We start from the raw sequence: 72089 nt of genomic DNA, 5'->3' as shown, positions 1-72089 counted from the left end.
TTCCCCATTTTTTGTTGATTTAGCTCTTCAGATATAGCTCTTGATATTATGTCAGTCAAATGAGTAAAAAGAATGAAAAAGGGGACTTTAGAAGAAATGAAGCAGTATGAAAAAAGGTTATTTCTATCCTCCATCTCTCAATTATTAATATCCCACAACAGTCTGGCATACTGGTCCATTTTAAGAGGAAAGAAATGCTGAAAGAGTCATTTGATTTTAGTGGTTTGGGCAGAATATAGATAATTAGTTGTTTGTTGTTATTACAGTACCACCAACTTTCCTGGAAGTGAGGATGACGATAGATTTGTATCTTTATACAATAGCAATTTAAACATTCAAGTGTGCTTAAGGACATGATTTTTTACTCCAGCTATTTGATATAGCAATGTCTTAAACAGATAATTTGTCATCTCCCGTACAGACTATTACAATGCACTCTACATGGGGCTACCCTTGAAGAGTATTCAGAAGCTTCAGCTGGTCCAGAATGTGGCTGTGCAGACAGTCATCGGTGCTGTAAAATCAACCCATGTGACACCACTGTTACGTGAGCTGCGTTGGGTACCAGTTTGCTTCCGGGTCCAATTCAAGGTGTTGGTTATTACCTTTAAAGCCCTACATGGTATGGGACCAGGGCACCTGAGGGACCATCTCATTACCATAACATTGACCTGCCCCACCCTGTCAAGCAGGGAGGGCATGCTATGGACCCCATCAGCAAAAGAATTTCATTTAGCAGGATCCAGGAGCTGAGCCTTCACTGCATTGGTGTCCACCCTTTGGAATATCTTGCCCTAGAGTTGAGATGGGTCTCCTCACTCCTGAACTGTTGAGGTTTTCCTACTAACGATTAAGACTGCTATTGTACCTAATCATTTTGGCCAGGTGAATAGGTTGTATTTGATTGACTCCTTTCACGTGCTTGATGCAAATCACCTGGGGGTAGGAACCTGCCCGGACTTGTTTTCTTACTTCCTCTTTTTTCTCTCTGCCGATATGTAGCAAGCCAGGCTTGCTCTCAATGAGAGCTAAGTCCTTTAAATATGTTTTGCTTTTGTTTTGCTTTCTGTAAATAAATTATTTTTATAGATATGCCTGGTGTGTGTGACTTTTCTGATCTCTCCTGGGCTAAAGGCTTTCCCAGCATTCTGCCAACAGGTTATGTGCCCAGTGAGCAACCCAGTAAAACCAAGAGAGATCAGCTCCACACCTCATGCACAATTTAAAGGCAGGTAGCAAAGACCTGTGAAGATTTTCTTTGGAGCCACCTGGAGATTTTCCAGCAACTGCCGGTCTACAGGACAAAGAAGCTAGCTGAGGTGACTTGCAAAAGAAGGAAGAAGCCATGGCTACCTCCCAGCCCTCAGTGATGCCTCTGGAGTGCCTATCAGAGACCAACTATTTGAATTGGGCCCTGAAGATGGAGATGAATCTTCGCAGAGAGAATCTTTGGCTGCCAATTGGTGAGCAAAACCCCCAAAATCCCAGTGCTGAATGGCTGAGACAGGATGAGCGGGCTAGAGCCACCATTATCTTGGGAGTTGAGGACAATCAGCTAGTCCATGTGCGAGGCATGAAGTCCGCAAAGCAACTTTGGGATGCTTTGAGAGACTTATATGTAAAGGCAACAGCAGGGAGTAAAGTTACCCTGACGAAAAAGCTGTACAGAGCCTACCTTGCAGAAGGAGATAGCCTTCCTGAACACCTGCATTATATTCAGCAGCTGTTTGTTGAGTTGCAGGAGAGTGGAATGGAATTTACACCTCTCACAAAATCCCACATCCTCCTGTCCTCACTAAATGCAATGTGGGACACGCTGATTTGTACCCTGGAGGCTATGCCTGAAACAAACCTCACCCTATCATATGTTACACAGCGCTTACTCGCTGAATGGGAGAAGAGAGAGGAAAGATCCCCCCCCATCTCTTCTGGAAAGCTGCAATACCAGAAAACGAGGGAAAAGAAGGGAAAGGAAGCTGAGGCCACAGCACTAGCCAGCCAGCGATGCTTCACTTGTGGTTCAGCTGGACATTTGCAAAGAGACTGTGCCATGAGACCCAAGAGTAGAAAGACAGAGAAGAAAAACACAAGGGCAACACAGAAGAAGGCTCTTCAGACAACCCAGATTGCACAGGTTGCTGATAAGGGTAATTCTGATGTATGGGTGTTAGATTCTGGGGCCAGTTGTCATTTATGTAATTGTAAAAGCTCTTTTGTGTCACTGTCTAAAACTGAAAGACAAAGTGTATCTTTGGCTGATGGGTCTGTGACCAAAATTATGGGACAAGGTGACTTGTATTTATCCTGCTTGGGAGAAACTGTAAAAAGTGTGTCGTATGTGCCAAATTTACAATCAAACTTTTTATCTGTGGCACAATTGGCTGCAACAGGGTATATCATAACATTTAAGAAAAATGGTTGTGAGATACGTAAAAATGGGAAATTGTGTGCTACTGGTATGTTAAAAGACTCCTTGTACATTGTGCAAAATGCAAGGAAGCCAAGCTGCAAGGCTGCAGTTGGCAACACACCATATCATGACCAGTGTGTACACCTGATGCACAGGAGATTTGGTCATGCTAATTTCAAGTATATAGCACAAATGCCACAGCTGTGTGCTGACCTAAAGATAAAACCCTGTGATAAATACTTAGACTGTGTAGTTTGCAAAGAATGCAAAACAGTAAAAGCTCCTGTGAGTAAGCACAGTGACAGAGTTACAACTAGAGCTTTGGAAATTGTACACTCTGACATTATTGGTCCTTTTGCTCCAAGTCTTGGACAAGCAAGGTATGCAATGACCATCATCGATGATTTCTCAAGATACACATTTATCTACATCTTAAAACATAAAGATGAGGCAATTGAGAAATTTAAAAGTTTTGTGACATGGGCAAATGGAAAATCCCCTAGGCCTGTATCTGCACTCCAATGTGATAGAGGAGGAGAATACCTTTCTCACAAATTCAGAAGGTTCCTAGTGGAAAAGGGGATAGAACAAATTCTTTCTAACCCTTACACCACTCAGCAAAATGGTGTTGCTGAAAGAAAGGGCAGAACCTTGCAAAACGCAATGGAATGCATGTTAAAAGATTCACAATTATGTTTTAAGTACTGGGGAGAGGCCATATCTACTGCCACTTATGTACAGAACAGGTTGTATAACTCTGTGATTCAGGATACTCCATTCCATTTGTTTTATGGTGTGAAATCAAAGGTAAGCCATCTTAGAGTGTTTGGTAGCACTGCATGGGTTCACATCCCAAAACAGCAGAGAAGGAAAGGAGGCCCCACAACAAAGAAAGCCATCTTTGTTGGTTATGAACAAAGCCAGAGGAGCTACAGGTTCATAATGGGAGAGAAATTAACAATTAGCAAAAGCGCTTCTTTTGCTGAACAAAACTGGGGGAGATTAAATTCTAGCTCTCCAGTTGATCTGACCACCACAAGAGAACAGCAAGGACTTGCTGATGGTGATCTTTTGCCTGATGAGGACATTAAACCAGAAAAGCAAACTGAAGATCTGTCTGATGAGATAGATGCTTCTCAGGAAAGTGATAGGAGTCAAAATTTAAGCCCTGTATTACCTCGCAGATCTCAGAGGAGTAATAAAGGCGTTGCTCCATCACGTTTTCAGGCTGAAACAGTAAAGGCTTTTCACATATTCACAGAACCTGAGTCTTTAGAACAAGTGAATGCTTTACCACCAGAGATTGCACAAAATTGGCATTCTGCCATGCAACAGGAATTAGCATCCTTGAAAGAAAATAAAACATGGAAACTGGTAAATCTACCTCCCAATGAACGCTGTCTGGGTTGTAGCTGGGTTTTCAAACTGAAAAGGGATGCTGATGGCAAAATCCAAAAATATAAAGCAAGGTTGGTTGCAAAAGGGTTCACTCAAAGGAAAGATTTAGACTTTGGCAAGACTTTTGCACCAGTTACTAAAGATGAATCAATTAGATTACTGTTAAAAGTTGCTGCACTCAAAGGAATGTCAGTTAACCACTATGACATTCAGACTGCATTTCTCTATGGTGATTTAGACCACAAATTATACATGCAGCAACCCCCTGGCTATGAAAAAGGGGAGAATCTAGTCTGTGAACTGCAGAAGTCAGTCTTTGGGTTAAAACAAGCTGCTAGATCCTGGAACCAAAAAGTAGATGAAAAACTGCAGAATTTTGGTTTTGAAAAAGGAAAAGCAGATCCCTGTGTATATATGAAGGACAAACAAGGCTGTACGTATCTGTGCATTTATGTTGATGATTTGCTGCTGTTCACATCAACAGAAAAACAAAGGCTTGATTTTGAAGCCTGCATGAAAAGCCATTTCACATTAAAAAGCCTTGGAATTATAACAACCTAGGTTTGGAAAAACACAGGAAGAAGAATGGTAGCTTTCTGTTAAACCAAAGGGGAGATAATGGTAAAGTAATGTGAATGGAAAGACATATAAAGTTGTCAGAGAAGATTGGTTTGCATCTTAATCTACAGTGTAAAAAGGGGAGTGTTGAGGTTTTCCTACTAACGATTAAGACTGCTATTGTACCTAATCATTTTGGCCAGGTGAAGAGGTTGTATTTGATTGACTCCTTTCACGTGCTTGATGCAAATCGCCTGGAGGGAGGAATCTGCCCGGACTTGTTTTCTTACTTCCTCTTTTTTCTCTCTGCCGATATGTAGCAAGCCAGGCTTGCTCTCAATGAGAGCTAAGTCCTTTAAATATGTTTTGCTTTTGTTTTGCTTTCTGTAAAGAATTTATTTTTATAGATATGCCTGGTGTGTGTGACTTTTCTGATCTCTCCTGGGCTAAAGGCTTTCCCAGCATTCTGCCAACATGAACTTCCAGAAGAAATTGAAGGCCTGGTTCTGCTGCCTCCCTTGGGATGGGCAGGGTGGCAGCTACACCTGGGGGTGTCTGGCGTCCTAGCACCCCTTATTGATTGTGGTGCCATCTCTGCCTGGATTTTATATTTATTATTTTATTTATATTTTTAGACTGTAACTCAGGTTGATATTCTTTTAACCTTATTTTATTGTAAACCGCCCAGAGTCCCCCATTGGGGGGATGGGCGGTGATATAAATTGAAATAACAAATAAATAAATAATTTGGTGCTTGTTCAAAAAGAACCTAGTCATGGTATAGATTCATCCCAGGGAGAATTCCTCTATAGAGATTTGAGTTACAAATACACATTTTAAAAAGTATGATGTGATAGAAATGCAGTGGTGGTTCCTCTCCAGGTTTTGTTCATGGAGTTGTTTGGCTGAAGTTTGCCTTACCAGGTTTACTATTTTGAGGAAAAATTGTCTGTTTATAAGAGAATTTTTAACATTCTGAAAGACCCAGCTTTTGAATGAATAAAAGCATTAATTGTTTAGATTATTTCAAGTACTGAGGTAAAATTTGCTAGAGACCATTTTGTACTCCCCCCGCAAAAAAAAGTCCATATGAAAATCTTGCAACATATTTGTAGTTTTGAGTACTTACTAAACCAAGTTGGGCAAATATATCATGTTTGCCAAAACGTTGAGAATTGGTTTGTGTACATGCTTTATCTCATCACACTTTGAACTCTTGTCTGGATAGACTGGGCCATTTAAACAGAAAAGAGAAATGGTGATAGTGGCAATCTTGGTGTAGGAGAACTCTTGAAGTCTGAGGGGTGGGGTTATTTTGAAACACGGGAAACAAAAAACAGGTGCACATTCAGACCTATCTCTTAAAAGATTTTTTTAACTCTACAGTTAAGAAATCTGGAAGAAGAAGTTGACAGAAATCCTACTTTAATGTGTTCACAAATGAGTGAGGACTTAGTTATTAAATGTACAGTATATTATATAATTAGTTTCCAAGTTTGGATGTTTATATATTTAGTTTCCAAGTTTGTGTATCCAAAACCCCATTACTCCCTTGGTTGTGTCTTTTTGTTAAGAGGCTTGATACCTGCCATAGATTAGAATTTAGATTTGTTTCAGGCAACACTGGAGTGTGGGGGGGGGATAAAAGAAGAGGATGCTTAGATACAGTCAGTTCTAACATTTATTTCTACAACCTTCCTTCCTTCCTTCCTTCCTTCCTCCCTCCCTCCCTCCCTCCCTCCCTCCCTCTTTCTTTCTTTCTTTCTTTCTTTCTTTCTTTCTTTCTTTCTTTCTTTCTTTCTTTCTTTCTTTCTTCTTTCCCAAAGGTAAGGATAAATTTTAGACATTGCATTCTTTTAAAGGTTTAAGATAGTTCCACAATTATGGCTATTCAATAAGGCCATTAAATTTCCATACACATGGACTTTTTCCCCAAAATTGTTCATTGCATGAACAAGCCAAAATATTGGCATGTAAATATACTAAGAGAATTAATCTCTTCTACAATTCATTCAAAATAAAGTCAAATGCATATTCTCTGTGATGAGATGCATAATCTCTAAATGCAGAAGCAAAATATCCATTCAGCCATATTGTATTCCATAGCTCTATTTGAAAACAGAGCTATTTTCTATGGCCCAGAGTCCACTGAAGTTGGGCAGACAATAAATTTAAATAAATAAATAAATAAATTTATCCAAGGCAACCAATAACAAGATAATTCAAACCGTTGTCCTGTAAACATTTTTTGAGAGCAGGTTCTACTGATATACAGAGGATTATATTGCAAAATATACTCAACAGAGAAATAAAAGAATAATATAAAATAGAAGATTCTTTGTTAGACCAATATTGGGAGGGGGGGGGGGAAACCAGTATACTGGAAAAAGGAAATTTCTAAAATAACAACATATGGAGAATCATATTTTATTGTATTCCAAACACATTGTCTTTAATGCAATATAAGTGCACCAAGGACTGCACAATATAATTTATTTCTTTTGTGTCCTTTCAAGTCTTGTTTTAGTAAAGTAATTGAACTAACTCAATGAAATTCAAAATAGTAATGAACAAGCACAGCACAGAAACAAGCAAAACTGATGACAGAATCAGGACCCTATACAACACAACATAACAAAATTAACAACAACAACAGCAACAAAAGTATTTTTCTTGTTTATTCATTTAGTCGCTTCCGACTCTTTGTGACTTCATGGACCAGCCCACACCAGAGCTTCCTGTCGGTCGTCGACACCCTCAGCTCCCCCAGGGACAGGTCCGTCACCTCTAGAATATCATCCATCCATCTTGCCTTTGGTCGGCCCCTCTTTCTTTTGCCTTCCACTCTCCCTAGCATCAGCATCTTCTCCAGGGTGTCCTGTCTTCTCATTATGTGGCCAAAGTATTTCAGTTTGGCCTTTAATATCATTCCCTCAAGTGAGCAGTCTGGCTTTATTTCCTGGAGGATGGACTGGTTTGATCTTCTTGCAGTCCAAGGCACTCTCAGAATTTTCCTCCAACACCACAGTTCAAAAGCATCGATCTTCCTTCGCTCAGCCTTCCTTATGGTCCAGCTCTCGCAGCCATATGTTACTACGGGGAACACCATTGCTTTAACTATGCGGACCTTTGTTGTCAGTGTGATGTCTCTGCTCTTAACTATTTTATCGAGATTTGTCATTGCTCTTCTCCCAAGGATTAAGCGTCTCCTGATTTCCTGACTGCAGTCAGCATCTGCAGTAATCTTTGCACCTAGAAATACAAAGTCTTTCACTGCTTCTACATTTTCTCCCTCTATTTGCCAGTTATCAATCAAGCTGGTTGCCCAGAAGGCTCATTACAGATGAAAGGGGCCACAGTGGAAAAAGCTATGTGTTTTCATGGAAATATCTCACATTGTGGTTTCCCTGCTGACAAATTCTATTTGGATCCTAATACTTATTTTGTTGTTAGTTGGTTTGGGCTACTTCAGGGAAAGGCCACATGATGGTATTTTGTCAACATAGATTTGTAACCCCTTGGAAGAATTTGAAAGGCATGAGAAGAAGACATAAAAACATCTCACCACTTCATTTCTGAAGGAGGTTGTAATTTAGAGGGGGAAAAAAAATCTATATCTGAAGCAGGCACATGATTGTCTCTCCCAGGAATATATCAGTATATAGTCTCATGCTTTTCTAGAAAACTGTCTTATTAATGACATCTTTATTTCTTTGTTTCTCAAGCCATAAATGATGAGATTGTACACAGCTAAAACAAGGTTATAGAACAATGTTAGAAACATGTTAATGTCTGCTAACTCCTTTGACTGGGGCTCAGACCATAGTTGCTGAGCCATGGAAGAGAGATGTCTTGCTCTCCAGATTCCCCACTTATGGTCAGAATTTGCTCTTTCTAATGCCTACCATACCACCTTTCACTCCCACCCATTCCCCTACTGCCTTCCATATACATGATCGGACACTAATCAATAGGTTATTCAACAATCTATACTATTAGCAGTAGTAATATGTTGTATGATTATGATTATGATATAGTGGCATTTTCAAAAAAATGAGACAAGTATCACATTTGTCTTTTAAACAGATTTTTCAGTGATACTTTCACTTCTCTGTTTCTCAGGCTATATATAATGGGGTTTAGTACAGGAACTAAAATGGTATAGAATAATGAAAGGAATTTATTAATGTCCACTGATTCCTTAGTTTTAGGACTTATGTAGACAATAATTGCTGAGCCATAGAAGAGAGAAACCATAATGAGATGGGCGGAGCATGTAGAAAACATTTTCTTTTGACCTTCCATTGAAGGGATCTTCAGAATAACTGAGATGATTTTCACATAAGAAGCAACAATAAGGAAGAAAGGAATGATGATAAAAAGGATGCTGGCTGATAACAACATAATTGTATTAATGTAGGTCTTGGCACAGGCCAACTCCAACAGTGGGGGAATATCACAGAACAAGTTGTTAATTTCATGAGAACAACAAAAAGGCAGGATGAATACTAGATAAATTTGCCCTACATGGAAGGTCATGTTTATACCCATAAATAGAATGATGAGTCCTTGGCAGAATTGCCTGCTCATGATGAGCTTATAACGCAAGGGGTTGCATATGGCCACATATCGATCATAAGCCATGGCAGCCAGGAGCAAACATTCGGTGCCTCCAAATACAAGCAGGAAGTAGAGCTGGACAGCGCAGGCAATGAAGGAAATATTTGCCTTTTCCACCACTAAATTGACCAGTATTTTGGGGACAGTGACTGAAGTGTAGCAAATCTCCAGGAAAGAGAGGTTTTTCAAAAAGAAATACATTGGAGTATCCAGGGCAGGATCAGTCACTGTAATATAAATAATTAGTCCATTTCCTATTATGATGCTTGCATAGAGGGTGAGGAAGACAACAAAGAGCAAAGCTTGCAGATCCAGCAACTCTGAGTAACCAAGGAGAATGAAGTCAGAAAATACAGTATGGTTTTCTTTTATCATGTTCAGTTGTGATTAGTCTGGAGAGAAAACAAGGCAGGGAAAACATATTAACCACATGAAACAAATATTTTGTGAATCCTTTCTCCAAACCTCCATTCTCCATTCAGACTTCTACTTTAGGTATTACTGTCCCAGAAATGTCATCTTCCTCATGTGCCTCTCCACTGATCACAGGGTATTTCTATATTCTCACATGGCAGAGTCCCTTTTAATCAGGTATCAAGACAAGCCTTTCTTCAATTGTCCCTTTCTTGGAATTTCCATCATCAGGCCAAAAATGTATGATTTCATTCAGGAGAAGGTGTTGTTAAGCTGAATCTGTGTCATTTACCAATTTCAGTACTGGAAGAAAGTCAACTCAACATGCTAACAAAATTTGTAGAATTGATTTCCTATAATTGTACCTTGAGAACCTTTGGCTCTTCTGAAATAAGGGACTAGGTCCACCATCCTGAAGTGTCTAAGGTATGCTTAGTTGGGAAAGGCTGAAAAGGCATTCTCTGTTACTCTTCCCCCCAAAATAGTTAGAGGCAGGGAAAGGTCAGAAGGTAAGTCGGCACCTGCCTTCCTTATCAGGTCTATTTTAACAAATTAGGTAAACTGTGCCAAATAATATGAACGCATGAACAGACATATGCTTTGAAAGTGACAGAGCTTTTCAAATATCCTTTTTTTTTCCTGCTCTTGAATAGTTCTTTCTTTTTTCTGCATTGATATTACTATTCTGAGTATTCTCAGTAATATCGAGCTTAAAAGGAAGAAGAAGAAGAAGAAGAGGAGGAGGAGGAGGAGGAGGAGGAGGAGGAGGAGGAGGAGGAGGAGGAGGAGGAGGAGGAGGAGGAGGCTCCTTCTCCAGATATTGCCTGTGAAGGGAAAAAAATCCTATTGAATCTAATAGGGGAAATCCCTCTCCTCACCTACCCTTATCCTACATCTCCTTGGAGGACATTGGTTATTTGTCTTTAAATTTATCTGTGACTTAATATCACTATTGTGTTATTAATAAATACTATTACTGTCGTTTAATACAATTACTGTACCAGCACATACTGTTAGAAAACTACATAAACAAACATTTATTCGGCTGGTTCAGAATGTAGCTGCCCGGGTTGCAAATAGTGTCAGTTATTCAGCACATGTATGAATGTGCTGAATAACTGATTTCGGGAGCTGCATTGGTTGCCAGTGTTTTTTCAGGTGCAGTTCAAGGTGCTGGTGGTCACCTTCAAAGCCCTTCATGGCTTGGGACTGAGTTACCTGAAGGACCGTCTTTTCCCAGTTGTTTCCACCTGTCCAATCTAGTCCAGCAGGATGGGTGTGCTCCAGGTCCCGTCAGCCAAGGAATGTTGGCTGGTGGGGACCATGAGATGTGCCTTTTCTGCCATGGCACCTGCCCTCTGGAACATCCCCCCTCCTGAGATTAGGATGGCCCTGACCCTTTTGGCTTTTCAGAAGGCCTTGAAGACCTAGCTTTGTGTCCAGGCCTGGGGTCATGAGTGTGCGAAGGGCCCCGTTTCATGGTTGTGCTGACACAGATGGATTTTAGTATCTCTTGGCTGAATTTATATTTAATTTTCTGTACTATTTTAATTCTTTGACTGGTTTTTATTATCGTTAGCCATCCAGAGTCACTGGTCTGAGATGGGCAACTACATAAAATAGATGGATGGATGGATGGATGGATGGATAAAACAGCTTCTTTCTTCAAGAGACCTGTACATGTCTTTTTACCTAACTAAGGAATTATTTTTGCATCCAGATGTAGAAAAATTCTATAATCAGTTGAGAGGATTGTCAAAATAAATTTAACTTAGAAACTGCAAATGATGGCTGGTCAGCTTTACTGATCATATTAATTACCATATATCAACACTGAGTTTTTTGAGGAGGAAAGCCCTATCAGTCAGATCACTCTGGAAAACTCTCTAGCCATGGAAAGCTAAGGCAGATAACTTTTCTGGAGCCAGTCTCTGGATGCTGGAGTCCCTGTTTTCTTTGCTGGTTTCAATTCTAGTTACATTCAATACATTCAATTTGGCTTCTAATTTATACCACCTACCACCAAATCATACTGTCAGATTTGATTGTTTGGTCATTAAATTTCAGCATTATAATTTGGGAACAGAGAGCCATCAGGGTTGCCAAACAGGAATTGCTCAATAACTCAGGTGTAAGGCTTCATACATTTGATAGCAATATTCTGGAAATGTCAGAGGATTCAAATCTAGTTTAATGAGATTAGCAAACAAGTTCTTTAATTATCGATGCAGATACCTACACAACTGCACACTTATGGCAAATATTCCTCAGATGAACTTATGAACAGGTTTACAGCTGGACATACACTTGAACGTTACTGAAAAAAAATTGAACTAATTAGTATTGTGCTCTCATGTAAAATCATTATTATTCTATATCCTTATGTCAACCAAATTATTCCATATTTCCAACAGGAAGGTTTCCAAAGTCTTTCTCATCCAAATTTCAGAATTCATGGAATATGCTCTTGTAAATTGGAACAAATGTATCAAGAATTCCATGTTGTTCCCTTCTCCACATTTATACTGAACACAGTATGTGGAACTTGCTGCGGATTTATGCTCCTTGATTCCGTCTAGTGGTTCCTTCTCTACTCTCGATAAAACATGTGAAGACGTAGAAAAGAATTCTTGATCTGAGTTAGCGTAAACACTGTCCAATAACAAGTTTTTTTTTTCACATTTTGCATTGTAGACAGAAAAAAGAAGTCTTAAAACAACGATTCCTAAATATATATTAAGTTTATATATCATTGATGCTCTATTAGTGCTTATCACTAATATTATATTAATTATACTATATTCATTAAACATTATTATTAATGTTATTTAGCAGGATGAGAAAGCAGTAACCGACTCCAGGTTTTAACTGTTCAGTTAATTTGGTAAATTATCCCAGTTAAACAGGAATTCAGAGGAACAGAAGAAAGAACACTTTTAGTCCACTGAATAATAAAGGAACAAAAACCCCTAAAACCACTTCCCTGTAATATACAGTGCTAATAATAAAAGGGGGAAAGTTCTTATTGGTTGCATTGAATTTTTTCCCCCCAGATCCAAAAATAAAAGTATGGAAACAAAGACATGGCTAAGTAGAAGAGCAATAGTGCTACCCTACCAGTGTATTCGTCCTGGTAGAAGAAGGTTTATCTTTGTAGTTGTTAAGAATTGACACCCTCTTGATGGCACATATCAGATACTCATCAGTGCATACCTGTGCACCTTCATCTTCTTAAACCCAGGAATGGAAGGATAGTATCTCATCATAAAGCTACTTATTACTGGTCATTTATGTATTCTAATTAAAAAGAAAACAGTGCTGTGGATATTTTCCTTTTAAGTTACCCAAGGTTAAATTTTAAGAATGGTAACTTTTAATTCTAATTAATGTAGTAGATGTAGCTTAATGGTATCTATATCCAAGTATATTTAGCTTATAATGCTACAGGTCCCTTTGGGGGCGGGGGGAAATCTCAATTGTAATTAGAACTTCTTGGAAAGGTTTTCAGAATTAACTTTTAGCAAAAGAAATTTCTTTTTAGGACAGTTTGCTCTGAATTTCTACTAGTACATGAACTGATATACTTGAGAAGGAATTACTCAGATTTAGGGATATATCTGATTATGCAATACTGTGTAGATTAACTTTCAGAGGCAAACCAAATGATCGGAAATTTTCACTTTCAGGCTGACACAGCTCCAAAAATTCTCAAGCTACGTGAAAAACTATTTGGGAAAGTGACATGTTAAGGGAATAACTTCTAAAAATAAATGACTAGTAAGGGGAGTCAGCCATTTTTGTAACTATCTGTGAACTATGTTCAAATATTGAATGGAACAGTCATGGAAAAATGGGCTTGACCAGGATTTTTTTTTTTTTAACTCTTCAAATGTAATGAGCTTCTATGATGATGATCATCATCATTAAAAGCATCTTTTGCTTCCAGACAGATTCTGTTAATTATTTCAAATAACAAAAATAGCAATAACCTAGGACTGCACATTTTAGCAGCAAACTGCCCTGCCTAATTTTGGGAGGGCTCTGGCCTGCACAGGGGCTCATTTCAATTTGTGTCTTCCTTCTTTGATGAAATTTTCACTTTCAGGCTGACACAGCTCCATTCCCCCCCCCCCTCCAGATCCAAAAATATGATGACTGTAGTAACATGTATTGCCTGGGAAGAGACATAGGCAGAGGTTTGTTTTGCAGCCTTTAGACAGAATGAGGTGTGTGCCATAAGCAGAAAGGGTTGAAGAGAAGGGATTGCTGGAAGGTGTTGCTGGACAAAGCTTTAAGAATCATGTGACTTCTGCAATGCCTCCTAAGATACTCTCTTGGCCTAAGGTACAGGATAATGTGGATACTACCTGGTCACTGCTGCCATTAGAAAAAATAACTTCCAGTCTAGCCTAGAGTAGAAGAGCAGTTGCCTCAACATTTTTAGCAGGGGCTGAAAAGTGTCTTGCACCAATCTGGAATGGTCAGTGCAAAATGTGAGATCAGCTGGTAATGTAGGATATTTTACACAAATAAAATAAAAACAAAGGCAGAAAAAAATATACATGATGCATCAAGAAAAATCTGCTGTCATAGCAAAGCAAATTTAAAACTAATCAGGAATGAGCCTTCCACAAAGCCACAGAACCCCGAAACATACAAAGCAGGAGGGATATTTATTGTTTATTGATTGAAATTTTTTCTGGCTTTTTCTGCAAGGGCTCAAGGTGGCACGTATGTTATTTCCTTGAGCAATTTTTCATCACTTGACTGGGTTGAAAGATCCTGGAAAGCCAGACTTAGCTAATTAATATCCAGAGTCAGAGTGCTCAGTACTTACTGTTAGGGTAGAAGGGAGGAAGGAATTTGATGAGAAGCCACAAGGAAAACACAGATAGTTGAACTTTGATTATATCTCTGATGGTCAAAACTGTACCGGACTATAATTTATTTCAGTATACTTTTTTAAAAAAATAATTTCAATATACACAAGTAAAAGAAAAGGAGAAAAAAATAAATATTATGCATCAAGAAAGAAGGATTTGCCCACAAATCTGCTGTCATAGCAAAGTAAATTTAAAAATAGTTAAATTAAGAATAATTAAGAATGAGCCTTCCACAAAGCCATCCTCCCAAAGTTCTATCAGAGAGATAAAACTCAGCAAATGAAACTCAAATATATTTCTAGAAAATTGGAGAGAACTTCAGTTTTCCATTATGGATTAACCAGCCAGAAAAAGTCATTTCATTGTTTCCTGTTTTTTTCACACCTTGGTTTTATTTTTTCCTGCCTTTCTATGTGGTTACAAATTGGGAAAATCAGGAAAATGCTGGTGTACTTCTATGCATTATCTCCAACATATGTTGGTATTTGGTTGTTTTTGTACAGACCAAGCCACTAAGTTACTATGGTAACAAATCACTCTAGCAGAGTCAGAAGGTCAAACTTAAGTATTCTCAGGTTTGGGTGTGAAAAGAATGACCATATAAGGAAAACCTATTTTTGGGGGAAATTGCCTGGAGGGGAGTTCGCCTGGACTTGTTTAGTTCCCTTTTTCACAGCCTTCCTTCCAGTCCTACTCAGAGCCTGTGTGTGTGTATGAGCTTGTAAAGCTTTTGTGCCTAACCAGGATATCTGGATATGAAACTGTTTTAAATTCTTATGCTTTCTGTAAATACATTTATTTTTATAGAAATGCTGATGTGGGTTTTTTCTGATCTCTTGGGCCAAACGCTTTCCAGCACTCTAACAACATACACATTATGTTAGCCTTTTTTCTTAATACCACCCATGCACCAAAGAAAATATTTTGGGAAATACATTTCCTGAATAGATATAATTTTAATATCTTTCCACCTTGGGAGTATGGGTTGAAATATTTTTTTTTTCAAAAGTTAGACCTTTGTCAATACTAAAAACCATTTTTATTTATGAGTAAGTTGAGAAAGTGCAAGTTAAATAATGCACACACATACATGCACACACAGACGCACAGACACACAGACACACACAAACATCTTTGAAATTTTTCAATAGATCTCAAATTCCCCCAAAAGTAGTAAATAGAATTAATAAATGTAGGGAGTGTTACGGAATGCAAATTAGGAAAACTGTTATTATTTAAAGTGGAAATGAACACATTTCTCATCCATCCGTAGTTTTCACATACCCAGATCACCATGTGAATGTGTTTCATATTGATTTATTTTTACTATTTAATAATAGAACTATTTATTGTTGTTTATTGTTTCGGGCGCCATTAGTGAAAGAGGAACAGTTTTTTCAGTGATACTTTCACTTCTCTGTTTCTCAGGCTATATATAATGGGGTTGAGTACAGGAACAAAAACAGTATAGAATAATGAAAGGAGTTTGTTAATGTCCACTGATTCCTTAGTTTTGGGACTTAGGTAGACAATAATTGCTGAGCCATAGAAGAGAGATACCACAATGAGGTGTGAGGAGCAAGTAGAAAAGACTTTTTTCTGACCTTCCACTGAAGGGATCTTCAGAATAACTGAGATAATTTTCACATAAGAAACAATGATAAGAAAGAAAGGAATGATGGTAAAAAGGATGCTGGCTGATAGCACAACTATTTTAGTAATGTAGGTATCAGTACAGGCCAACTCTAACAGTGGGGGAATATCACAGAATAAGTTATTAATTTCATGAGAACCACAAAAAGGCAAAATGAACACTAGATATATCTGGCCTACATCAATAATTACGTTTACACTCAAAAATATAATTATGAGTCCTTGGCAGAATTGCTTATTCATAATGAGCTTATAATGCAAGGGGTTGCATATGGCCACATATCGATCATAAGCCATGGCAGCCAGGAGCAAACACTCTGTGCCTCCAAATAAAAACAGGAAGTAGAGCTGGGCAGCACAACCAATGAAAGAAATATTTGCCTTTTCTACCACTAAATTAACCAGTATTTTGGGGACAGTGACTGAGGTGTAGCAAATCTCCAGGAAAGAGAGGTTTTTCAAAAAGAAATACATTGGAGTATCCAGGGCAGGATCAGTCACTGTAATATAAATGATTAGTCCATTTCCTGTTATGATGCTTGCATAGAGGGTGAGGAAGACAACAAAGAGCAAAGCTTGCAGATCCAGCAACTCTGAGTATCCAAGGAGAATGAAGTCAGAAATTGCAGTGTGGTTTTCTTTTATCATATTCAGTTTTATCTAGTCTAAAGAGATGATAATCTTTAATTTTCAAAGGTTTCAGTACTACGGGTTCATATAGCCTTCCGATCTGTCATCTTTATTTACACCTAAAGTTATGATAAGTCAAGATGTTCTCCTTTCTTCTTATAAGTGGGTGCTTGATTATTTATATTATTTGTCCATTAGTCATAGAATTCACTCCTGTAGGGTTCATTTACTCCATTCTATTTTAATAGCCATGCAGCTCCAAAAGTGAGTCCTATTCAGGGAAAAGAATCTTGCTTTAGTAAAGTTAAAACCTAAGCACATAACCCCCCTTAGTGTATCATAGTTAAATTGAGGCCTTACTCTCACAAAGAGAAAATGAAGTAAATAGCATCCCCTTGACTGAATTCTTCTGTACCTGGTGTTCTGAAGGTAATACCTCTCATCTTAAGATATCACATTTTGTTATAACAGATAACCATAAAAAGCATTATTCTCCATTACATCCAAGCTGGTGACAACCACCATATTTTGAGGAAATAAATTCCAGTTATCCAGGAACTAAATAAAGGAACATTTGTTCTGAGTCTCTGAAGAGTCACATTCATTCAATGTATTTATTTCTAATATTATGCAAGAAGAGAAATGCTCTCTATCCACTTCATTCAATTTATTCTGTCCTTACTCAAATCTTCATAGTCTACTTACTTGCCCAAATCAATCCAGCTGCTGCAGTCATTTCTTGTTAGGATGCTTCAACCCTCTTACCATGTTGTTTGTCTGTTCCTACTCTTTTTCAGAATATTTCAAATATTGTCAAATCACATATTTGTATAAAACATTATTATGGCAATTCTATTTTCTATTTTTTCCTTAGGAATCCCAATAGATATTTTTCTCTAGAGCATACTAGATCAATAATTAAATCATCCTTTTCATTACAAGCTCAAGTTTCCTGTCACTCTATGTCAGTTTAAATATCATCAGTCTATATGAGAAATTTAATTTTACTTTGCTCCAAACAATATCAATTTAAACTTGTTTACATCAGACATCATTTGCAGTTTCTTTTTTCTGCATTGATATTAATATTCTCAGTTGACTAGTAAACTGTCACCACTTTGTATTTATTTTAAATATCTTGTAGTTGTCCTATCTTAAATCATTTGCTGTCATCTGCAGACTTAGCCACATCAACAGTCAACATAATTCTCAATTATCAGAGAACAATCTAAAAAGCACCAGTTCTGATGCAGACACAGACCTCACCATTTTATCTTATTGATTCCAATGTTTTCCTCCTGTTACCAGTGTGTAAATAAACCACTCCTTTTATCTCAGGATTCCTAAGAGTACCTTACTAGTTCTTAATAAGGTTAAAATCTTTCTTCTGAAAACCCAAATACATGTTATTTATCTCTTTATTATTAAAAAAAAAATACTCTATTGAATTGCAAATAGAATTTTTTCCAGATAGTTTTGCATTTGCATTATACATAAATGAGTGTTTAAAATCTTGAGTATATTAAGAGAATCAGCAAATTTTATGAGTGATAGGATGAATATTTAAATTGTAAAACAAAACCTGCATTCCAGTTTTGATTGTAATCATCACTGAAAATGATTCTATATTCCTAATTTTTTCAGACTATAATTCTTCTCGGTGGGAGAATGATATCTTCCTGATTTAAGATAAAAGAATCAAGAGTTATCACATACACCAGGATCTCTGCATCCTGCCATGGACTATGGGAAAACAATATCAGATCCCTTCACTGCAAAAATGTTCAGGGTGTCTGGAAAATCTGGTAAGTTCTTTTCGGAGAAAATAAAGCTACTCATAGTGTGGAAAAAGAAACTGATGTGGTCATTTAGGAATGACAGTAAGGGAAAGTAACTGTTGACCACTTGGGAGCTGCTGGGAAAAGGCAGAAAAAGAATGTTCCTCTAATACATGCCAAGCTGGTTAATTAATTAAGCAAACCTGTATACGCACATTTAAAAGAAACAGCTGATTGGAGTAAGCACACAGCTTTTAAAATGAATGTCAACTTGTTTACCAAAATATTTATGTACTTTACAAGATCTAGTTAATCAGAAATATTTTGAATCATTTTAATGAGTTGTTTAAGCTTAGGGTATTTTTGTATGGTATAAGCAAAGAAACTTCTGGCTTATCCATGAGGGAACCCTGTGGCTTATTCTCCAATGCATCTTCAAACCACCTGTCCATAAATTGCTTTAATTTGCTATATTGTACAAATCTAGCAGAATACCTTCTTCCAGAAGGAACCAAAGAGGAAACAAATTGCCTATGAAGAATGTCCTAGCTGTGTTATGAAGCTATTGCACTAAGTTTAAATCACATGCCAACCACTTGTGGGGATAAACTACTGGATTTATTTCCAGATAAACTAGATGTCACCTTGTTCATTTAATATAAAGGAACCATGAATGAGCTTAACATTTTTTTAATGGATTGTGCCTTCTTGCGGATGTGGATATGTTGAAAGTATCAAACATGTCATGTCAGTTAATAGCTTCATAACTGCACTGGCAGTTAAATACAATATATAAATACTGTAAATCTGATAATACAATGTATAAAATGTCAGGAAGTAGGAGATTTTTACGTAGCAGCTAAAAAATAGCAATGCTAGTACCCCTTTGTGATAGGCCATGTTCCATTGCTCATTTTCTCAAATGCTCTCCATTACAGATTAATCTGCATATTGGGAAACAAAACATCTTACACAATTGCAAATACCACCAGATTGAGAGTCTATAGTGTGGTGCTATCCCAGTGTACAGGAAAAAAATGTGCATTCCTAAAATGTTGTATAAAAAGAATCTTGAGACAATAATTCATGCTAAGTATGCCTTGCCCAATTCTCCCTAGATCATAGCTTTCTTCTCAACCAGGACACAGAGAAACTCAGGGAGATACTGATTGCTGAAGATCCAGCCTGATACAATTTTTAAAGTGCTGAAGATGGGGAAAGGAAGAAGAAGTCTTAGAAAACAATGTCATTTGAAATTAAATTATTGTTGACTTCACAGCTTTGCTTCTTCTTGAATCCTGGTCCCCTTTCAATCTTCAGGAATTTTTCACCCTTTCTGTAGCAAATTCTGGGGTGTTGTTATCAAATGTTTTGGTTTAGCTGTACCATTAAGTCACTTTACCTTGTATCAGTGCATGAATCAACAACATGGGAAGAGAAAATAATAGAATGGGAAGAAGCAGTAACTTTGTCCATCTGTTAATTTTATTGTGGGGGATTAGCAATAGGAAAGAGAGAAATCTTGTTGAAATTGTGTGTGTGTGTTAATGATGTGCAATAAATAAAGTGCTATAAATAAAGATTCATTTTAAAGAAATGAAGAAAGTATTTAATTCTTTAAAAAAATCACCAGCCCCTTTATTATTTTAATGAATTAAGCTTTCCCAGATTTCTCCATGTTCTCAAGAGTTTTAAAATATGAATTTAATAAATTATACTCAGTGATATATTTACACTGGAATGCAGGGTGTTTTATAGAAAATTCTCTCGGTTGTCATGAACTTTAATTAGAAAATATTTCAATTAAATTTTCTCAGTAGAATATTTCAAAATATCCTAGTGACAATTTTTACTGTGAGGTACAGTATGTGACTGTGATATGGATTATCTAGAAGACATAGCTCATATTGATGTGCAATTATTAAAAAAAAACTAAAAAGTTTTAATTTCTAAGAACAGATTCAGAGTGAGATATGAAATGCATACAACAGATTTTTGTTGTTTATTTGTTTAGTCGCTTCCGACTCTTTGTGACTTCATGGATCAGCCCACACCAGAGCTTCCTGTCGGTTGTCACCACCCCCAGCTCCCTCAAGGATCAGTCTGTCACCTCTAGATTTAGGCCCTCCCAAAGTGGGGAAATAGTTATAAATGAGTAATAATTAAACAGAAATAAGTGAGTAATAATTAGCTCAAACAGCCATGCAAAAATCCAAAGTTACAAATTTATTATTAATATACACATAGGCATCCAAATGGCAAGTAAAAATATAATACACTGATGAATAGTCTATAGAAAAAAATCATATATGCATGAAAAAAATGTAAAGATGCATTAGGAGGGAAAAAAATTGGCAAAAAATATGTACATTAGGTAAAATTGTAAACAATTTTTCTTTTTAGAGAAATTGTGTACAAAAATGCATACAATTTCACTGCAAATGTAAAGAAAAAAATGCAGGTTTGCTGAACTACTGTATATGTGACATTTCTGCAAAAATAAGAAGCTGGAAAAAAAATGTATTTGAAATTCACCATAAATGAATTTCTATGATAAACCTCATGAATTTTATTCAGCTTTTACAAGGGAACAATTTTGAAGCAAACCTTCTCTTGAGAGCTTCATTTATCCCTTTGCTTCTCCAACTATAAATTATAGGATTCAAGGTTGGTGTTATAATGGAGTAAAGCAGAGCTAGAAATTTATCTGTTTCAAAAGCATAGCTAGATCTGGGTCTCAGATACATTGCACTTGCAGACCCATAGAACAATGTGATGACAATAAGGTGTGAGGAGCAGGTAGAGAAAGCCTTCTGCCTCTCCTTCGCTGATGCAATTTTCAGCACTGTGCTTATTATATGGACATAGGAGACTAGGATTAGCAGCGACGGGATCAGCGTGATTAGCAGCCCAGCCATAAAGACAGTGATTTCATTTATATAGGTGTCTCCACAGGCTAGCTTCAAGAGTGGTGGGATGTCACAAAAGAAATAGTTGATCCAATGGTCATCACAAAAAGGCAAAGCAAATATCAGAGTTGTCTGGCCTAGTGACAGCACAATCCCAGTGGCCCATGACCCAGCCACCAGCCAGGCACACAGATCTTTGTTCATGATTAAGGGGTAGCGCAGTGGGTTACAGATGGCCAAGAAGCGATCATAGGCCATGGCTGCAAGAAGAAAGCACTCTGTGGTTCCTAGTGAGAGAAGGAAATACAGCTGGGCAGCACATCCAACAAAGAAGATCGATTTGTCCTCTGAAAGGAAGTTCACTAGCATCTTAGGGGCAGTGGCAGATGTATAGCAAATATCCACCAGAGATAGACTGGCAATGAAATAGCACATTGGCATGTGAAGAGAAGGATCAAGTCTGATGACAACGCTTATTAATGCATTCCCCAACAGTGACATAACATACATAATCAAAAACAATGTAAAAAGCAAGACATGCATCTCCAGAGTACCAGAAAATCCCAAAATAATAAATCCAGTGCTTTTATTCTGAACTTCCATAGATGATTTTATTTGGATGATGATGATAACAATAATAACATTAAAAAAAATTGTGTACAACAAGCCAACTTATTTGTGATATACAGAGAGTACACTAGGGACCTTTCTTCTGGTAGAATTATATCCTAATTTAAAATTTGACATGTCCCAAGCCATCCTCTTAGAAAGATTACCATTTTGTGATTTCTTAATTTGGGACTTTTTTCAAACGAAAGAAAGAATAATTTATCTTCTACTACAGCTATTTCCAAATTTTAATGCACTTCTCTTCCTTATACGTCCTCTACAGACTGGCTGAATTTAAAGGCAATAGGAAGGATTTCTCATTAGCTTGACGCAGTCTAGGCGGAGTAAAACATCTGAGGATATACAAAGATTTTGAAACATAAAGCAGGAGCCGTTTATAGGCAAATTCAATATAGTGAAAAGAAATCGAATGAAACTAGAGTACATGCAAAAAAGATTCAAGGAAGCATTAAAAATGAGTGCCAAGTCCTGATTTTTAAGCAGTGGAAAGAGAAAGAAATAACTGCATTCCTGGGACTGAAGATGTTTTTCGATCCCATCCTAAAGACAAGTAAAAAAAAAAGATAAAATAGATCAAGTTATTAAGTCATTTTGCTTTCTTATAGAGCTTTTGAAGAATAGTAAGCTTGATCATTTTAAGTTCTACTAGCAGAGTGGTATATTCAAATGGTGCTTGTGTTAACATATTCAGAGATAATGTGTCCAAAGTGCTGCCCTTAGAACATTTAGTATTCCATTCTTCAAAGACCCAAAGATTTCTGTACATTAAGATCAAGCCTGCTCCCCACACTTTTTCTTCACATTCTGCTAGTGGTGAGTGAAAACAGTTAAATACAAACCTGGCATTTCTAGAAGCAGGAGTGAAGGAAAGAAATTAACAGATATTAAACTGACTATGTTAAATGTTTGTTGACTGATATATGATTTAACATTTCTCTTTATGAAGCTTGAAATCATGATCATATATTTAAAGTAATGGCTAATGTTTAAAGTACAAATGATGTTATAACAGATCATTTACTTTCAAATAGTTTTACATTCTATTAAAAAACACAAACAAATCTGAACATCAGCCCATATCCTACAATACTACAGGAATTTTTTTTTCCATTTCTGTACAGTTTCATACAGGAGAAATTAACTATTTACTTACCTTCCTTCATTAGTTTCCATCTCCTTTAGCCATTATGAAATCTTGTCACTGGTCTATGTGCTTCTCCTATTAAGCATTCCCAAGGAACTAGCAAGGATGGATTTTCAGGAAAATGGAATTAATTCATCAAAAAGTTTTCATATTTAGTTTACTGGATAATTGGAGGAGTGCAAAACTCTAGGAGTTTCTATTGAGTAAGTGTAGTTGTTAAGTCTGTCCCCTTTCTTAAAAGAGAGTGATGGTCTTCCTTAACCCTGAAAATTATACACTGACATGAAAGGATAACAGTGGAAATTATTCAAGAAACATTTTAGTTAATGGTGTCCTAGTAAATCATTGGTTAAATGTGTGTCAAATGTGCTAAAATCACAGTGTAATTCTAATCCTGATTATTCAGAATTCCCAATGTTATCCATCCATGAGAGTATGTTGCAATCTCTAATCTTTATCCAGCTTGATTGGTGCATCTATGCCCTCTTGTTAAGATCCTTCAAAATGTTAAAGAAAACATTGCAATTGTACATTTAGTTATGTTGCAGCAGGTTACACTGCTGTCTCTTACACTCTGGTTGCTTGGTGTTCTCATAGTACAGAGAACAAGAGAAAGTGCCTTTCAAAGGAAAGTATAGGAAAATCATTCCCTGACCTCAGCTCCACAAATCAACCTGAGTAATGTAAAGAATGATGCTAAGGGCTCAGATTGTCACGTTTCTCTGATTCTTCCCATGCGATAGACCATGGTGCCATTGGGAGGGCAGTCTGCAACTGTCATTTAATAGCTCTGCAAAGAATGTATAAACCTAGATATTAATTCTTTTTTCTAAACTTAAACTGCTACTTTATTTGCATTAACAGTAAAGCAAAGCTCTGTGATAAGTGGCTGATAAATTAATTGCTTCCTAACATTCCTTGCATCAAAAGGAATGATTGACTGCTACCATTAATATTTAGACTGGGCTACAGCTGAATCCCTACTATTCTACTATTGTGTTATGATTCTCAGTGAGAAATCCCAGGATTTCTGAAATTTAGGAAGGCAAATTTAGAGGCTGTCCTGTTAACACCTATCAGTCTTCCAGTTTGTAAACTCCATTTCCCACTTTCTTCAGCTAGTGTGTCCAACCCAAGAAATAAATCAAATGATTTGATGCCGCTTCTTGGGAACAAATCATTACTCACCGAACTAGTGCAGCAGGTGGGTGGGTTAACTTTCTCATCCAGTTCAGTATATGGAATTCAGACTACATCATTTATACCACCCAGATGAAGGGCTGAGACTCCCTCCCTCCCTCCCTCCCTCCCTCCCTCCATCCCCTCTTCATAATCTTTATTCTTCTGCAGAGTGGTAAGAAATGTGTTATAACATCTCTGGAAGCTTTAAAAACAATCCACAAGCAAGAGAACAGCACAGTTCTCCCCTCTTGGCAGGACAATACGAAAACAGTCAGCTTACTACTTACATGATAGTAAGCAAGCGTGGAACAAACTATTATCTTTATTTGCTCAGTACTGTAGAGAATTGCACATCCCTCAGGAATCTGTGGTTGGCAGTATTTTAAGCATGGCCACTTAATCAGTTGAAACATTGCACATCCAATTGCTCTAGATAGGGAGATTAAATCTGCTGGTTCTTCAGGTGCACCTTTAAAAACCACATGGTTATATGTGCATAATGGGGGTTGTGGGGGATGGAAGTATCAGTGGTAGAAGTAGCAACCTCCTGGTAGATGTGTGGCTGGTCTTCCATGAAGTCAGTATTTCCAAGAATGAAGAGAAGAGGGAAGGGAAGGGAAGGGACAAAGAACAAAATGCACTGGTGAGGTTCTGTTTCACTCAGCAGTCAGAGCAGAAATGGCCACAGGAGAATGAAAGGGTCAGTTAGAACTGATCCCTTGAAGACTCCTTCTACACGGAATATAGAATGCCTATATAGGAAGTTTGCTTCTGTTTTCCTAGGAAAATAACACTTCCCAGTAAGACCATCTCATGTGCTGACAATGTGATGGATGATTCACTGTGATGAAAAGTCCTCAAAAAGAGGCAAGTGGAATGTCTTACAGAAGGGTAAGGAGGTTTTGTGAAGGAGAGTGTATTGATGAGGAGGGAGGGTGAGAGAGACAGTGGTGTTGTGGTGTTTAGCCAGAATCAAAGGACGCTGGAAGATAGCAATCTAACGAAAGGGGTACAGAGCAGGCTGTGTGACATTTGCAATTTTTGTCAGAGAGGATTGGTGAAGATGTGGAGAGGATCAGCTGGAAAGGAGAGGAGAGGAGAGGAGACAGAACTGCCTGTCCACAAAGATTCTGCTGCCTGAGATGGCTGCCATATTCTGCCAAATCTCAGTTAATAGTGTCAATAGGGTCAATAGTGTCATAGTGTCAATAGGTCAGAGTAACCTCTCTTTACTATCCTAGAATAATAAAACCATAGAAACATAGAATCATGGGATTGAATCATGGGATTGAAAGGGACCATACTGAACCATAAAAAAAAAAAAATCCACCAAATCTTACTTGCATAATGTCATGTTCCCCGTTGCAAGGCATACGTGCATCACAACGGGGAACATGCACATTAGGGAGAGGAAAGGATAAGCATAATCCCTTAATCACTCACATATCCCCCAAGCACCCATATCCAGAAGGGAATCACAAACACAATAGAAAAGCCCCTAGACCAGACTTGGCACCCATCAAGGGATAGGGGGAACGCCTTCCCATTTCCCCAGGGGATGCACTCACAGATCCCTCAGGCACCCATGTCCATAGAGGAATCATCAACACAACAGGAGCGCCCATCAGACCGGACTTGACACCCATCGGAAGATCGGGGAAACGCCTTCCCATTTCCCCAGGGGACGCACCTGGTCCGGACGAAGGCAGGGAGACAAAGGGGATCGCCAGAATTGCCCATCAGCTGGCCCATCACCATCCCAAGCACCCACCCGGTCCTGGCTTGAGGGTGAAGAAGCACAATGTCCGCCAACAGAGTATAAACAGGACACCCTGCCAACACATAAGGATTCCCGTCTTTTTTCTTTGCATGCACTCCGTTCTAATAAAGCCAGAAATCCTTAGACCCTCTAAGTGAGTCTGTGTTTTATTTAGAGCGTGGCTGCCTTGACACATAATATGTTATAAAACAACAGATATAATACAATCTAGCTATAGATTTGCCAGATTATAAATGACACTTTGAGTTCACTTTTTTGAAATAAGGGGTTTATGTTTTACTTTATGGAATCTGAATTCCACTTTGAGTTTTTATAATGAAGAATTTTAAGGAACACTAAGAGTAGCACCACAATCTTTGGTCCCTTGGTATTTCAGAGCAATTCTGCTTAAATCTGGGGGGTATACTTAAGTAATAAATTTACAAGAATATAGATAAGGCTGCCACATAGTCAGGGACTCTGGCCACCTTACCCTCACTGCTTAGGATCCTTCAGAATGTAACAATTGGTTCTAATGTAATCTTAAGAATACTGATTCTTCCAGGTCAGGAAGGGCATGGACCCAATCTCACACTCTTCTTGGACTGCCATGAAAAGCAAAAAACGTATCCTGTACAAAGTAAACTAGCTCTATTAAACAAAATAACATCTCATACTGATTTCCGTAACTTGCTAGATATCTGTGCCATCCACAAAGATCATGTGGGTGTTCTTGCAGGCATTCATTGGTGGACAGGAAAAAAAATAAAGAAACAAAAAGTTGGATCCCATATTAAAATTCTTAGATATAGACAAATAATGATACTATATAAAGATTATGTGTAGTTCATTTTGTTAATTTTCTCAAGGGGTACATATATGATTAAAAGAGTCCTGACATTGAAACATTTTGCAAATATAACAGATGTATCAATATTCATTATTTTGCTGCTGATAAAGTATATTTGATGTTTATTTTTGAAGTAATATATAGCTAACGATGTTCAGAAATATACCAATGATTGAAACAAATACAATCAAGATACAAACAGAACAATCAAGAGGATCAAAATAGATTTCATTTTATATTCTAGACAAGAATGCTTTTATCCCAATCAGCTTCTTCAAAGAATCCTTCACTTCTTGGTTCCGGAGACTGTAGATTAAAGGATTTATCATAGGACATACAACGGTGTAAAAAAAGGAGAGTGCTTTGTCACTTTTCACTGAAGAAATAGACTTTGGCCTTAAATATGTTAGAACTGCAGATCCGTAGAAGAGAGTTGCCACCGTGATGTGGGAGGAACAAGTGGAGAATGCTTTGCTTCTGCTTGTGGTAGAGGACATTTTGAAGATAGCATGGAGGATGTGTATGTAGGAGATCAGGATAAGCAGAAATGGAAGCATTATGAAGACTACTGTGATAATGAAAATGATTATTTCATTTGTATAAGTGTTGGTACAAGCCAGTCTCAGTAGTGGGGGAAGATCACAGAAGAAGTGATTTATCTTATTGGGTCCACAAAAGGGTAAAGTGAATATTAAAGTTGCTGGCACCAAAACTACCATCGCACCAATGATCCAGCAAAACATGGAGATCTTTAGACAACTTGTCCTATTCATAATGGCTGAGTAATGCAGAGGCTGGCATATTGCCACATAGCGATCATACGACATGGCAGCCAACAAGCAACATTCTGCAATTCCCAGGGAGCCAAAGAAATACATCTGTGTGGCACAACCACTGAAAGAAATGTTCATGTCTTCCAAGAGCAAGTTCGACAACATTTTGGGTATTATAGTTGAAGTATAACCAATTTCTAAGAAGGATAAATTCTGGAGGAAGAAGTACATGGGAGATTGAAGAACAGAACTAGTCAAAATGACCATTATTATGAAGAGGTTTCCCAACATGGTCATAAGGTACATGGTCAGAACCAGCAGGAAAAATAAGATCTTTAAAATGGGTGCATCAATTAAAGGCTCAAAAATGAAATAAGTCACGGGAGAATGATTCCTGTGGTCCATGACGTATTGTTTTTATCAATAAGGAAATCTCATTGCATCATTACCATTTTCATCATCATGTAGTTCTTTAATACCAATGTATATCTAATGTAAAAAAATATGAATTAATAAATGTTATTGAAAGGCATATTAAAATGAACATGTATGGTATATACTGAATCTTGAATAGTTTGAGAACTAACAGGCCATGTAAGTGCAGATCATTATATTCCTAGTTTACTGCAGGCAATGAAAATGGGAACACTATATATATTTACTTTGGATGGACTGAATTTCATTTGTTTCACAAATCAGAGTAAATTGAAGTGAATTTGCAAATGTGGTTTTCAGTTAAAATACTGATATAATTTGCATTTCACACATCTGTGAAATTTGTGACACATTCTTTGTTAAAAATGTTAAAGAAATACTGTTATATTAGTTACTTGTTCATATGTTCTTGCAAACAAAATTATCTTAAAACATTTTTCTTAAAACTTGAAAAATGCATATATAATATGAATTTCAGTAGAAATTTATACATAATTTCATTTAGATTTTTTAATGCACAGTAATGAGGAATGAGGTGCAATGAATGTGTACCTGAACACCATCAGCATTAAAGAGACCGTAAGACCAATCTATGTGTTCCTAAGGTTTTAACTAAAACTAATCAATGATCTGTAATAAAGAATTTGATTGATTGATTGATTTAAATTCTGAAACTTTTTACTGTGCAGGATTGTTTTGAGCAGCCTCAGTAAGGTTTTGTTTTGTTTTGTTTTTTGTGAGAAATCAATTCAAATCAAATAGGAAATTGTAAGATACAAAGTTACATCAGCACATAGTTCTCTGGCAGTACCAACCTCTCATGTCTTGGAAGCCTACAATGATAAAGAAGACCTTTAAGAATCATTTTAAAAAGTGGAGACAGATATATGTCCATATTGGAAGGAAGGAAGGAAGGAAGGAAGGAAGGAAGGAAGGAAGGAAGGAAGGAAGGAAGGAAGGAAGGACGGAAGGAAGGAAGGAAGGAAGGAAAACATTATGTGGTATGATACTCAGCCACAATATTTTTAGATTTTAAAAATACACATTTCTTCATGTCACTCTTATTTAAGGAGTTGCAGTCCACATTACGTATAAGTAGAGTTTTTTAGTGTCTATAATCCCATATGTAAAACCCAGTATCTGCAGTATTCAGTGTATTTTTAATACAGGCCTTGGACTGTATATAACCTTCAGACTTTTGTGTTCCAATCATTTATCCAGTTATAGAAGAACAGATAAGTACATTTGTGATCTAAACAAACATTTGCCTAGAAATCTATTTTAAAAACAAACCAGCAGGATAATAGTAGAGGCTGAACCCTAGAAATGATTCAGTCTGGGAGATTTCTAGCTTACCTTTAACAGGGAAAGCTGATTGTTAGAGCTGTCTCTCTCATCTTCCTGAGAAGTACTTCATTTTTTCCTCAGTCCCTTGAGATAGATACTCCAGAGAATTGTGTCCCTCTGTGTGTGTGTTTTCTAATACTTGTGTGGCCACAAACTATACAAGGTCATGTACACAGTGGAGCAAAGTTTTATTTTACCTAAGATTCAAAATATAGTAATTAATGAAGTCTTCTAACATTTATGTGCATATTTCTGAATGTACTTAAATAATGTTCATTTATCCTCAGAATAAATGAATAAAGTGTGACATGGTGGCACTGCAGGTTAAACCGCTGAGCTGCTGAGCTTGCCGATCGGAAGGTCGGCGGTTTGAATCCATGTAATGGGGTGAGCTCCCGTTGCTAGTCCCAGCTCCTGCCAACCTAGCAGTTTGAAAACATGCAAATGTGAGTAGATTAATAGGTACCGCTTCGGCGGGCAGGTAACGGCGTTCATGCTGGGCACATGACCACGGAAGTGTCTATGGACAAACGCCGGCTCTTCGGCTTTGAAACAGAGATGAGCACCAGCCCCTAAAGTCAGACACGACTGGACTTAATGTCAAGGGAAACCTTTACCTTTACTTATCCTCAGAATAATTGTTCTAGTATGAAGTTTCACAATGACCTCACATCCTAAAAATGATTGCCTTGCCATGTTAAGTTTCAGACAAAATTCAGATGACCTCCAAACAATATTCTGCCATTATTATTAATAAGATTTAACATCATTATTTAACATAACTTTCATGTTAAAATATATGGTTCCTTTCCCTTTCAAAGGAAGTAACATTTACCTGACAACAAGACTGGGATTAATTATTCTTATTGTTTAAAACCACAGTAATGGAGGCAGAAGCACCATGTATTAGGATGGTGGCCCTGCATAGTTGACTAGCAAGGCTAGTAAGGCAAGCTATTAGGAACAAGAAAGAATCATCTAGGAAGTGGAAGGCCTGTCCCAATGAAGAAAACAAAAAGGAACATATGGAAAAGGAGGAGCAAAATAAATGCAAGGGGACAGTGAGGGAGGCAAGAAGGAGATTTGAGGAGCATATTGCCAAAACTGTGAAGTCGGAGTGTAAAATATTCTTCAAATACAGATGGACTGGGAAGCCAGTCAGGGAGGCTGTGGGTCCCTTGGGTGAAAAAGGGAGTCAAAGGTTTGCTAAGAGGAGAAAAGGAAATTCCAGAGCAGCTAAGTGAATTCTTTGCTTCCATCTCCACAGGAGAAAAAATGGAGGACATCCCTGAGCCTGAACTCCTCTTGTCAGGAAGAGAATCAGATGAACTCAGCAAGACAACAAGGGAAGAAGTGCTAGGCCTTATTGACACATTAAACATCAACAAATCACCTGGCCGAATGCATCCACCAAGGATTATTAAAGAGCTTAAAGCTGAGATTGTGAACCTTCTAACCAAAATATGCAACCTGTCTATACACTCAGCCTCTGCAGTTGAGGACTGGAAGGTGGCCAGTGTAATTCGGATTCTTAAGAAGGGTTCACAGGGAGATCCAGGAGATTATAGGTTTTTCGACTTAACATCTGTTCCAGGGAAGGCCGTGGAAATTGTTATTAAAGATAAGATTACCAAACATTTGGAGACACAGGCCTTACTCAAGGATACCTAGCATGTCTTCACTAAGGGAAGGTCCTATCTAACTAATATACTAGAGTGTTTTGAGGGTGTTAATAGACAGGTGGATAAGGGAGAGCCAGTAGACACAATCTACTTAGAGTGTCAAAAAGCCTTTGATATAAAGTCCCTCATCAGACTTCTTAGTAAACTTAACAGCCATGGAATAAAAGGGCAGGTCCTCTTGTAGATAAGCAACTGGCTAAAGAATAGAAGTAAAGGGACGTTTCCCATGATGGAGGGATGTAACTAGTGGGGTCCCCCAGGGTTCTGTCCTAGGACCGATGATTTTCACATGTTTATAAATGATTTGGAATCAGGCATGACTACTGGAATAACCATGCTGTTGGCACTAAATTGTTCAGAGTGATAAAAGCAATAAGGGACTGGTAAGAGCTCCAAAGGGATCTCTACACATTAGGAGAGTGGGAGTCAAAATGGCAGATGTCCTTCAATGTGATCAAGTGTAAAGAGATGCACATTGGGGCCAAAAATCCTAACTCTCATACAAATGAATGGGACCATTGGTAGCAGTAACTGATGAGGAAAGAGAGATTGGAGTAATGGCAAACAGTTCAGTGAAGGAGTTGACACAGTATGCATCCACTGTGCCATAGCCTTCTTCCTAGGACTGAGAGAGAGTGACTGGTGCAAGGTCACCCAGCTGGCTTCATGCCTAAGGTGGGACTAGAACTCATGGTCTCCCAGTTGTTAAGCCTGATGCCTTAACTACTATACCAACTTGGCTCACACCAATATCATAATCAATACCATAATGTAATAAACCAGTATCAGAATCCCTCCATATAAATCAGTGGTGTGACTGCATCTGAATATTGTATGCAATATTCTGGTCACTGCACCTCAAAAAGGACATGGTGTTGCTAGACAAGATTCAGAGGAGGACAATTAAGATGATCATGGGGCTGGGACAGCTTCCTATGAGGAAAAGGGGTGACATTTGGGCTTTTTAGTCTAGAGAGGAGGGGAATGACAGAGGACATGGTTGAGGTATACAAAATTATGCACAGTGTGGATAAAGTGTACAAGGAGAAGCATTTTTTTTTCCTTCTGAAAATACTAGATCACAATCAGCTTCTTCAGAGAATCCTTCACTTCTTGGTTCTGGAGACTGTAGATAAAAGGATTTATCATAGACATACAAGAGTGTCAAAAAAGGAGAGTGCTTTGTCACTTTTCACTAAAGAAATAGACTTTGGCCTTAAATATGTTAGATTTGTAGAAGAGAGTCACCACCGTGGTGTGAGAGGAACAAGTGGAGAATGCTTTGCTTCTGCTTGTGGTGGAGGACATTTTGAGGATAGCATGGAGGATGTGTATGTAGGAGATCAGGATAAGCAAAAATGGAAGCATTATGAAGACTATCATGGTATTAAAATCATTGTTTCATTTGTATAAATGTCTGTACAAACCAGTGTCAGATGTGGGAGAAGATCACAGAAAAAAACATTTATCTTATTGGTTCCTGAAAAGAGTAGAGTGGAAATTAAAGTTGTAGGCACCCAAACTACCACTGTACCAATAATCCAGCAAAAACTGGATATCTTTAGACAAATAGTCCTATTTATGGTATAATGGCTGAGTAATGTAAAATCTAGCATATATTTAACCAATTTCTAAGGATAAACTCCATAGGAAGAAGTATATTGTATGGAGACTGGAAAATAGAACTAGTCACAGTGACTATTATGGTAAAGAGATTTCCCAACATGATCATAAGGTAAATGGTCAGCACCAGCAGGAAGAAGAAGATATGCAGACTGTGTTCATCAGTTAAATCTAAAAAAATAAAATATGTCACAATAAAAATGAGATTTGGTGATATTTAAATTACCTGTTAATTAGTTCATAAATATAGCATTCCTAAAATTTATGTTCTTTTACTATCTGAAACAGCCTCAATAATATATTCTTACATTTCAGAAGGGAAACAATAAAATCAACATTATACAATATAATATATATATATTATATTACATGCAATATACAAAGTTCTATCAAACAATTCCCCACTGTATGGATGACTACATTGGGTTCCATAACATATTAAGATCAGATTGATCACCAAGTATGTAAGAACTTGGCATACTATTCTAAACTTTAAAATAGATCAGTGGAGCAGTTTTTCACTTTTCCATGACACACATTCCCATCTTCCTGAAGCCACAGCATCACTCTGTCCAATGCTAGGCCCAATGCAGATACAGACAGATATAGAACTGATGAAATCTCCAAATTCAACTGGAAGATCACCAAAGGTTATAGAGAAGGTTCTGTAAAATTGTTTAGACATCAAAAATGAACATGCCTCCATTACATTACAATTGGATAGTAATTCTTATTTTAAAAAGTAAGTCACATTCTACATTATACAAATAGAATTATTCTAGCATCTACAACCCCATGTGTAAGGACCAGTAAGAGTCCTATGCTTTCGTTGTGTGAGGAAGAACAAATAAGTAAATCTGAAATTCAAACCCAATTTTGTCCAAAAATTTGTTCTTAAGGCAAAATCCAAAAGGGTAGATACTGAATACCAGAAATGCATCTAGTTATAAAGATTACTAGCTTACCTCGGTCAGGGAAAGTGTTTGTTAGAGCTTTGTCTCTTTTACCTAGAAGATATTTCAATCTCTCCTCAATCCTCTGAGGCAGATATATGGGAGAATCAATAGTTGTATAACTGCAAACAAGATCATGGTGTTTGTATGTGTGATGCATGCATACATATTTTGTTAAAAATTGGGGAAGTTTTATCTCACCACAGATTCAAAGCATATCGACTATGAGTTTCCTAATAATTGCGTGCATATCCCTGAGTTAGAAACTGTTTATTTATAAATTGTATTTATGCCCACAATATTCCTTCTACTGTGTAAATCTATTTATTAATCCTGATCTGTTAAGTTTTAGGAAAGTGACTGTTCCATAAATATCACAACAACATTTTGCTCCGGTTATTAATATGGTGATATTTTTTTTATTTAATGTAACTTCCATTTTAAAATGTACATTCCTTTCCTTCCCTACATTTCTTTCCCTACTACAATTTCTTCTAGATAATGCTTATTGATCAATGGCATTTACAAAGGATTCTATCATATTGATTACATTAACAATTCTTCATACCTCTATCTATTATACTCTTACAAAACATACAGATAATAAGAGTAGTGAACTTACATCAATCCTAAGTGGGATTAGAGCATGGAATCTTGTTTGGTATCCATTTTTGTTTCCAAAATAATGCTGACACATATCAGCTTAAGAGGAATAAATCTTTTAGGAAATGTAGGAAATATACTATAGAGTGCCCTAGAAGAAGTATAGTATTTTCAGTTTGGATAAGGGATGGGAATGACATTGGCCACATTGGTGGATGACATTTGTTGGGACAGAGTAATATATCCTCCTGTCCTACAATGTTATCCATCATGGTATACTTTCGGAACCACTGCAATTGTTTCATTCCTTCCTTAGTGGGCAATTACACTGACTAGAATTGCCCACTAGGGCACTGTGGCTACTCATTTGTAGGGAACCATAAGACTCAGTCTTACTCCTTTTACTTTTTAGCATCTATTTTATTTATTTATTTAACAAATTTATATAGCCATCCAACTCACACATGGTAACTCTAGGTGGCTTACAGGTACATGAAATTTCTGGAAAAGGTCATCCATATACTAATAATACCCATTTTTATTTATTTATTTATCTAATTTATTTATCTAATTTATTTATCTAATTTATCCCCGCCCATCTCCTCCCATTTTATTATATATCATGCCTTGGACCGAGCTGGTAATATGCTCAAAATCTTGTCTGGAAACTGTTAGGTCACAATGGGATAAAAGAGGATTAAGCTGAACTCAAGCAAAAGGGAGCTGCTCATGCAGACCTACACTATTGTCCTGGTTGGCAGATGAAATAATAATAATGATGATAATAGTAATAATAATAATACTATTTTTTACATGTCAGGAAACACCCCACAATGCTTGGCATGTCAAGAAGCATCCTTAGTGAGACAGATATACTGCTGTTTTCCCATGAGCTCTCTCAGACATAAAGAGGAGAGAGAATGTTTTTTTCAGCATGTATATTAATTCATCTTTTTGCTTCATCTTGTGCTTGATAGTCATTAACAGTAGCTTTAAGACAGGATTTTTTAAACTGTGTTCTGTGGAACCCTAGAGTTCCATGAGAACTTGATGGAGTTCCACGAGACATTAAGGTGGGGAGGTAGGTCCACTTGAACATGGCCAAATTTCCATCACTAGAGTCTTGCCTCTTGGCCAGGGTTCTTGGGAACTTTTACGCTTGCTATATCCTCATTGGCTATGTCTCAGCGACAACAGAAAAATCCTGGCTTGACTGTTCTTTTCTCAAGATCTTTTTTCAATACCATCTGTGTTTTACCTAAGTGATTTACTTTATTATTATTCTTCCTTTCTTCTGTTTCTGAGCCTGTTGGCTCACATATCATCAGAGACTCATCCCTGATAAGAACTGAATGAGGATATGCAGAATTTGTAGTAATAACAATAACAGTAAATACTATGTTATATATGGCCTTTATATCCCAAACTCCACAGTGACAAATAGCACATTCAATGTACATGTCCCAGATGAAAATAATGTCTCAGTCTACTAATTGTGATTTTAAAGGCTCCTTTTACTTCCTTGTTTCTCAAGCTGTAGATAGGAGGGTTTAACACAGGGGTCACCACAGCATAGAGAAGGGAGATAAATTTACTCTTCCCATCCTTCTTTTCTGGTGTTGATGTGCTTCCTAAATATATTGCACTGCTTGTCCCATAGAATAAAAAGACTACCAGAAGATGAGATGAGCAAACAGAAAAGGCTTTGCATCTGGCCTCAACTGACCACATCTCAAGGACAGTGGAAATAATATAAATGTATGAGATAAGGATCAGCATGAAAGGGATCATCACCACAGAAACTGACACCACCAAAAGTTCCACTTCATTCACTGAAGTGTCCCCACAAGCCATCTTAATTAAAGGCACAATGTCACAGAAAAAGTGAGTGATAATGTTGGACCGGCAGCAATTTAACCTGACCATCAACGTGGCCTGTATCAAGGCTACAACTGTACCACCAAACCATGAAGCGACCACTAGTCCCACACATACCTTTGTACTCATCATTAGAAAATAATGCAAAGGATGGCATATTGCTACATACCGATCATAGGCCATAGCAGTCAAAAGATAGCACTCCACAGTTCCTGAGACAGCAAAGAGCTCTATCTGAATAAGGCATCCAGAGTGGGATATACTCTTGGTGTCCAAGATAAAGTTAGCTGCCATCTTAGGGACTGAGACAGAAGTATAGCAAAGCTCTAAGAAAGACAAACTCCTGAGAAAGAAATACATAGGAATATGCAGAGTTGGGCAGGCTCCTATGACAACAAACATAAGACCATTTCCCATTATAGCTACTATGTAAGCAATTAAAATTGCACCCAAGAACAGAACCTGAGACACTTGTAGGTCAGAAAAAGCTTACAGTATAAATTCTGTGATTCCAGTATAATTTTCCTGCTGAAATTCTTCAGTGGGTTCCATGTCTGATAGAGGAAAAAGAAATAAAGTTGATGTAATTTGGATATTTTTGAACATTTTCATCTTGAATTATATAAATATTACAGTTTCTGTGTTACACTTTTTTGTTGTTGTTTATTCGTTTAGTCGCTTCCGACTCTTCGTGACTTCATGGACCAGCCCACACCAGAGCTTCCTGTCGGTCGTCAACACCCCCAGATCCCCCAGGGACAAGTCCATCACCTCTAGAATATCATCCATCCATCTTGCCCTTGGTCGGCCCCTCTTCCTTTTGCCTTCCACTCTCCCTAGCATCAGGATCTTCTCCAGAGTGTCCTGTCTTCTCATTATGTGGCCAAAGTATTTCAGTTTTGCCTTTAATATCATTCCCTCAAGTGAGCAGTCTGGCTTTATTTCCTGGAGGATGGACTAGTTTGATCTTCTTGCAGTCCAAGGCACTCTCAGAATTTTCCTCCAACACCACAGTTCAAAAGCATCGATCTTCCTTCGCTCAGCCTTCCTTATGGTCCAGCTCTCGCAGCCATATGTTACTACAGGGAACACCATTGCTTTAACTATGTGGACCTTTGTTGTCAGTGTGATGTCTCTGCTCTTAACTATTTTATCAAGATTTGTCATTGTTCTTCTCCCAAGGATTAAGCGTCTTCTGATTTCCTGACTGCAGTCAGCATCTGCAGTAATCTTTATGGCAACCAGCTTGATTGATAACTGGCAAATAGAGGGAGAAAATGTAGAAGCAGTGAAATACTTTTTATTCCTAGGTGCAAAGATCTTGGGTTTTTTGAGGTTTAGCTGCAAGCCAGCTTTTGCACTTTCTTCTTTCACCTTCATCATAAGGCTTCTCAGTTCCTCTTCGCTTTCAGCCATCAAAGTGGTATCATCTGCATATCTGAGATTGTTAATGTTTCTTCCAGAGATTTTAACTCCAGCCTTGGATTCCTCAAGGCCAGCTTGTCGCATGATGTGTTCTGCATACAAGTTGAATAGGTAGGGTGAGAGTATACAGCCCTGCCATACTCCTTTCCCAATCTTAAACCAGTCCGTTGTTCTCTGGTCTGTTCTTACTGTTGCTACTTGGTTTTACTAAAGCAGAAAGATAACCCCAACCCCACTCTACTCAAAACAACTTACATAAACGGTAGCATGATGCAAATATTCCTCTTTTGGTCTTCCCAAAATGTCAGAATAAGGTAAGAATGATAATAGTCTATTTTCCATGCCTTTTACCTCTCTTTCATGCTAGAAAAGCATTTTCCAGTCTAAGTTTATTTTCTTACACATCTCTTAATGGAAAGAGAAATGGAGAGATGCAAGTTGTCCATTAATAATACAACGATTTCAATTTTATTTTTCAGTTGTCAGGACATTAAATCCAATGGAGAGAGGAATTTAAACTACTGGAAAACAAAAGGTACTGTATATACCAAGAATGTTCTCCTCTGGATGCAAAGAGAAAGAAAAGGAAAAGGAATGTTTTGGTGACCTTCTGGACCATATCTCTCATGGATCTCAAAATCTACTGTAGAATAACTATTAATTTATTTCCCAATACAGTTTAGTGTTAAAAAGCTGAAAGCAAATGAGATGTACATACAAAGAGACATGCACACACATAGACATCTCTCAGAGAAAGAAATCATCAAAAATATTTGCACAGACCATTATGAATGACTTTCTAGATATTTCCTGTTGATTTGCCAGATTACAAATGACACTCAGATTACAGTTTTCACAAATTAGAAGTATCTGTTTTCTTTTATAGAAATGGAATTTCACTGCAGTGAATTTTGTTCCTTTCTATAAAGCAGTTTCAAGAACTGTAAGAAACAGCGCTGCAATTATGTTTGGTCCCCTGGTGTTTCAGAGAAATCCAGTGGAACTCTGGGGACAATGCTCAAGTAATTAACTTGGAGTAGACTTCTTGCTTGTGGCAGGAAGCCATTCCCCCTTCGATACTACTGAGACTCATCCACCTTCCCATGACACATATACCTGATATGCCGCTCTCTAAAGAACCTTCAGAGTGAAACAGCATGAGTTGGGTCTAGTGATTGCCCTTGTGACATCAATGTTGAGGAAGCTTCAGAATCTCTTCCTCTCTCACCCTCTCTCTCATATATCTACCTACTATCGGTTTACTTGCCTTGAAATAATATTCATTTTAACAACATTATGTCTTTCTTGAGTGTTTCTGAAGTTTTTAACTCTATTGTTAAAACATTGCATTGATATAGATAAGGGTACCTTGAAGAATAGTCAGTTAACCTAATACTCAACAACTCTGGGATGGCTTTTTTTAAAAAAAAGTTAAATTTACTTACTTACTTCAACAGAATATTGCTTTTTAGTCAATTTGACAGTAAATAACATTCATTTACTATTTATTTATTTGTTTATTCTATGTGTAGGGCTGCTGATCTCACTATAGTGACTCTGGGTGGCTAACAGCATATAAAAGCAATTTTAAAAAAAAAACATTTATAACAATATATAAACTGCCCAGGGCCCCTCTTTTGAGGGAGATGGGCAGTAACAAAATTTGAATAATAAATAGATAGATAGATAGATAGATAGATAGATAGATAAATATTTTGAGGAGAGTGCCTTTGAATCAGTCTTCACTTGCAGTTTTCTTGGAAATATTTTGGAAGTTGTTTGCCATTGCCTGCCTCCTAGGGCTCAGAGACAGTGACTGGTCCAAGGTCACCCAGCTGGCTTTGTGCCTAAAGCAGGACTAGGATTCATAGCCTCCAGCTTTCTATCCTGGTGCCTTAAGCACTACACTAAACTGGCTCTCTATAACAATATCTACAACAATAAAAACAAATTGTTTGCTTTGAAATCTGATACATCTCCCCCCAGACAATAGCCATCACAGCAAAAACCACAGCATATCATGGACTCAGACTAACCTCCTGATCCCCACATCCAAGAACACAACAGCATTTCTAAGAAGGATAAATTCTAGAGGACAGGGTACACAGGAGACTGAAGAAGAGAAGTAATCAAAATGACCATGATGATGAAGCAGTTACCCAACATAGAACTGGGGATCTATCCTCCTTGTTTAACTTATCTTCTTGTCTGATTTAATTTAATATTAATGATCTTTGATTATAACAATACATTTGAAAAACTAGGGAATCTTTGTAGAGGAATTTTGCCAGATTTTTTAACATTCTGGCAAGGCTGAAATTGCCAACTGGAAGATAAGCTAGTTGTGCCAGAGCAGGCACTCTATGGCACAATAAGCTAGAAAATTCAGATTAATTGCCCAGGATTTGAGCTGGAATGAGGCAGTACTCCTGAACCAATTTCAGGAAGGTCTTTCTTGATGAGGTTCTTGATGAGCTTACCAGAGCTAAATGTTCTGCCACATTTCAAGGACTAATCCAATAATGCTTTGTGATAACATATATTCAAAAATACTTATTGTTTGTTTGTTTGTTTATCAAATTTTATCACCCCCCATCTCCCTCGCAAGGAGGGATTATGAATCTGAGGAGAAATTTATGAACAGCTTTCAGCAATTTCCAGGTGTCTGTGTGTGTGTCCAAAAAAAAAAGGCAACTTGGCAGAAATGGTGTTGTGATGGAAGCCCCATCCCTTTTTTTGTATGTGCATTGACTGGGCATGCATATACCAAAGGGGTTGGGTTTGTATCACAATGCTGCTTCTGCCATTTGCTTTTTTGACACCCCCCCCCCATGAGATGCTAAACGCTTTTAATTAATCTATAAAAATAAGAAAAATGTCAGAGAATAATATTTGTACATTAACACCATACGAGTGATGCACCTATTCCTAATTAAATAACAATAATAGGAAAAACAATTTGGACAGCGACTACAGATGTATGGAACTGTTTTCAGCAGCTTCAGTACTATTTCCACAATCCTTGAGAAGGTCTGTACAATTTAGATGGGAAACAATAGTAAACTCAAAGAATGGTTTCTTGGGCCTCAGTAATATCAAGCTCACTATGAACACCAGATGTGTCAGCCCAAGGAACCATTGTACTGAATGTCTAAATATGTCAGTCAAGCAATTGGCCATCTTACTGTGACATCCAAAACTTCTCAAACTCCTAGTTGGTAGAAGTCATATGTTGGTGTCATTTGGTCAAGCTAATCAAAATGAAGAAATATTTCAGAATACTTTAATTCTATTTTTGATAGTAATTCTTTGGTTTCCTCTTTCAAATTGAAGGGCACGTCCAGTTTTGGAAGAAGAAGAATTGTCATCTATTTCAAAGTAGGAAATATAATGCTGTGCAATACTAATGTATTTAACCTATACTTTCACCATAGGGTGTGCTTGTGTGTTGTGAAAATTGGGCAATAAACAGTATGCTTATAAAGTCCTAATAAGTTTAATGGGTCTCATTCCCAATGAACAGGATTCCTGCCTACTTACCTAACCATTTTTCCTTGCACTGGAACATGGTTATTTATTGCATTTTAAATCTACCCAATAACTACTTTTCCAGGTTGGTTGAGAATGTAAAGAATAACATATAAAATGTGTTACATAAAATACATGATCTTGGTCTAATCCAGATCTCTCAAATCAGATATCCAGGAAAATGAGTTTAGACTTGTACAGGAAGGATATCAGTGAGGGGGCCAGCGTGTTTCCCTTGGGAAGACATTCCATAAACAGTGCCCCATAATTGAATGGCTCTTGCTCTTACAATCCCCCACCCTAAGGTCTAGATAGGTAAACTTTCCTCCGACAAAATATTGAAAGGCATATTAAGCACTATTAAATGTTTTAAGAACCACTGTCATTTCCTTTTCTTTTTTTAACTTTTAATTTACTTGAGGCTACACTTTTTAAAATCTTGTTTTTATTTTGTTAGCTAACTTGACTGCCCTCTGTCACGGGAAAGATCAGAATTAGGCTCAGTACTGTATACAGCAAAAACACAATCTAGGGCTGGACTGATATTATTTTCATGAAGATACAACCTGATCTGGAATAAATTAGATGACCTTTAATTGTTCCATTTGTTTGTTTTTATTTCACAGTCTTAAGCAAAGGCTTCTGTATTTAAGTTAAGGGCCAGAAGTGAACAAGAAGTGAAATCAATCATTCTGCCCAGGTCATACATAGGAGCCGTATACAGGCACCCAGCACCCCATTTTTTTTGCCCTGAAGCTCTTCAGATCATTTGGACCTGGACACTTTTGCTTGTTACTTGCCATGATAATATGCCAAACTTTGCACTATGCAGCCATTATGAATAATTCTCTGGATGTCAGTTGTCTGCAGGCTCAGTGGAGTGTTGCTTATAATGCTAGCAACTTTAACATTGGTTCTACCACTTTGTGGATCTTAAAAGTGTGACAATTTCTTCTGTAACCTTTCTCTATTCTATATCTTGCCTGTGCAAACTTTGATAAAGATGAGGTGGTAGTTTCCATGGACTCAGTGGTCTTCTTTGTCCTTAATTTTCCTCCATACGATCCTGAATGTATCTTCAGCCATCAGCAAAAGAAAACTTTCCCACATCACTCTGTTTTACAGATCTGGTAGGAAAGGAGTGATTCTCTTTTAGGGAACTGGAAACTGAGATGGTGTTCTTATTTCTTTAGTTTGTCTGCACTGTGTTGTGACTTATGATGAATCCTTTAAATTATAAAGAAGTGCAAATTTTCCTGAAGAGGATGATGAGCAGAGAAATAGTCTTGCCTTGAATTTGAAAGAACCCTATCCTTTTTTAAATGCTCTAAGCTGGAAAAAACCTTCCTGGCTGTGGCAATAGGAACCCCCCAAAATTATCATGGCTAATGTTAAGATGTTGGGGGAATTTCATCATATAAAATATAAAATATAATTTTATTTACTGTATATCAAATGATTTTTTTTTTTCCTCCCTCCTTCCTTCTCCATTCTTTTTTTGTTAGCTACCTCCATCTAGGCCCATGAAGTCACCAGGAGTCAAGTTCAACTTGAAAGGGACTTTACTTATAGCTTTCTTATACAGAAATAAGGGATTGAACTTTCATAGTTTTGCTTAATTAATGTTGAGCAGGAATTTAGAAGGAGAGATTGACATGGGATAAATATTAAAATTTATTGTTATAGAAATGTACTAGATTTTGAACAGGTTTTAACCTGCATCTACTACTGTTCAAGAAATGATATAGAAACTGCACAATCACAGAACTTTTATACACTACATTAGCAAAAATTTGTCTCAGTTGATTCAGAAAGGGTGTGAATTCCAAAACAGGAGAGGCATAGTTTTGTTATTTTTTAAAAAGATCTCCAAGAATGAGTTAAATTCTTAACAATGTATTTTGAATAATCTCCATAGAATGCCAAGAAAATGAGCCTTTCAGGGACTCTAATTTTTTGTTTGTTTGTTTGGAATTCAGGCTGTAAAATAAAATTTATGATGTTAGGCATGCCCAAGAACTTAAGTTTATTTTATTTTAAATGGTTGAAGCTGCAACAGACCCTGAAATAAATGAATGAAAGAAAGAAAGAAAGAAAGAAAGAAAGAAAGGAAAAGGAAGGAAAAAGAAAAAGAAAAAGAAAGGAAAAATCAGTGGGTCAGATTTCAAAATAATTTGCAAGAAAATAAATCAATAAATAATGTTTGAATGGGATCAGTTCATAAAACATCTACACATTGCTAAAATGGCATTATCCCCCAGATACATCTATGATAGATATCAAATGATGAAAATAATTCAATTGTTACTTCAATTCAGAATGACCCTCTTCTGTTCATGTATGCAGTACTGTTTGTTCTAAGTGTTTAGACCATTTTTGGCAGCGTTTCCAAGGAAGGATGATCAATGCAGAAGGATATTTTAAAAGAATTACAAATTATATCAAATAACTGCTTGGTGAAGTGGATAAAATAGAAGCTAACTGAAAATTTTCTTCCATTTACAGAGATGGCAAAGGCTTTCAAGCCATGTGCCACTTCTATATCCAGTCTGCTGTTACCAGATTTCCCCAAATTACAACCACTGTCATTTGTCAACAAAATTGTGCTTTTCGGATGCATTTATGTTGGTTTCTTTTCTGTTTTACAAGCTTACCTTAGCAATTTTGACACCCACACCCTCTGCAAAGAATCTGGTGTCAGCTGATCTTTGCAGTCTTATTGTCACTGTGTCATCATCACAGAATATCATCACCACATCACTTGAAAGACAAAACATTTGTTTGTTTGTTTAAGATGTAGCTCCCAAATAAGTAGAAACTATGTATAAGCTTTCAGCAGTGACTATATGGGAAGGGGCATGTGTCAAAAAAACCAGGTAGCAGAAACTGTGTCATGATGCAAGTCCCACCCATTTTTTGTATATGAGTTGAATCTACATGCATGTTCAAAAGGGATGGGGCTTGTACCACAATGCTGGTCCTGCCATCTTGCTTTTATGACCCCTCCCCAGATGGCACTGAGTGCTTTTACTGAAACAAAACAAAACAAAACAAGTTACAATAATGGTAAAGAATAAGATTTATAAGTGAACACCATAACACTGTTGCATCCATTCCTAAATTGTAAAAAAAATAACTGACTATTCAATTTTATGTATGCAGCTACTTTCAGCAGCTTCAATAACATCTTCATAAGTTTTGAGAAGCTCTGTACAATCCAGATGAAAAACAAGAACAATCACTTACATCAATATAAAAAACTGAGAAAGGAACAAAGGAAAGGAAAGGGCTTTGTAATGAATGAGACTTTTGGAGCCTGGATTACAATTGTTTAGAATAAACTATAATCAGTGCAGGAGCCTGGGGTACTGGTTGCTCCCTCTGAGATAAATCACCTGGGAGGTTAGAGTTTAAATTATAAAAAGACAAAATCATCACACCTATTTAATTGTCTCACTGTCAGCTAATCAAAACGTCTGTGGGTCAGCAACTGAAGAAACAGTGAACTCTCTTGATCTTCAGAAAGGTAATATTCCAATGAAGTCTTTCCCCCCTTCACATTTATAAGAGTTAAGAGTAATACTTTTAAAAACAAATAAACAAATACAGGAATTCCTAAATTTGATGAGAATGAGAGGAAATCAAATCTCAAGTTTCAAACCTCTTAATTATTTCACTGCAGATCAACCATCTTTTTGCAGTGGTATTGTAAAATACCTTCTTCAGGACTAGAAGACAATCTGGAGCACTCCAGATGCTGGGACTATATTTCCTATAAACGCTAGCCAGCATGAGCCTACAGGACAAAGCAAGAAAGAAAACATTTTTTCTTCTCTTGAGAGATTTTTTTTTAAAATATTCTGTTCTAGTGGTATAAACTGACACTCATCCAGGAAGATGAAGATGTCTATGAAGCACACTACATTCTGTTTATGTTTCACCCTTCCCTTTCTCTCCCCTTGTTGAGAAGGAAGAATAATCTAGACATTGTCCCATTTGCTGATCATTTAGTAAGGCAGTTAGAAGGAAAATGAGGTCAGGTTGAATGTTAACACCCAAATGTATCTACATTAAAAACCTGCAGATACATTTTAGTCCGTTTTTTTTTCTTTTCATCAGACAAATCTTCCTCATTTTGTTCTTGATATTTTTTTATCTGACACAACTTTTTGCAGATGGTTAGGCAAAAATCTCAGAGAAATAAGCAGCAATCATTATTCTTAATTACTCAGCTTTTAAATTAATTACTATGTCTTCAGACATTGCTTCAGTTTGATTATTGAAAATATCTAAATTTATTATAAAAGTGCTGTGCTAAAAGTACTGTGCTAATTAAATAAATATTAGGCAAGATTTACAGGGCTTTTTTAATGATTTTTTTTCTAACATATAAATCCAATTCCAATTAATTTAATGAAAGAGAGAGAGGGAGAGATTGCAGGTTGAGAGATTCAACTTTGCCAATCATAATAATTTTTTCCTACTCCATCATATACTGTAATGACATTTGCAAATTATGCAAGTTTCTGATTGTTGATCATTAGCTCAAGGGAACGATCAACTCATCTTTGATCCAGGACTGATTAGTTGTTCCTGTGGTCCATTATTATTATTATTTCTTTATTTCTTTATTTTTAAATCATCATCTCCAAATCCTTGATTTAAAATCTATCTTTCTCCACCTTTGGCAATTACTAGTTTTCATAGCTATTCATTATTACTGGAAAGATAATAGCTTATCTAAATTAAGATGTCCTGATTTTAATGAATGCATTCAGTGATGATATAATTTGCAAAAAATATTCCATGTTCTGAGCAAAGCTGAACATTTGCTAAATGTGCAAATTAACGTAACTATTATCATGAATCTAAGCAAAAATATTTCAGTAAGAAACTCATTTCTTATTTTTAAAAAATGGGAAAAAGAAATTGCCACATTCAAGAATAATAATAAATGTGGTCATTTGAATATATTATAATTCAATCCATTTTTTAAAAAAATAAAAATCAACAATGCACCAACATTATGACAATTTATTTTTATTGTGTGATGACTTTTCTCTTTCCCTGAGTTAAAAATATTAAGTATAGTTAATATACTTAACTATATTGTTATATAATAATAATAATAATATGTTTTTCTTTTTTTTAAGTCAATATATATATTATACCTTAAAGTTGGCATCTATATCATGTTTATGGCAATGAATTATGAAAGAAATTTCAAAGCAAACATATAAGAAATTATACTGTAAAATAGTATAAATTGAAGCATCCCTTCTGTATAATAGTGTTAACTGTTTTGTCCTTTTATTGAGCCTGAAATACTATCATCATCATCATCATCATCCTTTTCAACAAGTACATTTTAAGAATTCCTTCTTCAATACTAAATCTACTCAAGGAATCATATCTTCATCCAAGATTATTCTTTGGATGAAGATGGCCATACTTAATACAGTGGAAATTTATTGCCCTACTTTAGTTTTAGGCATGTGTAACTACATCTTTGGAGAAACCAGTCACTCTGTATGAGCACAGGTGTTCCAAATACTGTGTGTGTGTGTGTGTGTGTATGATATTTATTTGGAGGGTTTATTTCATTTTTATCCTTTCTTTTTTGTGCAGGGCAGGCTGAAATGAAATATTTTCCTCCCTATGGTAATTAACAAGATAGGCACCCTTCTACCCTTCTATTAGAGAAGATAACTGGTGTTGCTGAGTCTTTCTTCCAGTATAAATGCATCCAGGAAACCACAGCACTTTGAATGAATTTGTTTTAAGGGGCATCCCAGTTCCTGATCACCTTGTAATCATTTTTTTCTTTCTGCTCTTATTTATCTTTGCTTTGTCACTGCTTGGTAATCTAATTATTGTGACTGTGGTTCTACTCAGTTCTTGCCTTCATAGTCCTATGTATTTTTTCCTCTTTAATTTGTCTGTCCTGGAGATGGCATTCACATTCTCCATCATTCCAGCCATACTATCCAACCTCCTATCAACAACAAAAACAATTTCATTTTATGGCTGCCTAATTCAGTGCTACTTCTATTTCTTCCTTGGAGTGGCAGAGTTTCTACTCTTGGCTGTTATGTCCTTTGATCGGTACATAGCAATATGTAATCCTTTGCACTATCATTTTGTTATGAATATGAAAGTCTGTATTTACCTTGTCCTTTCTTGCTGGCTTACAGGGTATTTTTTTATGATCTGGCCTGTGGCTGCTGTAGCCAATCTACCATTCTGCAGATCTAATATCATTGAGCACTTTTTTTGTGATATTGAACCTCTACTTGCTCTTGCTTGTTCCAATACGCAGTACATTGAGCTTCTGGATTTCTCAATAGCTATCATTGTCCTTTTGGGATCGTTGACAATAACAACTGTATCCTATATTTATATCATCACCACAGTGCTAAAGATCCCATGCAGCACTGGAAGACAGAAGGCCTTCTCCACTTGTAGTGCCCACATCATAGTGGCCTCCTTATATTATGGCAGTGCCATATTTATGTACCTGAGGCCATCAAATTCACCGTCGCTGGATCTCAAGAAAGTTGTGAGCATCTTAACAGCAGTAATAACTCCAACACTTAATCCTTTCATTTACACACTGAGAAACAAGAAAGTGAAAGAGGCCCTCAGAGACTTAATAAGACAAAGGTAATATTCACATGTGACAATGCAAGAAACAGTGAATTTCTTTGTGCTTTCTGTGATCATACATAATTAATTTCAATATCGAAGAAATAAGAAAACCATTTAAAAAACTGAAAAAGCTCTTTGATTTTCTATGGAAAAATTGTAAGGGGATCAAAACTGTTCATGAAAGATGTATATGCCAGCAGGTCATCATTGCTCGATTGTTCATACTTTTTGTAAGAAACAAGGTTCATTCTGGGAGATAACAAGTAATTTCATTTCAATTTGGATTTGTAAAATTAGACTGATTGAAATAATGTAATATGAAGCTGGATGTTGAAACACTATTTTCAGAATTTTTTAAAAATATATTTGCATGAAACGATCCCATCTAAATAGTGATAATTACACCACTACATAATTCTATGGCCCTGTTACTTCATAGTCTCAGTCTGACTTTGGGTGTAATGTCTTTTATACAAATTTTATACAAATTTAATTATATTGTATTATATCTATTAAAATTGAGACTAGAGCCAGTTTGGTGTAGTGGTTAAGGCATTATGCTAGAAACCAGGGGACCATGAGTTCTAGTCCTGCCTTAGGCACAAAGCCAGCTGGGTGACCATGGACCAGTCACTCTCTCTCAGCCCTAGGAATCAGGCAATGGCAAGCCACTTCTGAAATCTTGCCAAGAAAACTGCAGGAACTGAGTCAAGGGCAAGAAGGAGAAGAAGGAGATTATTGAGATTACAAATCTGAGAGGAAATTAAAATTGAAATTGAAATTAAAATTAACCAGATTTTTTTTCTTTGAATATCACAGGGCAAACCAGGCATCTAATTACTAGAACTTGATAAGTAATTTGATTAACTGGGCAATATGATGAAGCTGCCATTAATTCTTAATAGATTTTTTTAAAGAGAGATCATATATCCAACTGGGGATTTGACATAAAAGTTTCCCAGATTCACAATTACTAAAAATGTTCTCATCTAAAAAAAATGCAGTAAAAATGTTTTGTCAATGTCATTAATGTATTATGAAAGGGAAATGTAATTTACATTCTTATACCATTTTTTCCCCAAAGAAATCGCATCACTTAAGATTCAAATCCTCATTTTGTCAGGTCTCAGTTCTATCCAGTTTGTTTGTTTGTTCGTTTGTTTTAATTCAAGTACTCACTAGGATTCAAAGAGAATCACAGATTGTGCCTTGGGAATTATTAAGAGAATTTTAATTTCAGGTAAATATACAGTGGTATTGTATGCTGCTCAGTGAGCTTAAAACAACCTTTATGCATTTTATAGAATTTAATTCCCAGCTTTCCACTAAAAGATGGCAGTCAAGTTAGCTTACGAAATAATTAAAACCACAATGGAATTAAAATATAATTACAAGAAAAACCATAAAACAAAGCTACTACATTTTCAGCCACAATAGTGAAAAGGTAATTTAAAGTGTCGCAATTTTATTTTTCCACAAACGTGCAAAGGTCATAATCATAGAAACATTTTTAAGAAATACTTAAAACAAGCACAACATGGTAGCCAGGGATAGATAAAATCTTGGGTGATAAGAAGGAAATACAACAGAATACATACCTTCAGGATCAAGGAAGAAAGCAAAAAACAAAAACAAAACACCTTTCAATCAAAGTTTTCAACAAATAGAGGAATAACACAATAAAAGGAAAATGATAGATTGTTTCAAGAGAATCAGTGAGACCACAGGAAAATTGAGAGCTGATAGGAATACTAATGAGAATCATGGAGTTTATTAATCATGTATGCAATTAAAAGCATAGATAAAAACAGTATGTAAGAATAAAAATAATAAATTGCAACTATAATAATAATGATACATTGTCTGTGTTTATGATTTAACTAGAAGAATCTCATTCCCCCCACCCAAATTTAGGTTTTATGAATGTAAATTAAGATCTGTAAGCAAACAGGAAGAGTTTATACATGGGGATTCTATTACTACAGAGGGGAGGAGAGCCATACATCTACTGTGGGCCATATGCAGGTATCCAGAACCTTATTTTTGGCCCTTAAAACACTCCAGGATCATGACCCTGAAATTCAGAAGCAAAATGATCCATTTTTATCAGCATCTTTTTCTCCAGTTGAGATGTGGGTAAGTTTAAAGAGAATGTTAATGCAAGGCCTCCATGTTTTAAAACATTTCAAATTCCATTCCTTCTAAAACAGGTGGTTTGCTGACAATTCAAAATGTTGAGTGATGGCTCCTGCCTCACAAGAATTTCTCAATCCATAGGCATTCACAGGGGTTCAAGGTGGGGCAGAAGGACATAAGCAATGTTTTGGCATTAGGGCACAAACCTTGTCCCTGTTGTACTTCTACTTCGTTGTCAGATATATGTAAAAAAGGGGCTGAGCTTGTAATTCCATGTCACAATCCTGCTGTCATCATTCTGATGCACAGCAAATTCCTGTGGATGCCTATGTCCCAATCCTTGTTTTAGGCAGCATGGAAATCTACTGGGGCAAGGAAAAGATAAACTCTGGTGTAACTTCAGAAGCACATTTTCTCTCTAGTGGGTATTTTTTTAACCTAACCTCTAAATACGAGGGTTTTTTTTCTTTTTTTTGTCCTACATATCCTTTCTCTTGACAAGTACATCTACATTTCATAAAATCATATCATTGCAGGAGATCTTTTGGCCATCATATTCAAACTATTCATTTTATGATTTTTTTTTTATTATACTTATACTTTTTATTATATTTATACTTTTTATTATACTTCTTTATTATACTTCATTTTATGAAATATAGCCTCCCCAACTATAAGCCCAAGTCAAGCCTTGGCACCTTAAGTTTTCATTGTCAGATTGTTCTCATATTTTCATCTGTTTCGCAACACTGAAATCAAATACTGCAGTGATCTAACGCCATCTAGGGCAGCAGAGTAGGTTTATCACCACATAACTATCTTAAGTCTATTAGGCTCTGTTTTTTTCATCTTTTTTATATATTTCATAAAATTCTAGAGAGCAGAATGACTTTTTCTTAATTCAGCTTAACTCAGTTGTAATGTCTCCTGGGATTTGTAGTACTGTAGTACATCCTCTATTGCTTCAGACTGCAATGCTGGCTTTCAACACTTGACCCTGCAATAAGTCAATTCGTAGATGGTCTCATCAAGGCTGTATTTGTGCTGGGATCACTTCAGTGAGCAGCAGGTTCTTTCTTGCTTCAGCCAAAATATTGCAGAGGAGAGCTATGGTTGTCCTTTATTAAAGGATTCTAACCCCATATAGTTCATCCAGCTGATCCTCAAAACATATTTGGATGGAGCAAAGGTATCTCTACCCATAAGCCATATGGCAGGGAAAAGGCTGTATAGACAGTCTGTTAATAGTTATCCATGCGTATACACACAGACACAGACATACACACATGAACACCCCTTGGCAGCTATTAATGAAGGGTCTGTTTACATCTATGGAATTTATGCTGAATATGAGTGGTCAACAATATTAATGTTGCGAAGTAAAGACTGACCTAATAACAAATATTACTCATGTTCTAAGTTTCCTTCTCTAATATTATGTTACTGTATTCTTTCCACTTCTTATAACGTTTTTTTCCCTGAAAAAAAACAAAATATTGACCATGTGAAGTGGAACTACATTTAAATTTATTGACTATACTGACATACATTTCCAAGCTGAATTCTCAAAGACATTACATAAAATGGACATTTCCAAAGGATTTTTCCTAAGGCTTCCTTTACATCTTTGTTTCTCAGGCTATATAAGAGGGGATTCACCATGGGAGTTAAGATTGTGTAGAATATAGAAAATATTTTGTTGAGGTTCCTCGAAATGCCAAATTGGGGTAGCATGTAGACAACCATGAGAGTCCCATAGAAAAGAGCAACCACTGAAAGATGGGAGGAGCAGGTGGAAAACGCTTTCTTCCTTCCAACTGTGGATGGGATTCTTAAGATTGTGATTATGATATAAACATAGGAAGTTGTGGTGAGAAGGAAAGGAGGCAATGTGAAAGTGCTGGCAAATATGAACACTGTCACTTCTGCCCAATAAGTGTCACTGCAGGAGAGTTTGAGCATAGGTCTTAAGTCACATATGTAATGATCAATTTCATTAAAGCCACAGAAAGTTAACCATGACATTGAAATGGTTGTAATGGTGCTGACCAAAAGCCCACATAACCAAGATCCAGCAGACAGCTTCATACAAAGCCTGCCATTCATAAGAGCTGCATAATGTAGTGGCTTACAAATAGCTAAATACCTATCATAAGACATCACAGAAAGGAGATAACACTCAGTCCCTGCTAGGCATGCAAACATGAAATATTGTACGAAACAGCCTCCATATGAAATCTTTTTTAAGCCAGATGAGAAGTCAGCCAACATTCTTGGAAGGATTGTTGAACTGTAGCAGATCTCCAGACAAGACAGATTGCATAAGAAGAAGTACATGGGAGTATGAAGATGTTGAATAGCTATGATGAGTACAACCATAAGAAGATTCCCAGACAAAGTCAACAGATAGATGCTGAAAAATACTAAGAAGAGAAGAAGATGTGGTCTAAGGAAATCCCCAAATCCTAGCAAAATAAATTCTCTGACAGTTGTTTGATTCTTCCATCCTGTTATTTCCATCAGTTGGCTTCTGAGAATAAAATTAAATAAAGTATGTCTGAAGAAAAAAATGAGAATGTAGTCATTGATCATGCTAGATTATTCACACACATCATTTGATGCTACAACAATGATTATCCATGTTTGACTCAAATTTAAGAACATTTAAAATCTTTCCAGATGTATGCTCATATCATCTGCAACACACATGCAGTACTTTTGTGCATACTGCAGCTTGCAATTTCTTTTCTAGCAGAATCCATATCTTTAATACAGATAAATATATCTGCTATGCAAGCATAGGATTCTTCTCCTGAATAGGTTTTCAGGAAGTGAATACTGAAATGCTCTAGCTGCAGTGATATAAGTACTGCTGGGCCTCCTGTTTCTCAATAGCCTCTGGTATTTAAACAGTTTTGGATCTAAGGAGTTCTAAATTATATATGGAACATACATCAATACAGTATTATTCTTGCCTCACTTCTCTGCAGTAGAATACATAGAGGCCACCAAATCTAGAGGTGAGGAGATAGACAGGCAGTTATCATGTCCTCAGTATCCTCTCCCCAGGATCAGTAATCAATAACATGATTATTAGAATCATGTGAGAAGAAGAACAATGGAAAGGAGCTACTGAGTTATGAAAGATCTCTCTCAATTCCTCCCTTCCATCCCCAATCACATAATCATAATTAAATGATCCAGCAAGTTAGATAAATTTTAAACTGAACAGATCTTTATATGGAAAACTTTTTTATTGATGTGAGGCTGCTTAGTATGAAGACATTGTATAGAATTTCCATCTGTTATATGAAAAAGACCACTTCTCCACTCATTGCAATAGGTTTATACATGAATATTGTAGTTACTTAATGAGTAGCATTTGAGACAGGAAATGGTAGAAGGAATTTACAGATCTGCACTGAAGGAAAAGTCTTGAACAAGGGTACAAATTTAAAACTAGAACTAACAATATAAAGCTAGGAATTAAAGTTTAATTATAGTTCTGTCTTCCATATTTCTGATTCATTTGCTTCATACTCCTTGCCTCAACTGAGATCTAGCGTACAGTGTAGCAGCAGATGGGAAAGGGGGTTTAGTATGTCAGCTTAGTTTTAGTTTGTCCTTAAAATGTATATACTGCATTATGGGGGGGGGGAATTCCACCCAAGGCATCCCACAAAACTATTTTGTAAAGGTGCACTTACCATTTAGTACATCCTCTCTCTGACCTATTTCCATTTTTAAACCACACACACGTGCGCGCACACACACACACACACACACAAACAGTCTTTAAGAACTGGTGCCCAAGTTTGGCTCTTTTAAAAAAAAATTCCTACTCTATCCACTTCTCATTTCTTTTTCCTTTTTGTGATAGGCAGGAACTGTCTTGTTTTATTGTTCTTATATAATCCATGTGATGATTTCTTGTCTCAAGAGTTGGATAAAATATAAAGTTTTCTTATATTCTATTTATTTTTATATTAAATAAAATCAAAGTAATTACCTTCCTCCTTTCTTTCTTCCTTGATCAGATTAAGGTAAAAACCTAATTGCAGTTTGAGGAAACTTTTTTAGGGACTGTAGATTGTCCCTCCCTTCCAAGAATTGGCAAATAAATCAGACTGTTTGGGGAAGAAATAATGCATAGTAATGCATTTTAAAATACACTTCCAGATGTTTTCTATTTCCCCTACACATTGTGGAAAATTTCCTTAAGGGCCTAGGAAATGCTTGTACACAGAATATACAGAAAGCAAAGTCTGCTCCAATTAATTCACTACGTAAATTTTGTTGTTTATTCATTTAGTCACTTCCGACTCTTCGTGACTTCATGGACCAGCCCATGCCAGAGCTTCCTGTTGGTCGTCAACACCCCCAGCTCCCCCAGGGACGAGTCCATCAACTCTATAATATCATCCATCCACCTTGCCCTTGGTCGGCCCCTCTTCCTTTTGACCTTCACTCTCCCTAGCAGCAGCATCTTCTCCAGGGTGTCCTGTCTTCTCATTATGTGGCCAAAGTATTTCAGTTTTGCCTTTAATATCATTCCCTCAAGTGAGCAGTCTGACTTTATTTCCTGGAGGATGGACTGGTTTGATCTTCTTGCAGTCCAAGGCACTCTCAGAATTTTCCTCCAACACCACAGTTCAAAAGCATCAATCTTCCTTCTCTCAGCCTTACGTAAATATTTACCTTAATTCTTAGTACTTATTAAAAGTTGTTTTGCCTTCAGATTCTCCTCAGCCATGCAAAGACATTTTCAGGACAGGGAATTCTACTTAGATGTATCTGCAGGGATGAGACAGCTTTTTCAGTAACCTGTTTTGAGCTACTCTTAACTTAGTCATCCAGAAACACCACAATTCATTCTGTGGCCCCTACTAATATCTCGTCACTGAAGATGGAACTTATCTCTGGTTATACTTGGAATTTTCATAAATCTCAAGTGACTTCATCAAGTGACTTCAATGGATAAATGAATCAATCCCCATTTACCAAAATGGAAGGAAAAAATAAACCATCCTTGTGCTTTATTTATTTTTAGTGCAATTTGTACTGCTTGTGAGAGAAGCTGTGACCATGTGGGAATACAAGGTCAACAACAGGGGACTAGAAGCACTACATATCTTATAGTCAGAGTTAATGATGCTGCAATCCTTCCTTCTTTCCTTCCTTCCTTCCTTCCTTCCTTCCTTCCTTCCTTCCTTCCTTCCTTCTTTCTTTCTTTCTTTCTTTCTTTCTTTCCCTATCATGCACTCTCATTCCTGAAAAGAGAATGAGAAATGAAGTAGTAATCATTTTTGCTAAAGTTTAGGAGCATGCTGAAAATGGTTAAATTGACTTCACCAATTAACAACTCATTAAAAATATAATTGTCACAAACAGAATTTGATTGATTTCCATGCTTTATTTTTTAAAATACAAAAAGAGATTACAAGGATGGATGGATGGATAAACAGGTACATACATACACAACACACACATGTATACCCCCAAAGAGAGATAGAGAGAATGATAGAAGGTAATGTCTGCTATCTTGAGAAAGGGAAGCTTACCATTTTTAAGTCAGCATATACAGCTCAAGACCCTATTAGCCAAGGATAGACGCAATTAAAGATCAATACATCTGCATGAGATCAGGTTGGGGAGTGCTGTAGTGACCATAATTAATAAAGATTTATTCCTACTTAATATGTCCCAAGTGAAAATGTATTAATTCCCAAATTCAGGGGGAAATACACACACACACACACATAGAGAGACACACAGACACATACAAACATACACATACATACATACACAAACACACCTGTCTTTCCATTCACACAAAACACCTCTCTCTCTCTCTCTCTCTCTCTCTCTCTCTCTCTCTATCAAATGCATGCACATGTACATATATAATTTACATCTGAAAAAAGTTAATGACTGAAAGATTAATTTGCTAAATCACAACCATTTTCATTTTGATAGTGAACGAAAACTGGGTCTTGGATTTGTCATGTGTATGACTAATTTCCTGAGACCTTTCCACATGGCTTCCTTCACTTCCTTATTTCTGAGGCTGTAAATAATAGGATTGATTAGAGGAGTCACTACAGTATAGAAGAGAGAGAAGATTTTCTTCAGATGTTTGAGACTCCTACACTGTGGAAGCATATAGACAAGCATCAGGGTTCCATAAAAGAGGGCCACCACAGTGAGATGGGAAGAACAGGTAGAGAAAGCTTTCTGTTTTCCAGTGGTAGATGGGATTCTAATGATGGCATAAATGATGAAAATGTAGGACATCCATGTGAGAAGTAAAGGAGGAAGGGTAAATGCACAAGCAAATGCAAATGCAGTTAGTTCTACAGTGTAAGTATCTGTGCAGGAGATTTCTTTTATGAATGGGGATAAATCACAGAGGTAGTGATCAATTACATTGGGTCCACAGAAGGTTAAGGAAGCTATTGAAAAGACTGTGCATGTGCTAACTAATATTCCACTTGCCCAGGACACAACTGCAAGCTGCAGGCACAACCTATTGTTCATGAGAGTAGAATAATGCAGTGGTTTGCATACAGCTAAGTACCTATCATAAGACATGACAGATAGAAAATAACATTCAGCCCCTCCCAGACAAGCAAATAAATAAAACTGCATGAAGCAAGATTTTATGGATATACTTTTTTTCCCAGTCAGAAGGCTTGATAATGTTTTAGGCAGGATGACAGAACTATAGCAGGATTCAAGCAAAGACAGGTTTAGTAGGAAGAAATACATGGGTGTGTGAAGTTGTTCATCAGTCACAACTAAGAGGACAATAAGAAGATTCCCAGCCATAGTCATCAAGTAGATCACTAAAAACAGTGAGAAAAGAAGAAATTCCAGATTAATGAGATCCCCAAATCCAAAGAGAATGAACTCCGTCACAGCTGATGCATTCTGATTCACTTTGTTGGCCATGGGCTGCATCTTAAGAAAAAATAAATAAATAAAACAAAGTATTTGACATCTTTTGGGAAGGTTATGATGTCCAAATGGCTGTTGCTTGTGGAAGTGTACAAGTTATCATATAAAAGATATTATTTTTGTTCAATTTCTATTAACCATGAACATTAAATTGAACATCCATTTTCAGAGACAAGCCTACCTCTGACCAGTTTCTCAGAATCTAGGGGGATTTGCTCCAAGGCACTTCTGCTAAACTTCAGAGAAGCAGCTGCTGAAAATGGAAAATAGACTAGATAGGCCATGCAGAAATTACTCTTGTTGCTTTATTCTCAGTATAAGAAAATAAGAAAAAAAGCTTAAGGAAATTATTTGTGTATTAAAACCAATAATTGTCCTGCAGTAGAGCCTCATAAGCATTTTTAAAAATGTGTGATTTACCTTATTGGTGAAATAGAATCATGAAGATGTGGTGAAAGTATAATCCATAACTCAAGGCTATATTCAGTTCTCTGCTTCCATTAGAAGATCTGTGATTGGTGCATCTTGCTCAAAAGTGCTAATGTTCTATAGCTCTCCTAATAAACATGATCACTAGTTTACATTCACAAACTGTTCTGACACAAACCTTACCATATTTTCTCTGTTTCTCCTCCTCTCTCCCTCCCTGCCTTCTGAAGAGTTCCACAATAAGGTGAATGTCTCAGTTAAATGGTTATTTATGTGCTACATAGCAAGATAAAAATTCCCCATGACAATTCTATTGAGATGCTCTTCCCTCTATTAAAACAAAACAAAACAAAACAAAACAGAGAGTCTTAGAGGGAATTTTAGGACTAACCAAATGTTAGTTTGCAAATGGACAGGTATATATGTAGAAACACAAAGAGTTTCTTGGCTTCTTAAGGAATGAGAAATGTATTACAGCAAAAACAGCATAATAGACCTTGGCCCATGAAACCTATGATGTAATAAATGTGTTTTTGCCATAATAAACCAATACAGCTACCCCTCTGGAAACAAAGTTTGTGTTGGAAATGATCTCTCTGATGTATATACAGCATTATTACCATGGTGAGAGAGGAATTTAGAATGATTATACCCATAACTGAGGAAACAAACCGAGACCCAAAAAGAAAACACCTAAGCATGTGTTAAGAAAAAGTTGGAATCTTCCATTCCTGACATAGTAATGATATACTAATTTTCAATAAATATGTTTTCTGTATTAAATTACAGTATGTTGATCTCATCTTCTCCATACTGAGAAGAATATTGATAATAGAATAATATTGTTGCAGTTTTTGCTGTTGCTCTTACTACTTCTACTAGCAGTAGTATGTTCAACTTACATCTGATTAGGATTCCAAAATAAGTAAAATTGTGATGAAGTTCACTGTAGCCACCAGTAGATTGTGCCAACTCTGAACAGTTTTCTAACTTCCTTATACACCATAGTAGCTCAAAACCTGCTTGTAGGAGGATCTCAGTCAACATCTCTGCCATCTATTTTTGATGCTGGTTCCATTTAATATAGTATTTCTCTCCTCTTTCAATACATTGATGTTCAATGGATTTAGCCTTTTATTTTAATGCTATTATATTTTTATTCTACTTTTTTACCATAATAATAGACCAACTTGTACTATTATTATATTCCTCCTGCTAATAAAGCCAGAGTAGAGTACAAAACAACAGCATAATAGCAACAAAAAACTTTGTTGTCACACTCACTGATCAAATGTTCCCAGAACACTATATCAGGAGCGCATTCAACTTCTGAAGACCCATGTCAACTTGCAGGTCACCAGGCAGGAAGGGGAGTTGGATTGGAATGTGAACTGAATTGTTTGGGCTAGAGGCATCTGGCCAAGGTCATAAAAAGAGACACCGTTCCGGCCATCTGTTGGCACAGCAGGAAGGGGGTGCATTCCTTGGTGGGCAGTGGGGGGGAAGATGGGAAGTCTGTGATTTTAAATTGTAGAATGCGCAGGAAACCACCATTTGCAGCTTTTACCTTGTACTAGATGCTTCACTCATTAAACAGATTTATAAGAATCCTTATGAGTTGTAGTTAATGAAGCTTGAGTGACCAAGTACTGAAATTTGTATAAGAAAACAAAATTTAAGTACAAGATTTTCTATCTTGACAATCTACAAAGTGTCATTAAAAGAATTTATAAATGCAATAGATCCCACCCATAAGACACCATATTTAACACAGCATATTTGGTACTAAATGAACTTCAGAACCACTGCTCCTGTACAGCACCCAGTGATAGTCAAATTGGGGTAGTCTATAAATACCATTAAACAAACAAACAAACAAACATTAAAGATATGCGTCACAAACTTACACATTTCATATTCTGATCACAAGATAAAATACCGTATTCTACAAATTTGTCTCACATTCTGGAAACTGTTGATAAAGGTCACAGGTTCCAGAAGCTGTTAAGCACTGCATCAGTCAGAGCACTTATACTGGTGATAGGCACACTCCTGGCTACAGCATTTAGCTTTCAGCAATAATTATAGATCCAATTATTTGGAGAATGAAACAGAACCAATTTTATTAAATCATTTGGAGACCTCTGCAAGATGGCTTCAGTTCTATTATATTCTCAGCAACACACAAGTAATACCCCTTTTGAAGTTCAAACACAGCTGCCCTAGAATCTGGAAGGAATAAACTAAAATCTGGCCTGACTGCTAAGAGACCAGAACATTACACTGACCACCATGGTTACCTGGAATTCCAGCAGTAAAGCTGAATGAAGAAAGATGGCACATCTTGGATGGAAAGTACAGCTTTTTCCATGTCTCAGGACTTGCTAATCTCTATCATATCCATTTTATAAGGATTCAGTTGGCTTGCCTTTATTCAGATTTGCCACCAAGAGTGAACAGTGAGAAAATAATAGCTAGAAGTTTTAATGAAAAATAAAGAGCTATGTCATCCATTTGACAGTAACACAAAATGTGAATCAAGGGCACTAACCCAATGGATCCCAGAGATTTTGAATTACAAGTATTATTGGCCTTCGTAAACAGCAAGGGACTGTGGAAGTTGTAGCCTATCTTTGTCATATTTGATCTTTCATAGCAGGATCATACCTGCTGTGTTGAATATAAACAAGTAATTGAACAGTGCAGGACAACACAGAAATAAGTATAGTAATAATGGAGTAATCCTAGAAACCTCAGGTTGGAATATACCCCAACTTCTGACCATGGGGCTAGGTTGGAAGGCTATATCAGAAGGTTTCTGGATGTGGAAAGTTTTTAATAGTCTGGTATGGTATGATAGTTTGGTATGACATCCCTATGCTGGACAGTAAGTAAGACATTGGAGCAAGAATGAATATTAATTTGTGGTTAGTCATCAGTACAATGCCCATTTTCTTGGGGACCCTCTACAAAAAGTATCTTGAGAAATAAGGAAGTAAGCACAACCTCAATTATTTACCTAATGCAAAATTCATAAACAGAGATTATAAAGAAGTAGTAAACACAGACACACACACACACACACACAAGTGGCTACTGCTGCATGCATTATCCCTGGGAAAGATTTCATTTTCACTATCTATATGCATTATGAGTTCACACACATCTGTGAATGAAAAGCATTCAGCGATATGTAAAACAGATGCAATTCTTTATAGCTTATAATCTAAAAATTCTCATAATTCTTTAGATTATGAGCTATAAAACTGTTTAATGCATATCTAATTTTATTTTTCATCCTGAGATTACCTTTTGACTACTTTTCCACAACAAATCAATTTCTGACAGAGCAAGACACAATAAAGCAAAAAGATTTTTTTATATATTTTGGACAGGGGAGAATACAGTAATGTTGCTTATTGCTCAGGTTCTTACAATAACAACAACAAAAGTTTAAACAATCAAATGAAGAAATATCCATCCAATACCTTTATTCACACTAAAATGGTTGCATCTCAGATTCCATTATAACATTTAAAACATAGATTTCTCAAAAGTTGTGAATATGATTAACTTCCTGATAGCTCTCTGCAATGCCTCCTTTACCTCTTTATTTCTCAAACTGTATATCAGAGGATTGACCATGGGAGTCAAGACCGTATAAAACAAGGAAAATATTTTCTTCAAATTTCTGAGGTCTTTGGATGGTGGGAGCATATAGACAATCATTAGTGTGCCATAGAACAGGGCCACCACAATGAGGTGAGATGAACAAGTAGAGAAGGCCTTTTGTCTCCCAGTGATAGATGGGATCCTGAAAATGGAAACAATAATAAGAACATAGGAGGTCAAGGTGAGGAGAAAGGGAGGCAGAGTAAAAATGCAGACAAATGCAAAGGATGATAATTCCACTGAGTGTGTATCACTACATGAAATTTGTTTTATGTTAGGAATAATATCACAGAAGTAATGATCAATGATATTGGGGCCACAGAAAGATAACTGGGATGCACTGATTGTTATGCTTATGCCAACCAAGAAGCCATTTAACCAAGATCCAGCTGCCAGTTGTAAGCATAAATGACGTTTCATGAGAGCACTGTAATGCAAAGGCTTGCATACAGCTAAATATCTGTCATATGACATTACAGACAAGAGGTAGCATTCAGACCCGCCGAGGCAAGAAAAGAAAAAAAATTGTATGAAGCAAGCTTTTATAGATATAGTTTTTTCTCTGGTCAATTCGTACAGAAGCCCTGGAGGCATCAACCTGGCTCAAGCAAAGAGTTCAAAAGGTGAAAAACACTTTGTGCAGATCTATTGTTTTTTTCAAAGTTATCTCCACCTGCAGACATAACAGGGAGTGTTCTTACAGTAGACTCCCTTAAGCACATAAATGCCATTTGTTCACACATGAAATTTACCAATCCCCAAACAGGAAGGGGTGACCATAGAGAGAATGTAACTTCTTCTTCAGCCTCTTCCCCCTGTCTTCCCCCTATATATATTATCCCCCTATAATTAGCTGAGAAAGAAATATCTGCTTTGCATCAATCAGGATATATTGAGTGGACTACTGTTCAAGCAATTTTTTTCTAAGATCCTGGCAAATAATAATACAAACAGAAATATTAACTGTTGGTGAATGCATTTAATATTACTTCTACCTTAGACCAAAAAGCATATATGTATATGTGGCCTCAAGAAAACATCGAAGGAGGCTGAAGATGACCCTAAGGAGCCGGCAGGAAATGCCAGCCACCTGCCATGAAGGGTGCCTACGGGCAGGTGGAGGAGGATGGGTGCGAGGATGCTATGGTGAGTGCTGACTGTCCCACTTTAGCAGTAAAAGTGAAATTGGGTTCCTGCACAAAGACTACAGAAGTCCGAGCTTTGGTTGACTCTGGGTGCTCCAGGTGTCTGATTCACCCTGATCTGGTGGCTGCTTTGGACCTGCCTAGCTATCCCCTCCAGCAGCCTTTGATCTTCACACATTTGGATGGTTCAACGGTGGCGGGAGGGGGGGTGGCAACCCATTTCACTGGAACTGTCGCAATGCAAATGGGCAGCCACCGTGAGTCTTTAAAGTTTGTAGTGGCACCTGTTCTTGTTCAGCCTCTTCCCCCTATCTGCACTCAAAAGCAGGTAATACTATACATATATTGGTGCAGGGTTATACTGAGATTTAAAGCTTAGAATTTATAAATTGGTATCTGGTACCAAAGCTAGCTGATTTCTGTATCATGTATTGTTTCCTTATTTTTCTTCCTTGGAGTACTTATGATTCTTTTTGTGAAGTTCTCACTGAAAAAGAAGCAAAATTATTTCTGTTTTCTAATGAATTGTATCTCATCACTTCTTCCTGTAGGGTACTAACTGTCCCATGCTATCTGTCTCTGTCTTTGTCTATTGGAAGTGAAAATGATAGAGGAAAACTAGAGAGATCACTTAAGTACCTCAAAAATGTGATTCTGAATCCCCAAATAATATTTATTGCTGTAATAAACAAAATGAAATTTAAATAATGTATAGCCAAACACTTGGCTTTAAAATGTTCCTGAGGTTCCTAAGCAGAGATTTAGCTGGCTGTTTTGACCACTGATCTGCTCCATCTCACCTCAGGCCCTTTCTTTCTCAGTCTGTTATAGGGAAAACTCAGGGAGATTTAGAGGACCCATACCTGGAGCTGTGGAAGGCTGAAGTCACAGCAGAGGTGCATACGGATACGGTTGGGTACTTCTACTCTTCTTTCCAAAACTTTATTAAACATGATAGAGTTTCTTTAAATCTTGATCATTCTGTGTTTTAATGGAACATGTGATATACAGAAAAAGAGAAATTGTACACTTAAAAAATTCACCATGACAGAGGGAAACATTTGCCAAATTTCTGTATTTTTTTAACTCTGCAACTCATAATAAATATTATCCATAAACATGTTTCGTAAATTTCCCTTCAAGATTATTTTTCCTCTGTCATACATTCTATGATATTTATTAGAGTCTGTACATCAAATACAATACAATTCCCCACCACCTCCTCAACTGCATCACAATTTTTAGATTACAATTTATTTCTGAATTGTTTTTAAAATAATAATAATAGTAATAATAATACATTAAACTTGTATGCCGTCCAACTCTCAATGACACTAAACTGTATTACAGTTGCTGGAAAAACACAGGTTATACCCACTAAATAACCTTTTAAGAATGTACTGTATTTTAAATATGAGGATATAGGGAACAAAATATCCTCTGTTATAACTTTACAAGTTGCACACATTTTGTTTCTTTTATTTTTGGTACTTCCCCATGGTACATCTAGAAAAAGAAAGCCAAGCTACGAACAGATGCAATCTTCTTTTCACCATAATAATAATAATAATAATAATAATAATAATAAGGAGAAGAAGAAGAAGAAGAAGAAGAAGAAGAAGAAGAAGAAGAAGAAGAAGAAGAAGAAGAAGAAGAAGAAGAAGAAGAAGAAGTAAAATTATCATTTCAACTGATCTATGACTTCTAAATTGACCTGGAATGTTGGCTGCATTGCATTATATAGCCTTAAGTTTCATTTGGTTTTAAATATGTAAAGAAGAAGTACTTACTATGAAACTGTTTTTACATAAAATATAATAGTTATGTTTCATCTCCAGTTTTGGGCCAATAAAATATTTTTGGGTCTAATAAAAGGAATAGTATTTCTAAATTAGAAAGGGAAAACAGGAGTATCCAATCAGATACTGTGAGTGGTCCAGGTAGCTCACAATTTTTTTCTCAGTATTTTTCACAAAGATTTATCATTCCTATAGGGAAAGTACTTCCTTTTGAATTTGCTTTTTTTTTCCCTCTGTACTCCTGGGATAGCACATTATTCCAAATATGACAAAATAACAACAGCAAGGATAAATAAATAAAAAATAATAATACCCAATGCCTTAAAAAATAGTTTGTACTTCTACTAATTTTAGGGGTTCTCTGAAATATGATGAAAATTCCTCTGTATGCAGAGCAGACCAGATTGGGCCATTTTTGACTTATGAGAAACAGTATCTATGGATTGGACACATTCTCTCTCTCCCCTATTTATCTGCTTATCCATCCCCTGCACCATGTGCATAGAAGCTTCCTTGAGCATCCAATGAATTTATTTAAATCAAATAAATAAATAAATAAATAAATAAAGATGCTTTAAATAAGTGCCTCCAAATTTATCTCCACGGATTAAAGATTAATTATTACAAATGTCAAGGGAGATTTTTCTACCTAAGGGCAAAATACAAATAAGCACCTTACAGAGAATGCTACATTTACACAGAATTGCTTACTATTAGGAAAATAAAAGTGTGAAAAGGCATTGTTGCATCAACAAAGAAGCTTCAAAGGAACATTTCTAGACATCATCTTCTATGGAAATTATGCTGGTGAGCTAAAATCTTTTGAGAAGAGTTGTACATTTGTTCTGGTCAGATTTCAGTAGTTTCAGAAAAGAAATTCTGCAAGAGGACCCCATACAGTTGTAGAATTGCAGCTGTATGCTTGAATTAGAAAATAGACTGTGCTGTGCTTTCTACCAAGGTTTCATCGATAAGTCATGTACCTTTCAGACTAAAGGTAGGCAATCTTTTTGCTTCTTTCTTTCTTTCTTTCTTTCTTTCTTTCTTTCGACAGAGGACATGATGACAATATAGTGATGTCTCTGGAGAGGGTGAGGCTGAAATCTTTGTCTCTATTATTTGTTTGTGGAGGTGGAAAATTTAAGAAGGCTCCAAGTGCCACAGTAATTGGGCTGGGGTTACATTCCCCAGCCCATGAGTTGCTGTTTGTCCACTCCTAGGTGATTCATTGAAGGAGGGAGGGTAGGAGGTGGGCTGTGGGTACAAAGGAAAGAGCCCTCATGAGTAAGTTGAGAACACATGACAAATAAAAAGCACTGACAAATTTTTTTTGCAAATCATTGTAAGATGTGTTGGGTGTATCAGGTAGCAAGCACATCTCCTTTCTCTTTTTTAACAGAAAGAAGAAGAAGAATGCTGATCAAGGAATTAAATAAATGAAATATTAGGAGATCAAGAAAATCCTTATTTTTACAGCCACATCTTTGAATTGCAGTTCAGTCCCCAAATTTATATTTATGTTTTGGAACCTTTTTTGGTCAGTAATAGTTGTTTTTTGAAATTGATAGTGATATTGGAAGGGGTGCAGGTAAATAAAAATAGCCAACACACAATGCGACAAACAGTGTTCCAGTTTCTTTTTGTTCTTAGAAGTGCTGGAGAATAAATGTCATCTCTGTGACTCACTTCAAGCAGTGCCCTATCAAACCCATCAGACCTTTGAAAGATTATTTTAATTCAAAAAGCATGGGGACTGATATGGTGCAAAACAAACGATGATTTTGCAGTAGTATCATCTTTATTTCCAAACATTTCTCTAAACCCATGAATCCCCCATATGCACTGATAATCGTAAACCAACGCTTTGCTTGGAAGAATGCCTGCCGCTCAGAAAATATAACCTGAAGTGGTAAGGAACAACTGGGTTGTGGGAGGTAGAGATTTCATGGGATTCAATTTCACTAGCTCACTTTCTGATAAATTAATATTTTGTAACCGAGCACACCCACCAGATCAAACTTTATGTGAGAACACTCGGGACATGACCTCAATATTCCAAATATTGCACGTGATCTTCTGAAATATCATAGTTCTTCGTTGTTCATTGCTACTTAAACAGCGTCATAATTGTCCACCTTCTCAGCTACACAGATTTTCCTTCTTTGCCTCCAATTTGAACTCTCTTGGTGAAACTTGTGGAACGGCTTGTTTTCTCTAGATGCAGCAAATATGACAAATCATACTAACGTTTCTGAATTCATACTGCTTGGACTTGGGGATTTCTCAAAAGCACAAGTACTTCTTTTCTCATTCTTCTTAGTCATTTACATAGTAACTATGGCTGGGAACTTCCTTATTGTCATGTTGGTTGTGACTGATCAACATTTCCACACTCCCATGTACATTTTCCTAGGGAATCTAGCTTTTCTGGAAGCCTGCTGCAGCTCAACTGTTATTCCTAAAATGTTGGTGATCCTGCTAACAGGAGATAATCGTATACTTTTTAAAGCCTGCTTCATACAATTTTTTATATTTGCTTGCCTAGGAGGTGCTGAATGCTATCTCCTAGCGATGATGTCTTATGACAGATACCTAGCCATATGTAAGCCACTTCATTATGCTAGTCTCATGAATGGCAAACTGAGTTTCTACTTAGCAGCTGTGTCTTGGGCAAGTGGTTTGTTGGTGAGCACAAGCTTAAGTTTGAATATATCACAGTTATCTTTTTGTGGCCCCAATGAGATTGATAATTATTTTTGTGATGTTACTTTTGACCTAAGAGAAATCTCCTGCAGTGACACCTACCTCTCTGAACTATCTTCCTTTATATTTGCCTGTATATTTACCCTGCCTCCACTTGTTCTCATCTTGACCTCTTATATTTCCATCATTGTTACTATCCTGAGAATGCCATCCATCACTGGAAAGCAAAAAGCTTTCTCCACCTGTTCTTCTCATCTCATAGTGGTCGGCTTGTATTATGGAACACTGATGCTTGTCTACCTTCTCCCAAGAACCAAGAAATTAACACATGTGAAGAAATTCTTTTCTCTCTTCTATACAGCCTTGAGTCCCATGATTAATCCTCTCATATACAGTCTTAGAAACAATGAAGTCAAGTTTGCCTTGAGCAGTGGGTTGGAGAGACTTATACTATGCATGACACATCATAATGTCAAGTTTTGGAAGTAAGCTAATTGGAAAGACAATGCAGATTCCTTGTCATTTAGGATTGACTCACACAGGAAGAAATACATTTCTCATGTTTGTTTTTAATGAATCTTCTTTTTTTGCCTTGGTTTCAGAAGACTATAAGATATGGAAGATGATCCTATTAGGACATATTGTTATTTGATGTTTACATGCACACAAACACACCAGATCTCTGCAAAGTGATTCCCTTTGTGTGGTCACCAGGAGCCCAATTGGGGCGTATTTTCAAGATGGAAAAGAAAACTCTCTGCCTTGACTTCTCCATTTGAGAGCATGGGGGGTGGGTTCTTTATTTTGCTAGCAAAATTTTCAAGGAAACTGGCAACTTCTACATCTCATGACAGCTTTGATGTGATGACATCACAGTTTAATTGCAAAGACACTGGAAGGGTGGATGTCAAAGCCTTTCTCAAAGTGAAGCTCCCTCAATGTTTTCTTGAGACCACATATACGTATATGCTTTTTGGTCTAAGGTAGAAGTAATATTAAATGCATTCACCAACAGTTAATATTTTTGTTTGTATTATTATTTGCCAGGATCTTAGAAAAAAATTGCTTGAACAGTAGTCCACTCAATATATCCTGACTGATGCAAAGCAGATATTTCTTTCTCAGCTAATTATACTTAGGTGCAGTCTGTTGATCCAGTATTTATTTATTTATTTATTCATTCATTCATTTATTTGTGTGTGTATGTGTATGTATATGTGTGTGTGTGTGGATGTATGTATGTATATGTATATGTATATATATAACAACTGCCCAGAGTCCCTCTTGTGCAGAGGAGATGGGCAGTGGCAATAATTGAAAAATAAATAAATAAATGGTGTGCTTCTGTGCTTCTTAAAGAGACATGTGCTATAACTGGCCTGCGTATATTCCATAGATAAACAGGCAATTACGTTTGAATAATTGTTGCAGAAAGCCATTTTATAAAAATAGTCCAGGAATGATATTACTATTATCATTGCTGAGATATGTAATTGTCTATTATTTAGGATCTTTACTTTTTTTAAAAAATAAGACTATCTAATCTTAGGGTCTCAGTGAACTGTTCTAACTAGTAATGGATCTAGGTACCAGGTCCTCACCGGGGCATATAAATGACAATCATATGTGATGTCTTCTATAGCTTGTGCACCACATACTGTATGCAGTTCCTTTCCTCATATGGCATTTTCTAGAAACATCTGTATTTTGCTATGAAGTTCCATAGATTGAATCTTGACCTGGTAAAGGCTGTTCTTTGGCCCTCTGTCAGGCCCATAGTTAAGGTCCCTCCCCCCCCCCCAGTTTTAAATGACATTTTGCTCTTGGTTAACCATTTTAGGGATTTAGTGCTTATAAATGGACTACCCATGAAAATTATTTGCAAATGGCAATTGGTGCAAAATGCATCAAGCAGGCTGCCATCTGGTACAAAGTAGGGGGATCACATGTTGCCTGTACTGAAAAAGTTCTGTAGTTTGTAAAATGCCTACAGCACACAGTTTAAGGTGTTACTGGATTTTAAAGCCCTAAAAGGTTTAAGACCTTAATATCTATGGGAATCTTTCTTCTATGAACTTTCCTGGTTATTTAGAACATCAGGAGAGGCCATTTGAAGAAGTTCCCACTGCCAAGAAACTTGACCTTGTCTTGTAAGGATCTGTGGCTATGGAGCGCTCTTCCCTGAAAGGAAAATGAAAATCTATCTATTATCTACAGTATCTATCTATCTATCTATCTATCTATCTATCTATCTATCTATCTATCTTCTATCTATCTATCATAATCTTTTGTCTGGGTTTTAACTGCTGATGGTTTTTCATAATTTTAATTTCCATTTCAATTGTGTTTTGTCTTTTGTTTTAATTGTTGTAAATGCATATATAAGCTGAAAGGCAGGGTATATATTTAATAAATAGATAAATAAACTGGAAGATATTTGGCCACTCTATCCATTAGTTTATTGGTTGAAATTATGCTCCTTGGAAATTAATCCTGCACCCCTTAGAAATTTCTCTGTTGGATGCAACTTGTTTTTATCTTCAAGTGGCTGACATAGAGTAAAGACTTTATTAGGTTCAGGTATAGGAGGAAGAGTTATAAATTAACTATCACTTAAGATTTTGCATAACTTATATTATGCTTGCAGTTAAATATAATTACAAATTTGTTGGAACTGTCTTGTTTTGTTTTGTTTTGTTTTATTAAAACACTTGTGCTCTGTTCAAGAGAATATAAAACTGTGCCTGCCTTTCTGTTCTTCTTGAATCTTTGATTTTACTTTTCAAAAATTACAGAAATATGTATGATAAGCAGAACTTTTCCATGGGAAACTGAAAGCTAGCACATTTATGAGAGGTTGAAGGTTAGCATAGGAAGATGGCTGGTTTGATGCATAAGGGCTTGGAGTTCCTGACATCTTTGAAGATTCTAATATAAGAAATGTAAGAAAACATAAGAAAATCAAAGAAACCAGTCAACAGATCCCACATCAAGAAGTTAGATGGTTTACAGACTGGATTTGATGAAGGTGTAAGTGTCATGTTCACTGTTCAAATGTGCAATGTACATTGTAACGTTTCATATGCCATGGTGCTGACACGCGTTTCTGTTTGGGAGGGGGCTGTTGTGAAACCTTGTACCAAGCTCTGTATCTATGTTCATTGCAACGGAATGCGTTTGGGTTATGTGCTCTGCTCAAGGACTTTTCCCGCGGACCATCAGAAGCCGTTAGGAGCAGCTGGGATTGTGAGCTTGGGAAGGTTTTATGGGGGGAGGGATCTCATTTGTACTGAGGGTTTTTAGTTTGCTTTTGGCATGCTTTTTTCATTCTCAGCATTCTTTGTGAACCTGCATACTATTCTTTAATAAATCAGATGTCTTTGTGAATCTGCTTATGAGTCTGATGGTGTTTTAGAATAGGCAATCATTACACAAAGCTGAGAATCCAAAAAGTTATACCGTTAGCTCCTACCAAGAAAAGTTCTTGTGAGGGAAAATAGTGCCCGAGTCAAAGGTTAAGTGTAGAGAACTGAGCCTCACCCCAGAACCCTCAGGTTTCTGGCAGGATTCGAGTTCCAGCCCTGAGGTGGAGGAATCCGACAATGGGGGAGAACCAGAGCAGCCGGCACCCAACAAATCGCCCGCAGAGTTGATCACCTGGGATGCAGTGGGAGAATTGCATCGGTTCCCACTGACCCCAGATGTAGAGATTACCACGGTGTCAACGGAGAGACAGCCTAACACGCGAGGGAGGGAGGAATCTCAACCCCCTGAAAGGCTGAGTGGTAGAGGCCAAAATAGAATTGATAGAGTACATGTTAAGAAACGTGTCTCTATCATGGGGGGGGGGGGCAGCCAAGGCGTGAAGGAGATTCCAGTTCTGTGCAATCATCCCTCATCCTCCCACCTGGACTGCTGGCGGAGCAGGGATGTAGACTACTCCGGGATAATCTCCACCCCACAGAGTTCAACCACCAGTGTCCCCACCCCGTGGAGGGAAAAATACAGTAACCTGGGGCCCAACCACTCAAGCAGCAGCTGATTCAGCTCCAACAGGAGTGGGGGTGAAAGACTTTTCCATTAAGTTTGATGGGGATCCAACCAAGTTATCTTTCTTCCGCACTAACGCTAAAAGTTACATGAGGCAGTTTGGACCATACTTCCCTTCTGAAGAGGCTAAAATAATGACCATTGCCACCAAGTTGAAGGGACGAGCAGCTGACTGCTATGTTCAATTAAGTGAGGCTGACTCCCCTGAGCTTCAGCACTTTGAATACTTCATGGGGGCGTTAAAGCTACATTTTGAGGATCCTCTGGCCAGGGCAAGAGCTAGAAAGGTGTTGAAGGATCTTACCCAGGGACAACTGTCTGTAGCTGATTACACCCTGGAATTTAGGGCTTTAGCTGGGAAAATCCCCAACTGGTCTCAGTCAACCTTAATAGAACGGTTTAAACAGGGGCTCAACTGGGACATCCTGTGGTGGGCATTGGGTAGAGACGACCCAGAGACATTGCACGAATGTATCTGTCTGGCCAGCAAGGCTGAGCACGCTCAGCATACCTTCATGCAAACCAAACAACCTGAAAAACAACCAGCCACCATGAGGGGACCCCCAAGTGCTGCGACTGCTGCCCGGCCAGGCTGTAGAGCCTGGGAAGAGGAAAGACATTGCCGCTATGTGAGGGATCAGTGTCTACGATGCAGAAAGGAAGGGCATCAAGCAACTGATTGCCCAAAAGCCAAGACTGGAGATCTAACGGGCAAGCTGCCAGCCAAATTGCCCCCCCCCCTTCGCGGAGGATGACAGCAGCAAAGGGAGCAGCCGACACTGAAGAAGTAGCCTACTTCTTGGGAGAGGCTGAAGATGACTCTAAGGAGCTGGCAGGAAATGCCAGCCACCTGCCATGAAGGGCGCCTGCAGGCAGGTGGAGGAGGATGGGCGCGAGGATGCTATGGTGAGTGCTGACTGTCCCACTTTAGCAGTAAAAGTGAAATTGTGTTCCCGCACAAAGACTACAGAAGTCTGGGCTTTGGTTGACTCTGGGTGCTCCAGGTGTCTGATTCACCCTGATCTGGTGGCTGCTTTGGACCTGCCTAGCTATCCCCTCCAGCAGCCTTTGATCTTCACACAGTTGAATGGTTCAACGGCGGGGGGGGGGGGCAGCGGCAACCCATTTCACTGGAACTGTCGCAATGCAAATGGACAGCCCCCGAGAGACTTTAAAATTTGTAGTGGCACCTGTTGGCAATCCCTTGGTAATTCTGGGGACTCCCTGGTTGACCTATCGAAGCCCGTATATAAACTGGGAACACAGAACTCTGACTTTTAAGGATGGGTTTTACCAAGCACCTACAGTGGAGAGAACTTCACGTGCGGGGGTTGGAAGGACTGCAATTGCCATGCCGTGCCCTAGTTTGGCACATTTAGGAGGCTTGCCCAATCGATACCAAGACTTTGCAGACGTCTTTGGGGAAATGGAAGCAGATCGGTTACCCCCCATCGAAAAACTGACGGGGGAATAGAGTTGGTTCCC

At 37.2% G+C, this 72089-nt stretch overlaps 9 protein-coding genes across 9 annotated transcripts; 2 read left to right on the top strand and 7 right to left on the bottom strand.

The window, feature by feature from the left end:
- Nucleotides 1–8431: 8431 nt before the first annotated feature.
- On the bottom strand, nt 8432–9361 carry LOC134496395 (olfactory receptor 10AG1-like). The gene has a single exon (XM_063302127.1). It carries the CDS (start codon nt 9359–9361, stop codon nt 8432–8434), a length of 930 nt encoding a protein of 309 aa, XP_063158197.1.
- Nucleotides 9362–11990: 2629 nt separating this feature from the next.
- On the bottom strand, nt 11991–16617 carry LOC134496394 (olfactory receptor 10AG1-like). The gene is made up of 3 exons (XM_063302125.1): nt 15672–16617; nt 15414–15470; nt 11991–12052 (listed from the first exon to the last, which is right to left on the bottom strand). The coding sequence occupies exons 1-3, from the start codon at nt 16582–16584 to the stop codon at nt 11991–11993; spliced, it is 1032 nt and encodes a 343-aa protein (XP_063158195.1). The 5' UTR covers nt 16585–16617.
- Nucleotides 16618–20917: 4300 nt separating this feature from the next.
- Nucleotides 20918–21856, bottom strand: LOC134496393 (olfactory receptor 5V1-like). The gene has a single exon (XM_063302124.1). The coding sequence runs from the start codon at nt 21854–21856 to the stop codon at nt 20918–20920; it is 939 nt and encodes a 312-aa protein (XP_063158194.1).
- A 5195-nt stretch (nt 21857–27051) lies between these two features.
- On the bottom strand, nt 27052–27996 carry LOC134496392 (olfactory receptor 10A4-like). The gene has a single exon (XM_063302123.1). The coding sequence runs from the start codon at nt 27994–27996 to the stop codon at nt 27052–27054; it is 945 nt and encodes a 314-aa protein (XP_063158193.1).
- An 18809-nt stretch (nt 27997–46805) lies between these two features.
- On the top strand, nt 46806–47732 carry LOC134496390 (olfactory receptor 6M1-like). The gene has a single exon (XM_063302122.1). It carries the CDS (start codon nt 46806–46808, stop codon nt 47730–47732), a length of 927 nt encoding a protein of 308 aa, XP_063158192.1.
- Nucleotides 47733–51376: 3644 nt separating this feature from the next.
- Nucleotides 51377–52369, bottom strand: LOC134496389 (olfactory receptor 5AR1-like). Its single transcript, XM_063302121.1, has one exon. It carries the CDS (start codon nt 52367–52369, stop codon nt 51377–51379), a length of 993 nt encoding a protein of 330 aa, XP_063158191.1.
- A 3444-nt stretch (nt 52370–55813) lies between these two features.
- On the bottom strand, nt 55814–56800 carry LOC134496388 (olfactory receptor 10A3-like). Its single transcript, XM_063302120.1, has one exon. The coding sequence runs from the start codon at nt 56798–56800 to the stop codon at nt 55814–55816; it is 987 nt and encodes a 328-aa protein (XP_063158190.1).
- A 3969-nt stretch (nt 56801–60769) lies between these two features.
- Nucleotides 60770–61381, bottom strand: LOC134496387 (olfactory receptor 10A7-like). Its single transcript, XM_063302119.1, has one exon. It carries the CDS (start codon nt 61379–61381, stop codon nt 60770–60772), a length of 612 nt encoding a protein of 203 aa, XP_063158189.1.
- A 4699-nt stretch (nt 61382–66080) lies between these two features.
- On the top strand, nt 66081–67043 carry LOC134496386 (olfactory receptor 10A7-like). Its single transcript, XM_063302118.1, has one exon. It carries the CDS (start codon nt 66081–66083, stop codon nt 67041–67043), a length of 963 nt encoding a protein of 320 aa, XP_063158188.1.
- Nucleotides 67044–72089: the final 5046 nt, after the last annotated feature.

Source organism: Candoia aspera, chromosome 4 (assembly GCF_035149785.1).
Source record: "Candoia aspera isolate rCanAsp1 chromosome 4, rCanAsp1.hap2, whole genome shotgun sequence".
NCBI classification, from domain to species: domain Eukaryota; kingdom Metazoa; phylum Chordata; class Lepidosauria; order Squamata; family Boidae; genus Candoia; species Candoia aspera.
This window is presented reverse-complemented; position numbering and strand designations above follow the sequence as displayed.

Coding starts and splice junctions, on each gene's coding strand:
- LOC134496395 (XM_063302127.1), bottom strand. CDS start 9,361: ATGATAAAAGAAAACCATACTGTATTTTCTGACTTCATTCTCCTTGGT.
- LOC134496394 (XM_063302125.1), bottom strand. CDS start 16,584: ATGATAAAAGAAAACCACACTGCAATTTCTGACTTCATTCTCCTTGGA. Junction 15,471..15,671: donor AGTATCACTGAAAAAACTGT/TCCTCTTTCACT, acceptor TCCCTACATTTA/TTAATTCTATTTACTACTTT. Junction 12,053..15,413: donor TATTGAAAAATTTCAAAGAT/GTTTGTGTGTGT, acceptor GTTATTGGACAG/TGTTTACGCTAACTCAGATC.
- LOC134496393 (XM_063302124.1), bottom strand. CDS start 21,856: ATGGAAGTTCAGAATAAAAGCACTGGATTTATTATTTTGGGATTTTCT.
- LOC134496392 (XM_063302123.1), bottom strand. CDS start 27,996: ATGGACCACAGGAATCATTCTCCCGTGACTTATTTCATTTTTGAGCCT.
- LOC134496390 (XM_063302122.1), top strand. CDS start 46,806: ATGCATCCAGGAAACCACAGCACTTTGAATGAATTTGTTTTAAGGGGC.
- LOC134496389 (XM_063302121.1), bottom strand. CDS start 52,369: ATGGAAATAACAGGATGGAAGAATCAAACAACTGTCAGAGAATTTATT.
- LOC134496388 (XM_063302120.1), bottom strand. CDS start 56,800: ATGGCCAACAAAGTGAATCAGAATGCATCAGCTGTGACGGAGTTCATT.
- LOC134496387 (XM_063302119.1), bottom strand. CDS start 61,381: ATGTCATATGACAGATATTTAGCTGTATGCAAGCCTTTGCATTACAGT.
- LOC134496386 (XM_063302118.1), top strand. CDS start 66,081: ATGACAAATCATACTAACGTTTCTGAATTCATACTGCTTGGACTTGGG.